The sequence below is a fragment of the Propithecus coquereli genome, unplaced genomic scaffold, assembly GCF_000956105.1.
Source record: "Propithecus coquereli isolate 6110/MARCELLA unplaced genomic scaffold, Pcoq_1.0 Scaffold104, whole genome shotgun sequence".
NCBI lineage: Eukaryota > Metazoa > Chordata > Mammalia > Primates > Indriidae > Propithecus > Propithecus coquereli.
The window spans coordinates 1,299,472-1,370,599 of NW_012134303.1; the positions used below are offsets into that span (position 1 = coordinate 1,299,472).

At 46.0% G+C, this 71,128-nt stretch overlaps 2 protein-coding genes and 1 long non-coding RNA gene across 6 annotated transcripts in view; 1 reads left to right on the forward strand and 2 right to left on the reverse strand.

Annotated features, from left to right (window-relative positions):
- MORF4L2 (mortality factor 4 like 2) overlaps nt 1–3,001 on the reverse strand; it is a 13,682-nt gene extending 10,681 nt beyond the window's left edge. The window contains exons 1-3 of one of the 4 annotated variants that reach the window (XM_012645141.1): nt 2,836–2,870; nt 1,809–1,902; nt 80–169 (exon numbers count right to left, since the gene is read on the reverse strand). The gene's annotated coding sequence lies outside the window, so the exon portion shown is untranslated. Of the gene's footprint in view, nt 1–79; nt 170–1,515; nt 1,751–1,808; nt 1,903–2,835 lie in introns of those variants that run through there. The other 3 variants (XM_012645150.1, XM_012645133.1, XM_012645126.1) reach the window with 3 other exon arrangements.
- Nucleotides 3,002–16,682: 13,681 nt separating this feature from the next.
- GLRA4 (glycine receptor, alpha 4) lies at nt 16,683–36,999 on the reverse strand. The gene is made up of 9 exons (XM_012645163.1): nt 36,929–36,999; nt 33,676–33,806; nt 33,325–33,392; nt 32,448–32,671; nt 32,226–32,308; nt 30,566–30,706; nt 27,200–27,414; nt 22,379–22,528; nt 16,683–16,973 (listed from the first exon to the last, which is right to left on the reverse strand). The coding sequence occupies exons 1-9, from the start codon at nt 36,997–36,999 to the stop codon at nt 16,683–16,685; spliced, it is 1,374 nt and encodes a 457-aa protein (XP_012500617.1).
- On the forward strand, nt 20,742–22,896 carry LOC105811080. Its single transcript, XR_001137533.1, has 3 exons — nt 20,742–20,906; nt 21,744–21,868; nt 22,453–22,896. It is a non-coding gene; the product is annotated as an uncharacterized LOC105811080 (long non-coding RNA).
- Nucleotides 37,000–71,128: the final 34,129 nt, after the last annotated feature.

Consider the following 71,128-nt stretch of genomic DNA (forward strand, 5'->3'; position numbering starts at 1 on the left):
AAATATTCCTGGACAGTTAGGAAGGTTATGTGGTGTTATCTTGTTTGAGAACTGAGGCCAGCAGAAGGGAAGCACTTACCCAAGATTCTGTAATCAGGGATGGTTCTGCAATCAGGATCAGATCTCCTGATCCTTACTGTACAGCAAACTTAGCTTTTCTGATGGTGACCTAGAAGGTCAAACAAAAGGACAGGGAAGGACATAAAATAAAAAAATATGAGATGATGTTTTTCTTTTCCATTAGTCAACACAATCTTATCACACATAAAGGACATTAAAGCTGATAAATAATGTGTTTCTTTTTCCTTTCTTGTGGCTATTATTTTCAAATTGATTGTACATATAATTTTTGACAAATTAATTTGTAGGTTTTTAAAAAAACTTCTTATTAAGGATGATTTCAAATGAATAAAAATGTGAAGGAAATATTATAAGCCTAGAAGAATCCATCATCCAGCTTCAACAATTACCAACTGAAGGCCATCTTGTTTCATCTATAACCCCACCCACTGCTCCCCCTCTCCGATTTTTATTTTAAGCTCATGGAATAGCAGACTTCTGTATTTTATTATGGAAAATTTCAAACACATATCAAGAAAAACTAATATAAGGAACCCCATATGTCTATCACTCAGATTAAACGATTATTAATTTAGGGCCAGTTTTGTTCCCTCTGTACCCCTCCCCATTTCCCCCTACCGCTGAGATTATTTAGAAGCAAATCTTAGTCATCAACGTATTTTGAAGCCAATCCCAGACATATTATTTAATCCGTATTTGCGTATGTCTCTACAAAAAAAGACAATTCAAAAAAAAACCACGATACCACTATAACGCCTAAAAAAATTGACATCAAGTCCTAAAAAAGCATCAAATATCGAATACGTGTTCAAATTTTCCCGATGCGTCTTAATCAGATTTTTACAGTTGGTGTGTTCGATTCAGGATCCAAACAAGGCCTACTCATCGCATGTGGTTTATCTCTAGCTCGCTCTCGTTCTCCATCTCCCTTTCAACCCCCCCCCCGCCTTTTTAACTTTTCAATATGGGAAAATTCCAATCTCTGCTATTTTGAGGTAATACCCAGATAGCAAATTATTTCATCGGTAAAAATCGATTTATCTCTTTCATATTCTTTCTTCTAGAGAAGAAGTTGATGGGCAGAAAAGGCACTATAATGAGCGAAATCACGTAATTTATAATTTTTCTTATTTTGTTACGCAGATATTTATTTCCATAACAATAGCTAATATCTTCGGTAGCCAGGCTTCCTATTACGTGCGTTATACGCACTATTATACATTATACGTCTCTGAGGTAGATACTATTATTATCACCGTTTTACAAACATGGAAACCGAGACACAGAAAGAACAGAAGCCTTGCCCGAGCAGGGCGTTGGCGAGCAAGAATTTGAATCCAGCTCTGTCCGCTTGTGAAGCCACTAGCTAATCCTATCTATACACGACAAGAAGACGAAATCATCGACCCTTTCTCCCCGCCCCCACCCCGAAACCTGAAACGAGAATCCAGTTCTTCTCAGCAGCCGACGTGTGATCACTGCCGTTCCTCCAACCGCCATAGTAAAGCCAGGTTTCTCTGGCAACTGATATCCATAGGCAGACACGTCACCCTGGAGGCGGGTGTATGCCCTTCAGCCAATCACAATCGCCTCGTCTAAGTTTTAGAATGTTCCATGCCCAAATGATTGGATGCCCGCCCCCACGTCAGCAGTGACACTTCGCCGCAGTAAAGGCGGGTGCTAGCAACCTGCTTCTTCACGGTTAAGGCCTAAAACAAGCCAATCACCTTTCTCCTTTGGTGCGGATTTCAGCCAATGACGTCCGTCCTCTTAGGTCCTTAGCCCGCCCTTCAAAAGCGCGACAGCCGTTGGGTCATAAGTCTATAGGGCAGAATGTTCACGTGGCCTATTTTCACGACCCAGAGTTCCCCTGACCAGAGGTTCCCCCTCCCCCCCCCGCCAAAAAAGGGAGGCATTATGGGTTTGTGTCTCCCCCCCACCCCCACTGGGAGAGGAAGTGTCTACGTGGCCTGCGGAAATAGGATAGGCGGAAATGAGCTAAGGTTCCCGCGAGTGGGGAAGCGCTAGGTCAAATCTAGGGCCACGCCCCCGGGGCTGTTGCGCAACTCTTGGAGCAGGGGGAAAAAAAGGCGCAGTGGGGATTTTAATGGCCGTGCGAGTGGGGGTAGTGAGTGCCACGGGTGCATGGCATTAGAACCAGGGTGCAAGTGCGCGAGCAAGCTCGCGTGGCCTACGGGTCGGGGCGTGAACGCGCACCAGCCCTCGTGGCGCTGGAGGTGGTGGGTGTGCGCAGGCGTGCGCTCCTGGCGTTGGGACTGGTGAGAGTGCGCGCGCGCGCTCGCGATGGTGGGGGGGGTGGGCTGCTCTAATCAGGTTCTCTACTTCTGTATTATGTTTAAAAGCTATTCTAATGAAAAGGAAAATAATTAAATAATTGGGCAAGGCGACCATTAACGCAAAGGGGCATTGTTAGAAATATGTTGTTCTTCCCTACTGATTTAATTTTAGACCCTAAATATACACTTTCTTCCTACGCTCTGTGCCAAAATCCTGTTCTAACCCACAGCCCTCCGATGGTTAAGAGCCAACCCCCCTATCCCCACATTAGCAGCTCCAAGGGGCGGCTTCTTTCAAGTTACCCAGTATCCACCCTCCTCTCCTTCCCGACCCCCCCCCCAAGTTGCGTGCAATTTTCCTGGCACAAATATAATTTTCTGTGGAGACTATCTGTATATGACAGCCTTCCTCTCCGCTAGGGACTCTGAATTTCTATGGAGGCTGAGGCTCACTTACCTTCTCCTGATCTCCGTGCACAGTGCCCTTCTGCAGGCAAATGCGCACTCGGTTAGTTTTCCAGAAAGTTCTCTGGGTGAGGTTTATACCTCTGGAGTCTGCCACTAGATGCCGCCAAATCCCAGCAAAGGATTGGCTGTTTGGTCCCTGGGATTATGGGATTTTTGTTCCCCTTCCCCCCATTCTGATTTGCTGAACTCTCTAAACGAGCTATAGGGATCATGTATATGTTTCATTCTTAGGGAAAAGTACAATCAACTTATGTAAAGAGCCATATTAGGCAGGGGACTGTGTCCCAATGTCCAAATATTTTTGCTCATTTTGTTCTTTCTTATTGAAAAAAAAAATTTTCCCTCTCCATCCCTCTCCTTTTGTCCTTGTCTTTTTCAGTCAAAGAGTTAATGAATGATCCCAGGCACTGATGCTGATGAAGATATTTTGTCAGTCAGTAAAGGTAGAAAAGAACTCAGAGGTAAAACTTGGACCTTCTTGAAAACTGTTCTTCCTTTCATCTTGAGATTTTTATCAGATATATGTTTGCACCCTATTTTCTGTACTACTGCTAAACTTTATTGTATCTTTGGAGTCAGAGACCTAACTAATTGTAAACCTTATTCCACCACTTCCTAGCCCTGTGATCCTGGGCAAATGATTTATGTTCTGTGATCCTCAGTACTTTGTATATTTTCTATATTCTAGATGCAGTGTTACATCCTTCACATAGATATTCTTTTATTCTTCACAAAATCCTTATTAGATGGGCACTACTATTAATAAATCAAACGACAAAAGTCATACCTCTTCAGTTATCAATCGTATGTACTTGTGTACACACACACACAGGAGGGATTTTTGGAGCAGTGGTTCTCAAAGTGTGTTTCCTGGGTAGACCAGAAGCATGAGCATCACCTGAAAAGTTGTCAGAAATTCAGATTCTCAGGTCCCACCTCAAACCTTTTGAATCAGAAGTTCTCCCGGTGGAGTTTGGCAATCTGTGTTATTACAAACTGTTCCAGTGATTCCACTGCACACTGAAGTTTGAGAAACACTGCTTTGGAGGGCAGAAACACAATGCTTATTTTTGTACACACCACTAGAGGGTGCTACAGAATGCAAAGCAAAATAATACTGTACGGTATCTGTTTTCAGACACCCTGCATATAATCAGTCCCATTTTACAGATTAAAAACTGATGTGTAGAGGTGTCAAATTATTTTCTCAGTGCACACAACAAGTATGGGAACCAGAATTTGAACATTACCGGCCTTAAGCCCAAGCCTTTAACAGTACTCTGTTCAACCATAATAGTTTGTCTTTCTGGGCCTCAGATATCTTGTTCCCTGCTTTGGTGAATATTGACTGAAATGTCAAGAAGAGGACAGGAAAGCAAACCAAACAGATGGAAATATTTTGATGATTTTCATACCCTTTATCATCTCCATTCTATAATAGGATATCATATAAGGGCTCATGAGTGTTTCCCTTCTTGCTTTTTAATTTCCCAAATGTTCTCACTACTCTGCAGTTATCCTTTTTTAGTTTATGTCTGAATGTCTTTAATCTGTGATGGAGGAATCAGGATGGTGAGGAAACAAAGTTGTTGAAAACCTATTATGGGCCATATATTCTCCCATCCAAGTATTAACCAGGCCCGACCCTGCTTAGCTTCCGAGATCAGACGAGATCGGGCGCATTCAGGGTGGTATGGCTGTAGACTGGGCCATATATTCTATATAGCTCTGTACCCATTAATCTCAACAATAGGCCTATAAATTAGGTTATGGTTATCATCATTTTGTAGATGACAAAAGTGAGTTATGGAGTATGTAATTATTTTTCTTTGGTCATATAAGTTGTAAGTCATGGAGCCTGGATAATTCCTTGTATATCTGACCCGATTATCCTACTAAGGTTTCTCTCCTCAGCTTTCAATCTGGTTTAGTTACTCATTAAGTAACTAAACTTTTAACAAGTTCTTTAACTTTTCTAAGCCTCAGTGTCACCATATATTAAGTGAACCAATATTTCTGCTTCATAATCTTAGATCCGCACCATCCAGTATAGTAGCCACTAGTCACATGTGGTTATTTAAATTTAAATTAAATAAAATTAAAAATTCAGTTCCTCAGTTGCACTAGCCCCATTTTGAGGGCCTAATAGCTACTTATGGTTAGTGGCTACCATAGTAGACAGCACAGATACAGAGCAGTTCCATCATCTCAGAAATTTCTACTGGACAGTACTGATTTAAAGGACACAATGTATGTAAAAGGGCCTAGCATAGTACATGTCTCATGGCAGGTGCCCAAGAGAAGTGATTTTCTCTGCTCTTCTCTTTTAGCAACAGAGCTAGGGGGTGTTCTGTTTTATTGACAGGGTCAGGAGAGGGGAGTAACTTATCCAAGGTACTGTAACAAGGGATATGTCTAGCACTGGAACCCACATCTTCTGACTCTTGCTCCAGCATCCTGTCTATTATACCCATCCTTATGCTTTATTGAGTGGGGTTTCAAGGCCAAGGGTGTGAATAGTGTCAATTAACTTTGGAGTCAGGGTGGTAGCAGAAAAAGGCAGGGGAACTGAATGCCACCTATGTGCCAGGCAGCACTGTGCCCAGCTCTTTGTATCTGTTATCTTAGTGAATCCTCACTGAAGCCCAGAGAAGTTAAACACTCACCCCAAGTTGCTCAGCAAGTAAATGTCAAAGCAAGGATTCACACTTCTGATGTCAAAGGCCAGGCTTTTCCCATTATGCCATGATACCTCCTCAAATGTGAATACTCCCCTGTCATCTCCGCTTACTAGTGAGATAAGGCTTCAGCAGATTCTTGATTCATAGTGGGTCTTCAGAAAATGGGAATTACTCTTCTTTTGAATTTGTAGCTGAACCACTGTCTTCACAATCTGTTTGAACTGGAAGGGAAAGATAGCTTAGGTCAATGTTTGTTTGGCTCCAAGGCTCAAGGCCAGAGACTATTTATGGTCCCAGCCTTCACAGGACACGCAATGGCTCCAAGAACCCAGTGGTGATTTTCAAGGCCACCATTAGCTCGTACACTGCCTTTGTGCTAATTAGAAACATGTGCCACCTGCGGGCAGACAAATTGCAGAGAAGTGTCCATTCCAGTGGAACAATGAGAAAAATGCTTTTCTTTCTCTGGGCTGTTGCAAATTCACCAGGGCAGTTGAAGAATGAATTTCAGTCCAGACTCATGCCCTCTTAGTCGGGCACCCTTGTGCAGGGTGCAGGGTGCAACCTACTCAACATTATCTGCTGGCCTTACTTGTCTTAACCCTGTGGCTAAGGCAGCTTTCCTAGGTGTGGAGGCTAGTGGTCAATCTATTCTGGAAAGCGAAGAGAGACACCAGTGTCCTCCCATGGCTTCTGGGTAGTAGATGAAATTGGTCTATTCTGAGGTTAATTTGATATTTTAAAGATTTGGTTCTGACTAGCTTATTGGATGTTTTTTAAAAGAATATTTGGTTAATGTAAAAGTTAAAAACAAAACCTAATATTTCAAGGTTAAGCAAAATGGTATTTCTTTAACGAGGATGTTTTTCTATCTATTTATACCTGCCTCATTCCATAGGAATTTCATAAAACCAGTCCAGTAACATAGTCTGGATCAATCTGGTTTGCTAGCCTGTGACACAGGGCAGAAGATGGAAATAGTCATGGGAAAGTTTTATCCTTTTAGGAGTATCTATTCTTTTCTAGTTCTTCCCTCCTCCTGTGATCACTCACCCACCCCAACTGACCCATCCATTTGACACAAAAGGGTTACTTCAAATGAACGAACACTGAGAACCTGAACCTAATCAGTGACCTCCTTGGGTGACCTTGGGTTACCAGACTTGAGTTGCACATTAATCCCTTGTTTTTCCCTTCCTAGTTAATAGCTTAGCATGCAATTTACCAAAATTCATGGTTTCTGAACCACAGACTTTACTTGGAATGATCGTGTAAAGTCATTCGTGTTACACATCAACCAACAGAGATAAGGACTGATTTCTACCAGCGTACACTGACCCCTGTAAGCCAGGCTATTGCCTCAGGAGGCTGCCTTGAGCTGTTTTTCCAGAGTTGAGTTTGCTTATGCTTGTAACCTCCGCCTACAGTCCCCATTTCACTGGCAGTGATAAAAGCTATGCTTTTTAAAAACATCAGCTGTCATATTATTAAAAGAGGACAAACCAGTAGTACTTAAAGTGCTGCATCGAAATTGCTGAAGCTTAACGCTGGGTACATGAAGGTTCATTATACTGTTTTTCCTACTTTTGTGTATTTTTGAAGGTTTCCATAAGACATTTTTTAAGACAAAAAATATGTTTTAAAGTGTTGCATCAGTCCTGGAGAAGAGAGAACACATGTGGGTTTCTCTTCAGAAGGGTACTTACTACCCAGGAGTTGGGTGGGCACACCCTTTAGCAGGGACGTACCTTGTAAAAATCTGGGGAGGGGGCTATTTTAGATTGAAAAAGCCTCTTTGCCAGAAATTCTGACCAGGTCTCCTAGAAGGGGAATCTCCTCCTGCCTGCAGTCTCCCTCCACCAAACTCTATAAGATACCTTGATGCAATGAGCCACTTAGTGAAAGAAGTGTATCATATCCCTTGGGCATTTGGGAGTCAGAGGAGCTTGAAAGCCACAGAAACAGGCTTCAGCTAATTGGTTAGCTGTTAGCCAGCAGGCAGAGAAACACAGGAAAGAGAATCTGGGGGCAAGAGACAGAACGAGGAGTGTAACGGGGTTGCATTGCCACCCCAGGTGAGTGCTGGAGAGGGCAAAGCTGCTAAGGAAGGATACCAGGGAGCAGAATATGTGGCAGAGGCTTAGGACCTTAAGGGTATCCTTGGAAGGCTCCAGGGCCCAGCTGATTTGCAGTTTTCAAAACAGTGGGAGAGCGCCCTGAAGGCAAAGATCACACACACACATGCACACACTTTCAAGGACCTGGAACCTACTGCTCAGCTTGGAAAGGCAGGTTCTACAAGGTACACATTGAAAACTGTGGCTTTCTTTGGTTGTGGTTTTTACTGTTTAACTAAGAAAATGAAGGTCTTTGTACAGTGCTGGGAGTGAGCAGATATGGTCGGAGAGGTGGGGCAATGTTTAGGATGCGGGGACTTCAGAGGGCATGTTTTTTCAAGGTCTTGAGGTTGAGATAAAATGATTTTGAAACATGGGACAGAGAAGGGAGCAAGGACAGTTCCTGAAAGGTACATAGCTGAGATTCACCCAGTTGCTCCCAGGCTAGAGTTGTGGGTGGGACATCAGTGAGACCCAGACGGGTACAGCCAGCTTTCAATAGAGCTGGTCTCTGAAACTTGGCTGAGAGGACAGAGGAAGATTGATGTTTGCTCCAGAGTGGGGCTGTCAGCTGTGCTCACCGCCTCACCATGCTCCCAGCTGTAAACAAAAGTCCTGGCCCTTCATGGCACTGCAGAGCAGTCCAGGCTGGCGTAAGTCTCTGAGGACAGCTAGACCATTTTCTCATCCTGGCTGACAACCAGAAGACAGAAGAAACAATAGAAGGTGGTTGTGGGGGCAGGATTGCAAGGGGGTGAGAAGCAGTGATCAGTGGGAAGGAGCTGTCAATTTCGGATCTTAGGCCTTTGGATACAAGTGCTTAGTAGAAATCTTATAGGGAAAGCAGACCCCTTTCTTTGTCAGCTTCACAGATAATAGTGAATTACTAAAGGAGGCCTGTAGGGACTCTAGTGCCTCATTCATTCATTCATTCTTTTAGTGAGTACCTTATGTGCCCATCACTGGGCTAGGTCCCCTGCCTGGGTGATACCAAAGTAATAGAATACATCTTATAAATTTAAGGAGCATACAGGGAGTTTGGGAATATATGTAAAATTAAGTAACAATACTAAATAGTATGTCTTTAAATGCTAAGTGACAAACACACTAGGAGTTGAGAAGCAAGAGTAGTCATATCGGGCTGTCATCAGAGAAGGTGGGGTTTCAGAAGGCTATAGGAAGATTTCGCTAGGAATAAAAAGTAGCAGGCATTCCAGACTAGGACCAAATCATTAGTAGAAATGAGGCCTGCTTTGGCTGAAGCAGGTTAGTGTGCTGGAGCCTCTCTTCACTCCTCACCCCCTCATGCTCCTCCGTGGCCAACCCAGTCTTCAAGACAGACTCATTTTAAATGTCACTTCCCCAGGGAGGACTTTTCTGATCTCCAGTACCAGGTTAAGTACTCTTGCTTTATGTTCCCATAGCACACATTACTTCCCCCTTTCTGAGACACCACCATTTTCACCTGATGACCTACTCTTGTCTCCCTACAATTTGTTCTCCACACTGCAGTGAGAATTTTTTTGTAAAATGCAAATATGTTACATCACTTCCCTTTTTAAAACTCTCCTACCCCTAACACCTTCCTTCTCCTTTGCCTCCCTGGTCCTTCCTGCTTCTTTCCCTCTGAGGGCAGGAGCTCTGTTTCCTCTTCACCATGTATCCTCTCTATTTAGCACAGTGTATGGTAGGCACTGTGGTAGGCACTCCACAAAAATTTGTGAATGAATCCAAGGGAGAGGAGATAATATTGGTAGGTGAAAGCCAACCTGAAGGATTGATCTTGCACCTATGTGTGAAAGGAAATGTTCTCTCCCTCTCTGTTCCTCCTGCTACTCCCTCCTCCAAAACACAAGAAAACTTACTCATTGATCCTTTTAACCAGAGAGGTTTGGCAGTATTGCCAAATGCACTTATTTCCACACGTGCAGTTGTTCATTGTACTGACATTTGTTGCTCACTTCCATTGTTCTAAACACTATGCTCATAGCTACAGAGGAAGGAGGCTTTCTTCATACCTTGGTGGAGCTCACAATTGAGTGAACCCCTTATACTGATCACTCACTTGGTAGCTTCAAAGGAAATATTGATTGAGGCCAGGAGTTCAAGACTAGGCTGGGCAACAAAGCGAGACCCTATTTCTAGCAAAAAAAAAAAAAATTATGGTGAACCATATATATAAACTGAAAGTGGAGTGACTCTGACTGAAAGGTTTGTATTTGTGTGTGGGGTGGAGAGTGTGTGTGGCAACCTGTTAAATCCCTTGCCCAATAGATAAGGCATTGTACTGTACTGAGAAACAGGAAACCTACATTTTAGTTTTGCTGTGAGACTTGGGTAAGTCCCTTAACCTCTCTGAGCCTCATTTCCTCACCTTTTGCATGGATACGTGGTTATCTTACCTCAAAGGTTTGCTTTGAGGATGACATGCCACTTAAGTGCTTTGAAAAGGAAAAAAAAACTACAAGGATGCTTATTACCTTGATAGTATGGTCCTTCAAGACACAACCCTTGCAAAGAAAGTGTAGTTGGTGAGAACTTGCACTACGATTAGGTGGTTAAGTTTTTTTTTGAACTACAGTGCTCATTACTTAAAAAAAAATTATCTAGCATTTCATTATTTCATGCTGTGAACTTGGCATGGGGAATACAAAGATAAGCACATTATAATGCTTGACCTCAAACTCATATTTATGTGTGAGGGAAATAGACAAAAGAACACTATATAATCTTATAGGTACAAATATAGACCTACGTAGAGGGCATTATCAGAGAAACTAAGTCTATCTGGATGTTGGGGTGACAGGGGTTTGAGAATGCTTCACAGAAAACATGATGTCTGGCTAGAGTCTTGACAGATGAGTACAACTCCCTCAGGTGGTCAAGGGAAGGCATTTAAAGGCTAGGGAACAGCATGTGCAAAGGCACAGAGCATTAGACAGGATGAGTTGCTGGGTTCAGGAATCTGTGGGTGGATCACATGGCCAAATGCAGGGCACATTTAGGGGAGTGAGGGGAGTGATGAGAGAAGAGGCTGGGGCACTGGCACAGGTTTTTTCCTAAGGCAATAGGGAGCTATTGAAGGATTCAAAGCAAGGGAGTGCCACAAATAGACTGTTTTAGAAAGGTCAAATTGGCAATAGTGTGGAGGATAGGAAACCATACTGGAGTCACAGATTGAACCAAGATGAGGTCAGGGAGGATAGAGAAGGAGGAAGAGATTTCAGAAATATTTGAAAGGTCGACTCAACAGGACTTGGTGATTGATTTTATCTGTGGGCTGTGGAAGGTGTTGTCAAGGATGACTCCCAGGTTTCTGGCTTAGGTGACTCATCAAGATTGAGACGATGAACGGATGGGGTGGCAGAGAAAGTTAGGAGATTATGAGTTGTTTGGCTCTTGAGGTACTCATGGGATGGAGGTGGGAACATGGGAATCATCAGCATACGGGTTATCACAGCCATGGAACTAGCCGAGAACAGCCAAGCAGTAGGTATGTGATGAGAAGTGGAAGCCAGGGATGAAATCCTGGAGAATAAGAACACCAAGAAGCAATGTCCAGAGGGGCAAGAGAAATTAAGAGAATGACAGCCATGGGAGAAGAGAATTTCAAAGAAGGTATGACAACTCTGACAAAGGTTCCAGAGAGGTTGTGAAAGTTTAGGACATTAAAGTATTGACTTGATAGAGCAATTAAGAAGGTAGTGTGAGGGGCATGGTGAAAGCACTTGAGGGGTGGGTAGGGAGAAGAAGGCAGAAGATTACAGTGTGTTAGGGAGTAAATGGTAGAGGTGACTATGGGGAAATGGCTAATAAGGACATTTCTTTTAAGAAACACGGTGGTGAATGGAAGGAGGGCAATAGGTCAATAGAGAGACATTCAAGATCAAATGGAGGGTAGTTTTTATTTTTATTTTTTATTTTGGATGGGAGAGACTCCCTTCTTCCTCCTTTTCTCCTCCTCCTCCTCCTCCTCCTCCTCTTCCCCCTTGCTCTTCCTCCCTTTCCTTCCTTTCCATCCCTTCCCTCCTCCTCCTATTTCTTCCTCTCTCTCTCTGAAAAAGTTGAGGCTCAAAGAGATTAAGTCATTTTCCATGTTTACATAGTTTGTAAGCATGTTTTATGCCAGCAGGAAGAACCCAGTACAAGTTGAGAAACTGAAAATATAAAAGAGAGGTGATTTTATCTTGATCTTTTTTGTGAGTGTGGGCTCAGCAAGTTGAGACCCACAAAATGGAAATTCAAACTTCCAAACAGGCCCATGTGTTAGAAATTGGACAGGTGTAGAAGAGAGACTATGTTGATGTATTCTGATCATGTCAGAGCTAATTTTTATTGAACACTTACTATATGCCAAGCACTGAGTTAAGCATTTTACCTGCATTATCTCATTTAATTCCCAAAACAACCCCGTGAATTAGGTACTGTTATTGCCTGCATTTAACAGATGTGAAAACCAAAGCACAGAAAGATTCAGTGATTTACTCAAGGCCACATAGTTACTATGTGCTGGATCTTTCAGAGCCTTCACATGTCTGTTTGGAGGGGAAAACTGAGGCTGAGGGAGGTGAAGTCATTTTTCCAAGAGTCCATATCTAGTAAGTGCTGGAATTGTAGTTCAAACCCAGGCTCTGTCTGGTACCAAAGCCACCACACTGTTTTAATCACTACACTGTCATGAATGGAAGCTATTAAAATAGAGAATGTGTGTATATTTTTCTAGATCCAGCTCTGTAAGGCAAAATGTTCCCTGAATTTAGATGATGGTAAGAATTTGCCCTTATTCCAGGGAATTGATAGTGAGAGCATGTACTTCCTCAGTAATGCAACACACAGTATAATGCAACCAGGGTATTTGTAGAAAGCCTCATGGTGAAAGCAGAGACTGAGAAAAACAGAGCTACTCAGGCAGGGTGACAATAGCTGAGTTCTCATGTGACTTCTTCAGGTGGCTCCATGACATCAGACTTACTTCATCATCCTTCCATGAAGAGAATGCTCTGTGAGGGAGACAGCCCCTGGCTCAGATGCCCTTCTTCCTCCTGATCTAAGATTTGCTAACAAGCTGTGCTGATGCCACCAGCCCAAGTTTGTAGACTGTAAATGTTATCCCAGTTGTGGAGTGTGATGTAGCAAAGGGCATGAGGCTGGGAAGAGCAGCTCAATTGCTACCCCTTCAGAGATAACTGGCCCTCCCGTGGGAACAATGTGTGGAGCAGGCAGAGACAGATGGCTGTACTGCCAAAATCCCCACTACTGTACTCACTTGTCACTTCCAGGGACAAATGATATCTGGCGATTGGCTTTTGAAATATAGCTTGATACTAGTCTTCATATTTGGAGCATTATTAATGTTTAATCAGAACATTATCATTCTCAATCCATTGATGCAATGTACAAGGTTTTACTGTTTTCTTAACTTTGGTTCTGTTACATATAAAGACCAGCTAGCATGTGCGCACGTGTGTGTGTGTGTGAACTCTATCTGATTTTATAAGATCTCTTCGAGGTTTATTTTCTGTGATCAATAAGTTAACAGAAAGAGAATGAGCAGAAATGTGGTATACAATAAATCAAGTGAGAAGTCATGCTATCATTCTATATGCACATACTGAGTGTTGCTAGGTACCAGGAGCTGTGTGGGCTAAAAAGATGCAGTTCTTGCCCTCAAAGAGCTTATTTTCCATTTATTTCACTGAGCAAATGATAAAACTACCTGGCTTCCTAATCCCTTGGTGGTTCCTGTGCTTGGTTAGATTTGTCTTTCATCGACAGAACATCCTAGGAAGATCTTTAACCCTAACATAATGAAATCATATTTAAGTTTTGATAGCCAGAAATGATGAGATAATAATAATAATAATAATAACAACTACAGCATTGATAATAGCAAATGTTGGAGAGTAAATAGTAAAAGAGTGGAGAGAGACAAGTCGGGGCACATAGAAAGATTCTAAGGCGCTGTATGTTCTGGACAAAGTTGAGATATTTGTATCGCTCAGTTAAAAGAGAAAATAACTTCAAGAGTCAACATTTCAAGCTAGAAGTTTGCCCATTCTTTGGTGATAGGTGAGGAAAAATACTTATGGGAGAAAGTTAAAGGAATAAATTTTATTCACTATCTTTGTTCCACACAGAAGGCTCTTTTTGCTTTGCCCGTGAATTCTGGGAGAGCAAGAGGCCCTGCTAGTGGACCGAGGAAAAAGAGGAAGGCAGAACTGGTGTTCCAGAGAGCAGAGCAAACTGATGGGAAGATAGAGGCACTGATAGCTTTAACAACAACTGAATAAATAAAGCCCTTTCTCTGGAAAAATATATGTATAAAATATTTAGCTGGCATTAAATATTAACGATGAATTAATGAAAACACCCGAAACACTTTATTTATGTAGGAAGTTTTTCCCCCCCTTTTAAAAAAATGCTGTTTTAAGTCTCAAAATCATTTCAGATGTGATCCAGACAGAAAGTAGTGTGGTCTCTGGAGGGTACTACAAGAATGATGATAAACGGGAAGTGACCTCCAAGTGAGCCTCTTATATCACCTCCTGCCAATTCACTGTGGTAAGAAGGGTCCAAGGTCAAGAATTCCATAATTGAGTGGATTGCTAGGTGTTAGATGCACCCAGTGAGACCCAGCATTTCCCCCAACCCCTTTACATAAGTGGGAATGGTTAGGAAAATGAAAGCTATCTGCACCTGATTCTGACACCAATGCATCTCCCTTCTCTGCGTGGGGGCTCCTCTGGGGAGAGATAGTACCTTCCACCTGGCATTGCCTCTGAGTAGCTTTGTGAGCTCCTTTGGGCTATTATGTTAGTTGGTACTTTGGCTTCTTTGGCTCCCAGCACCAGCTGATGCCCTGATCTGAGTCCCAGTTGGGCAGGCTCTATTGCTCAGTGCTGTAGCTGTCTCCAGGGCATTGTTCTTGAGACTTCCAACAGGGCAGATTTGTGCAGTTGGCCCATCTGGACAAGATCTATAACAAGTAGAGCTCTGTGCAATAAGCTCATCTCCATAGTCCACCCCCCGCTACCCCCGCCTTCGGGCTGCAGCAGCCTGACACCCCAGCCCCGCCATGGAGACTATCAAAGAGTTACTCTCTGCTCCTTTCAAAAGGGTATTGCTTGTGGTCTCTCATTGATTGGCACTACCTGGGCAGAAATGGGAAAACAGGGGCTCTCTGCCCGTCTCAATTCAATCTCCTCCCTTAAGCCTGTTCTTTAGTTTTAAATCTTCTTAGCACCAGAGTGATAATATTGTCAATAAAAATAATTTCTGGCCCAGCTACACTAGTCAGCCCAGAATTCTCTCCTCAAAACCAAGAGACAGACAGGAGCAGTATCTCAGTGGACAGAAAAGAGCAGATAAGCTCAATAGGAAAAAGGGAGAAAGAAAACCAAGCTCTTGGTTTGAATATAGGATTGGTTTTGAACATTGGATTTATTGACTTTCAATTTGGAACACCATGTGGAGAGAGGAAGGCAGGAAGGGAGGGAGGAAGAGAAAGATAGAGAAAGAGAGAGAGAGAGAGAGAGAGAGACAGAGAGACAGAGAGACAGAGAGACAGAGAGATTGGACTTAATGTGGTTAATCATTCTAGCTCCAGAGAAAAGGAAAAGATGTCTAAGAGATCATTTCATCACCTCTTTCTTCCAGCTATTAGCCCCACACTTTGATCTCTCCAGTTTCAGTTCCTCACAGTTGGGTCACTTCGAAGAACTCAGTGTGCCAGACACATGGGTCCTCATGTCCTAATGGTATGTCAGGCCTGAAATGGGCTTTTCCACACCAACCCTCTCTATTCTGACATTTCTGATAGCTTCAACTGACTGCTACACCTCCTAACTGCTCCTCACTGTGGAAGGAGAAAGGAAGCAAGAAAAGGGGGAAGAAACGACTCTGACTCATGGCTCTCTACCTTCTACAACTGCTACCCTCAGGTTGGTCAAGTCAGTGTTTGTCCGGGATAGGGGTCCTCTATATGCCTACTTCCTCCCCAGGAACCTCGAAGCCCACTCTATCCTGAACAAGATTGCATGCCACCATTATTTGCTCATGAAAAGGAGGTGAAGGAGCAAGTTGGAAATGAGGGATCCTGAAAAATAAAGAAACTTTGGAGAAAAAAAGAAACAAATGAAAGCCCAGCCAACAAACGACTCTGAGGATAGTTTCTGTATTCTACTCCTCCTGGGTCCTACTACCTTGGATCTCCCTTTTCTTGAAAGTTTTCTAGCATCATCAAGTAAGTTTCTTAAAGAATAACCTTTTCTCTCTTTTTATACTCCCCAGCAGTCCAACAGACCCTGCCAACCATGTTAGTTAGTTAGGAATAGAATACATATTTCTGAGACCAGGAAGTTTAGATGGATCTAGAAGGGTGGTCTTTCTGAGAGTCCAATTTTTCTGCCCCAATTCTGACAGTGTGGGGCTTCCCAGGAGACTTGTACGCCTCTCTGTTGGGTGCCCTAGCCCAGTGCAGCCCATGACTGCTCCAACCTTGTTGAGAGGTGGGGAATCTGTGACTTTGCCTTCCTCTCACTGCAAGGAAACCTGCCTGGGTCACATAGGGCAGTACTTGTGGATAGAAAAGACTCCTTATTTGAGTCTACAGTAGGAGGGACAGAAAGGGCAAAGTAATGGCCAGGCTCTAGGTGGGAGTGGTGCAGATTAAGATGACAAATGCCAGAATCTAGTAGCAGTGGTCTGAATAGTCTCCACTGGAGTATTGGAAAACAGAGAGGCTTCAGCAAGGGCAGAAGGTCATCCTGGCCCCAGGAACATGGCTAAACCTCAGTCTCATGAGAAATGGGAGAGTATGAAGAAAATCTAGGCTAGGGTAGACAAGCCATCTTTGTAAGTACAGCCACCATTGGCACCATGCAGTATAGGCCCACATAGCTTTGGGACTGGTAGTTGAAGTTCTGAGTTGGGAGATCAGGAAGGAACTGTTCAAGCCCCTGATGGAGTCTAAAGGAGGGGGAAAGCCACCCAGGAGGAAGCAGGAAGCCAGCAGCTGGACTCTATAGCCTTCACCCTATTCACAGTGCCTGGTGGATATCTTCTGACTGCAGCACTTTATAGACAACCCAGTAGAAGATATTGAAGATGAGGAAAGTGAAAGGGAAGACAGCCCGGGAGATGGTGTCAATTCTCTTGGCTCGGTCCACGTAGAGTTTCCTCATGGTTTCTCCCTCCCTTAGAAGAGGGGCTGGAGGTTGGGGGCTATAAATGCCAGAACCTTCCATTGGACCCCCATCCCTTGCCTGCAGGCAGTGGCCCAAGCCATAGCCACGGAAATAGAAGCGACTTTCTCGGATGATATCTTCCTCCTGAAGGAAGAAAAGGCAGAATTTGAGGTCAAAGCTCTAAGGCAGAGGGACAGAGACCAGGCCACACATTAATATCTCATAGGTGATGCTATGCAGACAAGGTGGCTGGGCACACAGGCCCACTGTATGCTTTTTATGGCAACAAAACTACTCATGAGATAGATGTATGCTAAGCAGCTATATGTGGTATGTATGGTATGTGTTATGATTCCGTTTGCAGATAGGCCCCGAGCTGCCTTTGTGAAATGCATAACATCATTCAGTGCCATCTAAAACCTAGTGAAGTGCCAGCCACTGTGAGAGGGACATCTCAATGTCAAGTTATCTCTGACTGGTAATAAACAGAACAACAAGACCATTAGCCAGTGAAGCTGAGATATTTAAACTTAGTGCACTTGACTTTAATGACTTTCAAAAGCTTAGAATTTGTTTTTGTATATAGTATCTTTTTTAAAAGTTATCTTGACTTAAAGCTGAAAATTCTAAAAGTTTAAAATAACCTTATGGGTTATCTAAATTAGGGTAAGGCTGCTCACTCTATTGCAGCTATGTGTGCTTCTCTGTAAATTTGAAATAGGGGTCGGTACATCCAGGGTAACATTCATTACCCAATGCATATTCCATTCATAGACAATGCATGCCTTATGGTAAACACATTAACACAGAAGAGGTAAACTTTATATAAGCACTAAGTAATGGGGCAGACTGCAGAAAGGCCATTTATCCAATAATCAGCTGACAATCTTAAGTAGCTATGACACAGCTGGGAGCCAGGAAGTAAGGACAGAAAGAAAGAGATAAAAGATAGAGATGGAAACAGAGAGAGAAATAGAGACAGAGCTAGAGAGAGAGAGGGAGAGAGAGAGTGGGCCAAAGCCCCTGAGTGATCAATAGTGAGAGCTTTACTTAATATGAGGCCCTCAGACCCCCACTCATAGCCTATTTACTCTTATTTTATATATGACCCAAACAAGCCTAATTTGATTTACATCTAAAGGACAGAGTTGAGAAACACTTCCTTTAAATATTTTTATTATTTTAAAAAGCACTGATAGTTTTGGAGTAAAATCGTCGGCTGTCTAAGAAATCACCGGAAGTGCAGTGGCCCCTTGTAGGATGATGCCAGCTACCATCTCAGTTTGCCCAGGACTGAGAGGGTTCCTGAGACTTTCACTGCTAAAACTGGGGGGGTCCAAGGCAAATCAGGAAAAGTTGGTCACCCTACAGCTACCTGAGGCATTTACTATAAGTTAAAAGAACAAGATAAGCGTATATTTTATGGGTATAACATATGTGTGTATGTGTGTGTATAAAATGTGGAGAAAGTAGGTTTTAAACACTGTGCAGTTAGAGGGGCATCATAGGGTCTTTATAATGGGACCTCTGCAGCCATGATAACACACTGAAAAGTGGCTTCATAGATGAGATGTTGGTGTGCTGGGTCCCAGTAACCCTTGATTACGACATCACCAGAAGCTGACCTGACATTACACAGGCAGGCCAGTTACTGGACATCAGGGGCAGGCACGCTCAGGCCGGAGATTGGCCCACAGATCCCATCTTTTTGCTGTGCTGCCTGTGGGCTCATAGTATAAACTTGGGAAACGGCATCAGGCTTGGTCATGCCGTCTCCCCAGTGCCTATTGCCACACCTGGAAACTAACAGGCACTCAGTAGATATCCACTGAATGAATGAAGGGACTGATGAACCACATGCTTCAGAATATAGGGAAAGGAATGGCTTGTGAAGCCAGTATCCTCTCAGGGTCTCAAATTGAAGATCCAACTCAGAAGAGAATCTTACTGTTACAAAGTACTTGGCAGGAAAAACACTTTCTCCCTGCCCCACCATGCACAGTGGCCTGATGCCCTTTGGCCTCTAGAAAAGCAGTGGTACTTTTAGCATAGTTAAGACTCTCTCTAAATCTGCCCACCAGAGAGCTTTGCTGCCCAACCCTTGATTTTGTCAGAGTCTTTGTGGAGAGAGTTGTACATGTGTGGGTCAGAAGCAGTTCACTGTTGCGGTCATACTTTGGCTCTGAGTTGCTGTAGTGGGGCAGCATTAGCTCTCTGCTCAAAGTTATTTCCATAGCCTCATTCACCAGAGGCCTCGGCTCACCCTACACTATTCTCTAATCCATTTTCACACTATTCTGACAGGAGAGGTTGTGGCGGACTCATTTTAGAGATGAAGAACCAGAGGCAAACAAATTATCTCACAAGGAATTGAGAAATGAGGGCGGTAAGTAAAAGGATTTTCTCCCTTGTTGTCCAGTTCAGGGTCCCTCAGGCCACCCTGTTCCCCACTGTTTACCCTTATCCCCTCAGCGGCCCAGCTAGAGGACATAAGCCTGGAATGTTTGCCAAAAATCTCTGAAGGAGAAAGTTGGATCCAACTGCTACTTCTGTTTCTATAGATCCAATTATCTTCCCTTTTCTCCAATCACAGTAAACTTAGAGGGAATTTTGGGGAAATATTTAATATTTCCCAGGCTGGAAAAAAGCCATTTCGCATGGGAGAGAAAAGATGGCCAATAGAGTAAGCTGCTCTAGGCTCTTTTTGATTTTAACATATTGTACCTTTTGTAGTTGAGGAATTGAAGATGGGTGGCCTGAAATCCAAGGGTAGGTGGTCCTGCATTTGGATATTATCTATTTAGATCAAATTCTGAGGGGTATCTGTGTGTGCTGGGGAGGGATGATGGAGCCTTAAATGCCACTTTGTGGCTTCCATGGCTGTTGAAATAGAACGTTTTTTGTGTGGCTGTTTATAGGGGAGAAGGGCTGAGAAGCTGGAGAGGGAAGATATTCCAAAAGCAAGCTGGGGAGAGAACGCACAGTGTAGGAGGCAAGGTGTGGAGATGGGAAGGAGTGATACACATTAAAGTGAGAGAGGCCGGAAGAAAAGAGATTGGAGAATGGGGAATGGAAGAGGGTGCTAAAGGATGCAGAGAGGTGACCAGGGTTCTGGGATCAAGCGTCTGAGAGGACTGAGCAGTATTTTGAAATTTCTTCCAGCTCTCAAGTTATTCTATTGATCATGGCAAGGCTTTCACATGTTCAGTTTGAGAGGGAGCCCTTGCCAATCAGCCTGCAAAAGTTGGTAGGCTGGGTTATGCGGTTGCTGTGGCCAGAGCCTGGTGCTCAGGCCTGCTGAGGTGATGAGAAAGGGAGCTTCCCCCTTCCCTGGGAGGCCTATAGACTAGCTGGGAAGACAAAGTAGGAGTACACTGAAAACATTAAGCCACTTTAGACAGTGACATGGAAGGAAACCCCCGTGCCATGGAGATGGGTGGGTGAGGAGAGATTAGAGAAGAAAAGGACCCAGCCTGGAGCTGGGTCAACAGCTGGCTGACTCCTAGAACATTCCTAATTTGCTCTTGGCTAATGGTTCCCCAAAAATGTTATGGATTCCCCTCCCTCCTCCAACAGGGCTCCTCTCAGACAGAGGACTTCTGCTTCTCTATCTGGAACAGGAAGGCCCAGGGCCTGCTTGGTGCCTCGAGGATTCCTGCCACAGGCAATGGGATGGCAATGGCTTTAGAAGACTTGAAAAAGGGACAGGATTAATGGAACAGGTTTGATTTTCAGGTTTTATTCACATTTATAACAAGCCTCAGCCCACTTTCAGGCAGGCTTCAGGGTCCTCAGCAGGGAGGGCCCAGGCTGCTGTCATAACTCTGTAATAATTGAGCCCTGGCTATGACACGCTCACTCCATTATGAGCTCAGGAGCAATGTGTATATGAGCAGGAGGAGACAGGCTGTGGGCAGTTGGGAGTTGGAGGAGTGCAGGGAAGGAGGTGGGACCAGTGTCAACCTGGAGTAGCTCTACAGTAACTCTGGCAGCCTTTTGTTGCTGGGACATCCACACAGGCAATTTAGCTGGCAAAAGGACTCTGGATTGGTTGGCAGCCTGCTCTTCATTTCCAAGGTAGGCATTGAGAAGGCATCAAGATAGAAACCCCTATAAAGATAAGAGTTTGGTACCTGTAGGCAGATCTGACACAGCCAAAGAGGGGATGGGGACAGTTAGCTCAGAAAAGGGAGCATCGTCTTTTCTTGCCCTTCTGCCAGATCTCTCAATTTTTTTTTCTAACCCGCGATAAGGGACTGAAAAGGCTTTTAGGTCTTATGAAGAATGAGTCCTACTCAAGGAGATGCAGTTGTGGATCAATCCACTAGAGGGCATGTCTCCCAGGGCCCAACGGAAGGACTAAAGTGAGGCAAGAATTGATACATTCAGACAAACCACTAAATGAGACAGGAGTCCTGCCCTCAGCAGAAAGGGCCCTTAGCGAGCCACATGAAACCATGGAGGTGGTTTGTGAGGTATTTTTAGTGCGGACATATGGTAAGGGTGCCCCGGAACAGTTGAGGTGGGAGGTGGAGTGTTGGGAAGAGTCCTTGTTCTGGTGTGGCCCAGATAGCCTAGAGCCAGGATTTTAACAGCGGGTTCAGATCATTGTTTTCTATGCACCCAGAGGTCATTATGTGCTTGTCCCTTTGGTTTTAGAGTCCCGGGATTAGGCAGCAAACAGGGAGTCAGAGCTCAAGACAAACCAGAACTCTGTCTCTCTGGTGATTAAGCAACCAGTATGTAGCTCAACAAAAGCTTTCAGCTTCCCTCATAATTGGACACCTGCTTCTGTGAGGGTGGCGCAGGCACCTCGGTTGTCATGACAACTTACCTAGCACCTATTGTCTGGGCAGTTGGGGGATAAACTGCCTCTGTTGTCATGACAACAAGATTCCTCTTATGTTTCCCCAGGTGATCACTCTACTGTAGAAGAAATGGGGTTGACAGACAAGAGTGTGGGAGAACAACAGCTCAAGCCCAACAACTCTGATGCACCCAATGAAGATCAAAGAGAAGAAGTTCAACAGCAAGAAGAGGCAAGTAGTAGTTTTTCAATTCCAGCTTAGTTATGGGGACCCTCTTATAATGCTCACCTAAAAAGGCACCAATGCCTGACTCTTGAATTCTTAACCACCAATTAGTGTATGACAACCTGGGGTAAGGGGAGAGCCTCTGGGGTGAGGGGAGAGCCAGGAGTAACCATCACTACTTCTCAAAGCAATTTCATATTGGCTAACTTTGATAAGGTTCTAATGCTAGCTAACATTTTCAGTGCTTATTCTGTGCTGGGCACTGTGCCCATGCTCTTAATCAATCACTACTATATGGTTCACAGGAATTAATGTCCCATTGGACAGATAAGGAAACAGAATTAAAGAGGTTCAAGTCTTAGCTTAACTGTGACCAGCCTGGGAATAGAATCCAGGGCTCGCGATTGCCTGTCTAGTCCTTGCACCGCTAGGTTGGGTCTTGGTTTATGGGAGGAGTAGTAGGGAGGAAGGAGTCCAAAGGAGAAAGGCAGTGGGCCCCTCCCTAGTTGTACTCACCATGCGTTGGCGCCTCTGCCTTCTTCGAAGTCGTATGAATTCCTTATGCTGACGGGAGACAAAATTGACTGCAGCGTACTCCAGTAGGGCAGCGAACACAAAGAGCAGGCACACAGCCATCCAGATGTCAATTGCCTTCACGTACGACACCTAGAACATCCATCAACAGAAGAGTCAACTTTCCTGGAATCCTTCCATGGCCTATGCAGTGGGTTTCCAGCCCGTATCAATTGCCTGATGTTCTTCAGTTTTATCCTGAACTTCTTCTGGTTTTCAAAGAAGCTTTCCACGATATGGCCCATTGTCTGAAGGCCCATATCGAAGAGATCGGGCTACCTATCCTCCTCCAACTCTCTGCACTCTCCAACTTCTACTTCTACCTGCCTGTCCTTCCTATACTTCTTTTCCTCTATTTCTTTACTCTTTTTGTGCTTCTCCTTCTGCTTCTGATTATTCTTTTCATTCTTATCTTCTCTTGATTCCTTTCTTTCAATAAACAGCAATGAACATGAACACTGTGTTTGTTTGCCCTCTGTTATCTCCTGGGATCCTCACAGCCACGGTGCTAATTGGGCAGGGTTCATGATTCCCAGGTGACACACGTGAAGATGCTTAAGGCTCAGAGAGAGTCTTAGCCAAGATTACCCAGTGAGAAGGTAGCACTACGACTTGGGGGTCCTGGGCTTTTGATTCGGAGGCATTGCCAAAGCCTATAGTTTGACAGACTAGGAGCTCCTTCCTTTCCCTCTTCCTCCCCTGTTCTTTCCTAGACCCTGTGGTTTTTCCTGCTGTTCTTTGTGAGAGGCGCTGCTGAAGAATTGAGCTTAGGAGTGAGCTGTGGCCTCATCTCTCAACCTGGAGAGGAGAACAGGGCAGGGATCCCAAGGGCGCACCACCTACCCCCTCTAAGGATGCTTTGCAAATTGCAAGGCATTGTTGGTGCCCACCTAACCAGCCCCTAGTGCTCTCCTCTCACTACCTGCCTTGGCAGCCTCCAAGTACTTTTCTCTCTCACTTCCCTTGTGAAGGTTGAACACTGGCCTCTCCTGGAACAGGGTTGCAGCTACGTGGGGCCAGGAAGGGGGACAGAGCTTGAGTTTAAAAGAACTTTTCACCTCCTCAGCCAGATTGCCTCCCTACATAGTTTAGAGCCACTGAGCTCACCCCATAGCGCTACCCAGCAGCAGGAGGATTTAAGACAGGCCACTTATTTCATCAGCCTCTGCTATGTTGGGCAATGAGAGTGCTGCAGACTTCAGGTAAGGAGTGGGCTTCACTGGTTAAACCCTCGACCTCAGTGGTTCTTAACTGGAGACAATCTGCCCACCCCAGGGGCATTTGGCAATGTTTAGAGACATTTTTGGTGGCACAATTTTGGGCTGGTGATGGCTATGAGCATCTAATGGCTAGAGGCCAGGTATGCTGCCAAATATCCTATAGTGTACAGCCCCATGCCTGACCCCCAACACACACACACACACCCCAAAGAATTATATGGCCCCAAATGGCAACAGGGCTAAGGATGAGAAAACCACTTTACTTCTTTTGGGCAATGTCATTGAGATGGTGGCTGTGGATTACTAGGCCACCCTGATTAAGCATCCTTTGGTGTCTCCACTTTGCCACTTAGTAAGAAGGCATCCTATTTCATTCACCATCCCCTAGTCCCACTGTGCCCCAAGGATGTCAGATACCTCCTATGAAGATCAATAATGAGTTAATGACAAGGGAGGGCCATGAAGGTGCTTTGGACCATCAAAAGAAAGGACACCCTAAGCACCAGGAAGAAAGTCTTGTTAATGATGAGAATGTCAATGATAGGTCTTTAAAAATCTCAGGAATCTGTTCACTCACTATTCTAGGTCATCTGAAAAACTGCAACAGTTTCCTAAATGGTCTCGCTGCATCTACTCTTGCCACCTCCAATCTGTTCTCCAAACAGCAGCCAGAGTTTTGGTTTCAAAATGTAAATCTGATCATATCACGCCCCTGCTCACAACTTTTCCATAGTTCTCCATTACCTTTATGATAGGGTCTGCGCTCCCATTACCATGGCATCTGGCTTCTGCCTACCTCTTCGGTCTCATCGCACCCTTTGCAATCTATGATTCTGCTATGGTGAACTATTTCAGTTGTTTCCCAAGGAGCCAATCTTCCTTCCCCTTTCTTTACTTGGATAACTTTTACTTATCCTTCAGCTTTCACTTTAGATACCACATCCTCTGGGAAGCCTTCCCTGATCATCTCAGTCATGTTGGTTGTCCTGCTATATGTGCCCAGGTTATCCACACCTTCTTAGCATCCATCACACACCTAGCCATTCCCTTCACTAGCTCTTCGACGTCAGGGACTGTTTCCATCTCATTTACTATTCTATCTCCAATGCCTATCTGAATGCCTGGCATATAATACATTTTTTTGAATGAATGGCTGAATGAATGGTTTAGCAATGAGTTTGTCTCTGCTGGCTTCTGCTTCTCTCTTTGCCCTCCTCACCAAGAGCTACCTACCTGCCCCAAGAGTTGTAGGCCATTTAGATTACAGGATCTAGAGAAAATTGGGTCTTTCCTCCCTGCTGCAACTTCAGGTCTAGTCTGCCAGTCTCTGGTAAAAGCTTCCATTTAGCCCCTCCATTCTTCTCTGAGCTACCTGCAGTTAAGGAGATCAAAGGCCTGGCAAAACAATGGTAATCAGTGCCCTTGGGTGGCCCCATAAGGACAAAGAAGGAATGGTTTCCTGGGAACATGGGGAATGGCCACCCTAGCTGAGTTCCCTTACAAAATAAGCCTCTGCCACTCTCATCCTGAACACTAAAGTTATATTCGGGTGGTGGGGGGTTGGTGTGGCTTCCAGAAGCCCCTGGCTTGGCTCCATCTCTTTCCTTGGGGCTCCCACCAAACCTAGTGTTGCACAAACTCAAGAGTGAGCAGATACTCCCTGGTTTACTGAGTCCCTTGCTCTGTGGGGCTGGCTAACGAGGCTATTTAGTTTGGGGTACATGCCTGGATATTTTGCTTACTGGCCAATGAAGCCATGAAAAAGTCATTAAAATCTGACAAGAAGGCACCAAATGCTGCAAACAAACAACTCTCCAATAAAGTCCACTTTTTCCAAATGAGGAAACTAAGTGATTCCTGAGAGCAGATGGATGCTGTTCACCCACAGGAGGGGGCCACAAAAGGAAATTCTCTTGGCAAGAATAAGGCATAAATTGCACTACATCCCTGAGTTAAAGAAGAATCTCCTTGCGTGGCAGAGGCAATAAACTAGGGCAGGGTTCTTGGATCTGAACTCTGGTCTCCATACAAAGCCACTATCAAAACACAGCCACCACAGTCCAGCCTGGCCCTGCTGCCCTTGCTTAAGTCCAGCTTGCTTCTCAGAGCCTCATCAATATCCCTGTCCATCCAGGAAATACATTTACAGAAAATGATCCCTGACAACTTTTCCTGGGACCCTTGATCCTGATCCGAGCTTTGTCATTGTTTATCCCTATTGGGATCTGGACTGCCTCAAAGGTTTCCCGACAACTCAAAAATAACTGGGGACAACACCAGCTGCTTTCATCCCAGATCCACCACTCAATCTCAATTTTTTCAACCCTGACACCTAATATTAATAATTATAACAATACTCAACATTTATTGAGCCGTTACTATGTGCCAAACACTGTCCTGTGTGTTGATACATTATTTATTTTTCACAGTAACCCTCTGGAAGAGGTAAAATTCTTATTCCCATGTTACAAACAAGGAGATTTAGAGGTAAGAAATTTGTCTAAGGTCATGCTATTAGTTAATGATGAGGCTGGTACTCAAACCCAAATCTGCCTGACTCTAATCTCCTAATCTCAACCACTACTCCATATAGCTAATTTACAAAGTTACCAGGATATCCCAGATTACCCCCTGTTTAAGTTCCCAATAAAAAGTCATATTAGAAACAAGCACTAAGAGATGGGAGATCACAGGGCCTGGTTCCCAACAAATCAGTGCAAGAGGGAATATATTCACTATAAGATCCACAAGGAATAGTGTTGCTTTCATTTCCCATCATTTCTCCATGACAAAGTACAGTGCCTGGTACGTAGTACATGCTCAATAAATATTTATTAAATGAATAAATGGCCTTGCTCCCTGATTCACTCAGAGCCTTGCTGACTATAAGGACTTTGCGGTGACCTCTAAATTCCCTACATGATGATATGAGGCAGGGAAAACCTCTGCACAGTCTCATCAGCACAAATATTTCTGCATAATCAAAACATCACCAGGCCCCAGATGACCAGAGTCCACTAACTCTAATTGCTATTTGCTACCTCCAAATGCTCTCATCCCCAAAGAATGGTCACTGTCTCTAGAGCTCTTTGTAATTGTACCTGATTTCTGAAATAGTAAGACGACAGAAATTGGTTCAAAATCCTGATACTTCTTTGGTTATTTCTTGTAGGGCATAACCTTGGAAGGTCATTTTACCTCTCTGGGCTTTATTATCCTTCTCTGTACCATGAGGGACTAGGACTTTCTCCTTGCTAAGGATCTTTTGGTGTTGGACATGCTAGTGTTTCCTGAAGAAAGTCAAAGTAGGTAAGGCACTGTTTCTACTTATTCCCTAGCCAGACAGCATTGCTAACTCCAGCCTCCACATTGTTAGCAATGTCATTAGCAATATGTTCTGGGGGAAGAGAGAATGCAGGACACCAGCTCTTGCTCAGTGGCTTTTCTCAACCTTAAATCCAAAGTAAATAGTGAGCAGGAGGGCACATGGGATGAATGGGAAATGGAGAGCCTTAGAGCAAACAAGTCTTGCATGTCTCTTCACCTTAGGCAAAGAGGCCCGGGAGCCAGAGCTCTGGGTGGTCATGGTGAGCACGGTGGTGATGCCCAGGCCCACACGGGCAGGAGCAGCATCCATGTTGATCCAGAAGGAGACCCAGGACAGGATGACAATGAGTAGGCTGGGGATGTACATCTGAATCAGATAGTAGCCCATCTGCCGTTCCAGGTGAAACTTGACCTCGATACAGGTGAATTTCCCTGCAAGAAAAGAAGTGATGTCTCAGGGTCCAGGTCCCCAGCCTGTGACTGAGCCTGAGGTAACTAGGGTAAGACTAGGGCACCTGATCTCTGCTGGCCAGCCTCTGGGTACCTCAGCTGGGCCAATAAATGAGCCTTTCAAAATGGCCCCAGTTAGTGCCAGATGTATGTACTAAGGAAACTCTCAGAGCGGCCATTGAAGACTTGGCCTCTTGCTCCTAGCACTTTCACATGACAGCACAGCAAGAGGATAAATAGCAGAGGGGCTCCAGAGTCAGACTCCCTCGGTTTGAATCCTGAACCTTCCACTCATTAGCTGTGTGACCTTGGGCAAAACACCCAAACTTTTTGAGCTTCAGTTTCCTTGCCTGTAAAACAGTAATAACAATACCAACTCCATCACTGGGCTATTGGAAAAATTAAATGAGATCATGTATTTGAGGTGTTGGGCACATAGGTAGCTGTTACTATTGTTATCTTTATTAACAAAGCAATTAGCTTAGACTCCATTCAGATCTCAGCAGCCCAGCCTGCACTTGCTAGTACCCCAGAACAGAAGCTCTCTAGCAACAACAATTCACTGAGATAAACACTGCCTGTGTCTTAAGCAACTGAGAAGAGCTGGATAGCAAACATCTGGAAACAATGCCCAACAGAGACCAGCTCTGAACAGCAGGCAGCGGGTTTCCATAGAGCATCGGGCAGCGGTAATCTATTCCACCAACAAAAAGTGCATTGGCCCCAAGCACATGGACTGAAGCTTGGCCTCCTCTGCCAGCCTTCTTCACTTTATTCTGCTTCCCGTGGCCCCAAGGCTAAGAAAACACTAGGTCAGAGCTTCTCTCAATAACAGAGGCTCAGGATGACCCAAGCAAAAAGGAGAGGATGTGTATGTTACTTTGTTCTGGTCTTATCAGGCCTACCTGAATCCTCAAGGCCAGTGATTTCATCAATAACTGATTAAGGCTTTGGCATGTTGTAGGCTATTGTGACCACCTACTGTTCCTGAGTCCACCTCACCTCACCCTACCCCGGCTTTACTAAGCCCCTGTATTTTCTTTCCCGTCCCACCTTTCCTTCTTTTTTTCTTTGTGTAATAGCCGGATTTTTTTTGGTTTTGTTTTTATTTTTTGAGACAGGGTCTTGCTCTGTCTCCTGGGCTAGAGTGCTGTGGCATATCATCATAGTTCACTATAACCTCAAACTCCTGGATTCAAACCATCCTCCTGCCTCAGCCTCCCAAGTGGCTGGGACTACAGGTGCACCAACCACATCTGGTTAATTTTTCTATTTTTTGTAGAGAGGGGGTCTTGCTCTTGCTCAAGCTGGTCCCAAACTCCTGGCCTCAAGCGATCCTCCCACCTTGGCCTCCTAAAATGCTAAGATTACAGGCGTGAGTCACCAGCACCGAGCCAGCAGTTTTGTTTTTAATTAAAAAATTAACACTAGTTTAGTACAGAAAATTGAGAAGTAGAGAAGGAATAATAATATTCATAAGATTACATTTAGGATCCCCCTACTAAGCAACCTGACTCTATATACTTTGTCTCATTTAATCCTACAGCAACTCTTTGGGGTAAGTAAAATTATCTCTCATATCAAAGACAGGGATACTGAGACACGAAGAAATTAAGTTATGTTTCTCAAGGGCACTCAGCTAATGAATAGTGAAATCCAAGCTCAGCTCTATCTGCCCTCAAAATTCTTGTTCTTATCCGTTGTGTCCACATATCTTTAGAAACATTTAGTTCTATCTCCTTCCAGGATTTTTAAATGCATGTTTTTGGGTTTTTTTTAACTACAATGTAATCATTTTGTGTATATAACTCTGAATCTTACCTTCTTTCACTCATACTTTCCCACGTTGATATAAGCACCTTGTAAGCATCCTTTTTAATGTCTGCATACTATTCCACCAAACAGATGCATTATGTAATTTATTTAACCTCTGCCCTATTGGCGGATATTTAGAACAGTTTCAAGTTTTTGCTAGTATAAACAGTGACCCAGAAGCCCCCTTGGGGTTTAAAGTCAATGTGATATTTTGGAATATTTCCTTATAATACATTCCAAGGTGTCGGATTCCTGGATAATTAAGTAGCAAAAAAAATTGAGCTTCTAGACTAAGGTTTCTCAAAGTATATTTCCTCGACCACCTAATTCAGAATCCTCAGGATACCTGTTAAAGGGCAGATTTATGAGCATTACTCCAAGTGTACGTAATTGGAATCTCTGAGAGATAGAGCCCAAGAATCAACATTTTAACAGACTCCCCTGGGGAACATAATGCACACCAAAGTTTGAAAACCATTGACCTATATACAGATTGCCAACTTTTTTCCCCAAAAGGTTATACCAATTCCACTCCCACCTGCATTTTCTAAATTCAATGGCCTTTTTCTCTCCCCACTCCCCACACCCCCATGTATATGCACACACATATTCATGGGGCAGCACCCAAAGCATATCAGGGTACCATGGGAGGGACCCAGGACCTTTTCCTCTTCAGCCTGCTGCCTCTATCTCAGGGTCAGAGCTCCTGGCAGCCAAATTGCCAGGGGAAATGAGGAGCTGCAGGGAGCAGATGTTCAGACTGAAAAGTAGCCCTTCTCCACTTTTTGGCTCACGTTTCACACCTGGGAAAATATGGCAGCTCATGAGAGCAGGGCAGTGGTGGCAGCAGTGGGAGGTGGGCGCAGTAAGCAGGCTGCTGCCCTCAGGCCTGTTCCCTCCCTGTTCAGCACAGCCGCTGATCACGCTCAGACATGCATGCCCCAGCTTCCACACAGAGTTGGCTCTAGGAAAAGTGGGAAACTCCTGCCACTCACTGTAACAGGCCCATTTGCTCTGCAGCATGTGACAGGGACAGGAACATGGACTGTGGAGTTACACAGATCTGGATTTGAATTCCAAACCTGCCATTTACTAGCTATGTCACTTGGACAATTGATTTAACCTCTTAGAACCTTGGTTTTCCTTTTCTGAAAAAATGGTGTTGGTAATCACTACCACAATGAGATATGACATATGAAGCACCTGGCACCATATCTGGCATAGATTGGGCATTCAATAGAGGCTGGCTGCCTTGTCCCCTTGCTTCGCATCTGAAGGTTCTCCTGTGGCTCATAGCCAGTAAAATCCTGGTTTTTACCTGTGTTGTAGTGCTTGGTACAATAGCCTAGATCCTTCTCATCCCGCAAGATAAACTGGGGCAGAGTCAGCCCCTCAGCCACTTGGACAGCAGGAGCATCTTCCAGCCACTCAAACACGAGGTCATTCATGGTGTAGCCAACTGAAAGTGACAGAGATGGCAAAGGGCTGCAGAGTGTGGGTGTTGGGTGGGGGTAGGGACAGGGTTAGAACTGGTAGGAGAAAACAGTCGACAAGTCAGGCCTGGGGTTTAGGAGCTTCATGCTCATCTTGGAAAGGGAAACTTTTCTGAAGGGGGTACTTGGTCACTGTCTCATGGGCCCATCCTAAGTTGGTAAATCAGAAAGATTCCGGACTCCTACTCAGTTCTCAAGCTCAAGGAAGGCCCAAACAGAAATTATTCTGGCAGACCTAGAAAGCAGGTCAAGAGGGTTGGAAAGATGTCAAGGAACCCAGCTGGGAGCCTCCTGCCATATCTCAAGCCCAGGGGAGTAAGCATGTGTACCAACCACATGTCTTGATCTGAGCCAGCCTCAGAGTCAGGGCTTCTGCCACCTCACCTCAGGGAGGAGAGAGCTATTTATATCCTGCCAGTCATGCATGGGACAATGTGCATACCACAGACTCCTAGCCAGGGCCTTGAATTGGGGCAGATTGAGAGCTAATATCTGAACATGCCAAGTTGTTCACAGATAGCTAGCAATTCAAGAAGGCTCACGCCACATATATGATTATATTCGCACATGTCAGGTAGAGATGGGAGCAGAAACACCAAGGCTCACAGACATCCAGTGTAGGGCTTTGACCCAGAGTACCTGTGTGACTTTGGATAAGTCACTTCTCCTTCTATAAGATGGTGATAATAGTAGCTACTCTACCCACTTTTCAGAGTTGTTGTTAAGGGATAATGAAAGGCTGGATGTGAAAGTGGTTTATGAACTCTAAAGAGCTGACCACAGCTGGAAACAGCCTTACAAGCCTTCTTCTCTAAACACCGAATGTGTGTCTCCTGATCTCACAGTCTCCCCTCACCCAGGAGATGGAGAAGGAGTGGAAATAGGCGATGGTCTGGCCTTGTCATCCTTTGGCTCCTTTGCACTTTGGGCAGTCCCTACAGGCTGGCACCCCTGCCATAGGGAGCCCTTGGCTGACCTCTCCACTCTAGGCACTGTCCTCTGCCTAGAACTGTCCTCTCCTACTTCTCTACATAGGTTATCTGTATTCACGGGGAATCAGGGTTCAAAGAGTGCCCCCACCTTGCACACACTGGCATTTTTATAGGCATCTTCAACGTCTTAGGGGAGTAAAGGTAGAATGACTTCAGACACTGTGAGATGGACCATATCTTTGGGCAGAGAAGGTGCCCCTCAAATCGCCCCCCACAACCAGCATGAGCACATTTGTATGTAAGGCTGGCATCTCCCCATTCCCCAGCCCTGTGGAACAGCCAGATCAGCAAATAGTGTGGGGATGGAAAAACACACTGGGCTAGGGGTTAGAGATCCCTGGCTCCTAGTCTCATCTGTGCCAAGAATTGACTGGGTGTGCTTGGGCCAGTCCCTCCCCACTCTGGATGGTCCTTTTCCTGTGTGGAATCCTGTGGGAGGGGTTAACTAGCTTTTATTCCAGGCCTTGCTCTGTGACTCTCTAGAGACACTTACAGCTCTCCAACTGCATCGTGCAGGTCTGGATGTCCATGGGGAAGTTCTTGAGGTCCATCGGGCAGGACAAAATCAGGGTCAACCTGGTGGGGACAGAAAGAAAGAAGTGACATCGGTTTACTTGGGCCCAGCCCAGCACAGGAGAACCCCCCTCCCACCCCTCGGCCTCCATCTGCCTTCTTTCCCTTGATGCAAACTCTCCTGGCCATTCACCAGGTGCACCTGATACTGTAGAGCACATTCCCATTCTTGAAGATGCGCAGTAACTTGTTGTCCGTGGTCACCTCATGAAAATTGGCCCCCTTCTCATTGGCAAAGAACAGGTCTGGCTTCCAGATGGAGTCTAGCATGGAGGGATCGAGGTCCAGAGAGTCGTCAGGATATTCTCGGTACGCCAGACGTGGGTCATTCCACTGCTGCCGCAAGAAGACATTCACCCGGTAGTCCTGGGAGGGTGCAAAGAGGCATCCCATCAGAGGCAGTGCTATTCCCAGCGTCCCAGCCAGCCTGCAGGGGCGGGAGAGCCATGAGGAGGAAATGCTGGGAGTGCATCTCCAGGGCAGTGGGCATTTTTGACTGGAGAAGGAATCTATCTTGGGATGATATGGAAGAGATGGGCAGGGAAAAAGCCTTCATTTAAGCACTTGCTATGTGCCAGGCTCTCTGCTAAGTGCTTTCTTTATATGCATCATCTCATTTAAATCTCACACCAACCTTGTGAGGAGAGTGTTGTCATGATCTCCACTTTACAGATGGGGACACTGAGGCAAAGAGAGATTTAAGTAATCTGCCTAAGGTAACACAGCTATGAGATGGTAGAGTCCAGATTTGAACCCAGGTTTGTCTGATTCCAAAGCCAGTGCTCTGCACCAAGCTACTTCACGTGTTTCACCATCTGCTGCTTAGACTAGTCTATCTTTAGCCATGGAAATCCGGGGCTAGGGAAAAATGTCCTCCCAGTGACCAACTTCAGGCATCCCATGGCTTTAGCTATGACCACGAAACAGGGAGAGGACAGAAGAGGGAGGAAATGCTTACTATCTGGTGGGCTTCTCCCATTCATCCTAGAGTGGAAGCAGGGAACAGGGAGACCCCTTACCATGGTGGTCTCAGTGACGGAGCCGAAACTGTTGATGAAGATGTTGCAGGTCACATTCACGGGTGGGCCTAAGGGTAGCAAAGCACAGCCCATTGGCAGGGCATTCCAGGAGATTGGGAGCAGGTCCCAGAACTCCCTCCCTTAGCTTGAGGCCAGGCCACTGCTGGGAGAAGGCAATGCCAGCCACACAGGCCCATGAGCAAAGGGGAGGAGAGGCCCCATCTCAGCTGTAAGAACTAACGCCGGACCTCCAGCCTCCTTTCCTTTTGGCAGGTGACAGGGTCTGGCTGGGTGGTGTGCTGCCAAAAGTGGTGGGGAGGGAGGGACTTTTGTAGGATGAAGGTTTCTTACCTTTAAAATTGGGCCGAATCCTGGCATCATATCCAGATGTTCGCCCCATAAGCTTGTCTAGGAAATCAGAGGGGGACATGGGCTGGGACCCTTTGGTCCCAGATTTGACTTCCTCTTTTGCCAAGGCCACCCTGGATAGGAGAGGTAAAGAGGTCTGAGGCCAGTTGTATTCTGCATTTATTGCAGACTCTCTCACTCCCCATCTCCACCCATCTCTGACTGATGTCCCCATAAGGCAGGAGGATAGGAGAGGATGGGTCTCTGGGTGCCATTTGAAAAATGAAAACAACAAAAACAGCCCTACGTCAACAGGGCAGCTCACCAGTTAGTACTAGAAAAGTGCTTTCGCATAGATTAAATCTTTTTACCCTCACAATTCTCAAGTGAGATGGGGGTGAAGACTATTATTTCCATTTTACAGATGAGAAAACTGAGGCTTCAAAAGGAGAAGTGACTTATCCAAAGTCACAGAGCTAGTGAGTGACAGGCTCAGGACCCAAACTTTGGGCTCAAGCGTTGTCCAGTGTTCTCTTCCTGAAGGTGCTTTGAGAGCACCCAAAGAAGAGTGATGTCTCACTGGAAATGATCTGGCAAGGGTGGAAAGGGCTCAAGGACAACTTACATCCCTGAGAGCTGGTCTCAGTTGCTTGGGCTCCACGCTGGGCTGCTCAGGATCTAGAACCCAGCTTCTGAAAGAGGGAGTCTTGGCTTCTGGCGCATGCTCCAGCAGGAAGCTCCGTTTTGAGCTATATTTTAATTCAGGGCTATGGCTGCTGCAGGCAGGTGAACTACTTTTGGCAAATATGGTGGAAAAGCGGGGCTCTAGGAGCATGGGAAAACCTCCCAGTAGAGTGGACATGCTGAGGTCAACTTCCATCTTTTTCCCCCTAACAGCTTGATTCTGAGGAAGGAGCCAGTGTGCTTTAGCCTAGCTTGGAAACCAGCCCCCTTCTCCTCTGACAAGTTTCCCTCTAAAAGCAGCAAAGCCCCCTCCACATACCTGATTACCAGCTAACAGACTAGGGGCCCAGAGCTCAGCAAAGCCTTGGTGGCAAGGGTAGAGCTCAGGCTGGACTCCTGGCTGGGCCAGGTGACTCCTGCCCCATCCTGCCATCATCCCTGGACCAGGCGCTAGCACTGCCACTGCTGCTGCTACACTGTGGGGCTGGGCGGCAGTGTGGCTGCTGTCCTGCTGGGTCCTAGTATCCTTTGAGCCAGCAGGCCCCTCTTTCCCAGTAAATGCACGCACCAGCCAGTGAGCAATAGAATAATAAAAATAGCTAATGCACCATACTAAATGCTTTGCACACCTTGTCTAATTTGGTTCTCACAGAGTCCTCTCAGATAAGTGTTATGGTTATTTCCATTATATAAATGAAGAGATCAAGGATCAGAGAGGTGAAGTGACTTCTTCATGATCGTGTAGCTAGTGAGTGGTAAAGCCAGGATTCGAACCCAGAGCTACTGACTTCAAAATTAGGTCTATCTATCACAATACCATGATGCAGACAGTCCAGGGTGGGCAGCCAAGGAGCCAGAGTGGCGAAAGGTCAGTGGCGGCCCCACTATGACCTCCCAGAGTCTTGTCTCCTTGAATCCCCCTAGCAAGAGGAAGCTCTTACCCTGAGGACAGAGGCCTCCCTAGCCCCTAGCAGGGGCTGCCAGAGGAGGTGGCCTAAGCAGACTCTGAAAATCCGAGGAGGCTGGTGGTGGTGCTGGAGCAAGCAGAAGTCTCTGGCTTCACCACAGGATGTCCACACTAGCCAGGTGCTGCTGCTGCTGCTGCTGCTGGCCACCTGCCACCTGCCTGCTGGGAGGCCACATGGCCCTGCACATGGAGCAACCGGACCCTCCCTACCGTCCTCAGCCCCACTCTCAGGTCACCTCTCTTGCTAGTCCCAGCCCTAGGACCCTGGCATAGGCTGTGGACTCAGCTGTCTTGGGCCCCAACCCTTGTTGCAGCCCCTTTTTCTGGGGCTACCTTGTCTGAAGACCTAAGAGCAGAGTCACTGTGTGCTGCCACTCCTTCCTCTTTCATTCCTGGAAAGTCCCACACATTGGCAGGACCTAGGAAGCTCCAGAGCTGACAATCTTTTTCATGCAAGGCCTTGGGGTGGGGTCGGGGGAGAGCTCTGATTCTGCTGCTGGGCACCTGAGCGACCTCAGACTAGTTGCTGCTCCTCTCTGGGCCTCAGTTTCCATATGTGCAATGAAAGACTTGGACTCCAGACTCTCTAAGGGCCCATCTTGCTCTAACTGCCTGCACTCTTTAAGCTCTAGTGGGAATGCTGCCACTGGAGCTCCGCCTTTGAGGCAGCCTCCTTTCCATGAGGGCCAGCAAGGCCCAGCTGGGTGCCCCCTTCTGCCTGCATCCTCTTGTCAACTCCAGCTGAGCTGCCATTCCACTTTGAGCTGTTTTCACCCTTCAGAAGTTTCCTGCCCCGCTCTGCCTGACTGCCTGCCTGCCAACCCAATGTGTCTGCAAGTCGTGGGGCAGCAGGCTCCTCAGAGGCAAGCATCCCTGGGTGCTCCTTGGACTGAAAGGAAGAGGAGGAGGATGCTGTGGTGGCGCTCACCCCCTCCACCTTGGGAGGCACTCCTCTTATGACCAGGTCAGCCCAAGCCACAGCCATCTTTCCTGCTCAGCTCACCCTGCCAACCTAGACTGGCTCCTGGTCTAATGAGAAAGGGGCAATTGGTGGGGGGTCAGTTACAGAAAGCCCCAAGTATGTCTTGCTTGCAAGCCCAGGAAATGACTGCTACTTAGTTCCCCTCAAGGGACAGTGAGCAGCCAGCCATGTGCACACGGGCAGGGTGACTGCAGAGGGCCAAGGTTTGGCCAGCCCAGCTCCATCCTGATGTGGTCTTGGGGCAAATCCCTGCTACTTGAAGCCTCTTGGGCATGCAGCTGATAGATATTGCTGTCATTTTTAGGGATCTGAGCAGTGTGTGGCCCAGCTGGTAGGGAGACAGGCTGGGTGGCAGGACAGACAGCGTTCATTCTTTGGCTCAGCTACTTAGCCCTTACCCAGGCCCGGGGAAACTCCTACCCATGCACAAACCTTCCCACCGGCACCGTGGACTTGACATCTCTAATGAAAAACTCCTGGGTCCTGACTACGGGAGGGTGTGTCCTCCCCTGGAGCCCTCCAGACTGGGGGCCTTGTGCGAACTTAGAGGAAACTGTGCCAGACGCCCCCGGCTGCCCCTTGGCCAGTGTTTGCATGCACCTCCTCACCCCCGCTCAGCTCACCTGAGGAGGACGTGCCCTGGCAGTGTCCAGAGGAGAAGGAAGGAGAGGGTTGCAGGAACAAGAGCTGTCATTTCGCGGGGATCTCGGAGCCCTTCGTCAGCCTGGCTGCCAATGTGAGAGGGGCTATCCCTGCAGGAATACGAGAAGTACAGAGGCTTTCTCCAACTTGGGCAGCTCGCAAGGAGCCGGTGCAGGGTGCAGCCGGGCTGGGAGTTGCGCTCTCTCTCCTCTTCTGCCTCTTCTCTGCCCTGCCTTTATCAGTCAGGGGCCAGAACTATTCCCTTGGAAATGATCCTGACACAGATAACCCTACCGGCTCCTGCCTGGGATTGCCCTGGGCTCCGGAGGGCCTCAGCCTGCCAGCTGGGAGCTAGAAAAGGTTCTCTTTGGGCAGCAATCACTCTCCAAACCCTGGAGAGTCTTGGAGGGGAGGGAGGAGGGAGACCAGTAGGAAGATGTTTCCCTCCCTCCAACCCCCCCCCTCCATGCACCCTCCGAAAGCAGCAATTTAAAGGCACAGTCGGCAGCAGCTGGAGGGGTTCAGAGTGTGTGTCTGTGTGCCGGGGAGGAGCTTGGGCTGCTGCTGCTGCTGCTTAGGGAGGGCCAGAGGTGTTCTGTCCAGCCTCTAACTCTCGGGCTGGAGGAGGGGACTTAGGTGGCCCTGCTCCCCCCCTCCCCCAACAGCTTTCCTCTTAGCCTGGAGCCAAGCTGGGGCCCAACAGGAAAGTCCTAATGATTTTTATAAGGGGGGAAAGACCTGAGAAGGTTTAGGCAGAGCTATGGTATTCTCAAGCTGACAGCTTCAGGTCCGAGAGGAGGCGAGAGGGAGGCTGAGGGCTGGGGCAGCTTTTCCCCAACTGTGGACAGAGGCGCAGAGGATGGAAGACACACAGGAACTTCGGAGCCCTTCTCATGTATAGTCTGCCTACGAGACAGTCTGTCCTTCCTGGTAGTTGCACATCCTTTCCCCTGCCTGCTTCCCTCCCTCAGGTCCTCTCTGGTGAGCTTGGAGCCCTCTGTAGCTCTCGGAATCCCTCCTCCCCACACCCCTTCCCCAGCCTGGCCCTGGGAAGGGATAGCGGTGCAGAGCAGGGCTGGGGCACAGCAGGCTCTGCAAGCTTCAGAGGAATCGCAGCAGGAGCAAGGGCAGTAACCTAGCAGCCCTCAGCCCAGATCGAGAGAGGCAGAGGGCAGAGGGTGGGTGTCCTGCTCCCTCACCTTCTACACATTTGCTTACAGCACCCAGGTGCTTCAGCAGCTCCGTTTTCTCCTCCCCTACCCTTCCCCAGGCCCTTCCCCAAACGTTCCCATGCGGCATCTCAACAGCTCTGGGACCACCCCCCCCCAATCCCAGTGCCTCTCCCGCTCTCCCTCCTTTTCTCCAATCTCCTCCTTTCTTCCCCTCTCCCTGAAGTTTTGCCTTCATCTGTCCTCTCTCCACCTCACGCTCCCATCTCCTGTTTCCCTGTTTCTTCTCTTTCTCACCTTCTGTGTCTGTCTCCTCTTTTCTTCCCCCCTCGCTTTCTCTCCATCTCCGTTTTCTCTCCACCTCCCCTTTATCTTCACTCTCACGCTCTCCTCCAAAAACGACAGCAGCGAGAAGCCAAGGGTTTTCGCTTCTCCTTCGGGGGGAACTCTCCCACCTGCTCTGCGGAGTTCTGATTGCGTGTGTGCTGGGAGGGGGGTGTCTGTGCCGCCTTCCCAGGGTCAATCCCGCAGCTGACTGCAGCCTCCCCAACCCTACCAGAGAGGGGTCAGAAGCTCTTTTATGGGCCCCACTGGCTATGCAGATGGATTAACAAGGCAACCATGGATGGAACCTTTGCTGCAGCTCCCTTTTGGCTATGTTATTAAGGAAGAGGAATTTTCAAACCACAAATGAAAGGGAAAGAAGAGAATTATAAAGAATATACACTAAAATATTGATGGGAGAGCTGAGCTTTTGGAGTTGGGACTGAAAACATTACAAGCCTCCAATAATTCCTATATGGTCAGTAAATGCAGAATACCAATTATCCTAGAACATCTTTAGCCGCCCTCCCGCCTGCTCACACCCGCTCTGTGTTTCCCTTAAGTGTCACAATGCCCGCTCCTGTAAGGGCAGAGTTCAGGGCTGGGGAGCTGGCAGGAGGGTGGGAGGGACCAGGGTGCTTGTCTCCTGTGTGTAACTCACTCTGGCAAACCTGATCATGTTACTTCCCTGGCCTCAACAGTTCAACAGTCCCGCATTGCTTGCAGGCTGCAGCCCGAGGCCCTGAGTGATGTGGTTGCTCTGCTGGGCCATCCCATTGCTGCATGTAGAGCTGCCTGTTCTCTTGCTCCACATTCCCCTTCACCCAAAGTACTCTTCCCGCCATTCTTACCCCTCTGGACTGAGTTTTGTTGTCACTCTGTCAAGAGAGATTTCTGGAACTGCCCCCAGCCCCCTCAGGGTTAGGTGGTCTGGGTTAGGTGGCTCTCTGGTGTGTTCCCACAGGACCCTCACCTTGCCCTTCACAGCACTCTATCACACTCGGTCACAGTTGCTGGCTTACTTGCCTCTCTCCCCTACTATATCATGAGCTCCCCAAGAGCAGAGACACATCATCCACCAATTCCCAGGCAGTTAGTGAACATTTGTTAAAAGATTCATCCCGGGCACCCAGGGACATGTCCTCAAGCTCAGTGCCTCTGCATCTCTCTCTGTCAAACAAGAATGATAAGTTTGACACACAGAGAGAGGCCAGCAGGAGGTAATGGTAATAAGGAGTAATGAGAAAGCAGTTTTTTTTCCCTTGCCCCTCATGCCTGTAGTTTCACACTCAGTGACTGGAATTCTGGCCAATGGAAGGTATAGGCTCCTGGGGACTGGTCCATTGTCTTGGGCCTCGCCTCCTGTGTGTGCCATAGTGTTCCTGGGTGTTGACATCATAGCAGGGCCAGCTTCCTGGGAGGAAACATCCCCTCTTGTGAGGCTGCAGCGATGACCAAATGTTGGGCTGACATGGTAAAGAGATACAGCTTTCCTAGGGTGCTGGAAGCAGATATTTTGGGTAAAGAAGGGAGGAAAGGAGGCAAAGAACTGGGTATACTGCTGCTAGGAGTTGACAAGCAGCAGGAGAGATGCCCATTGGAAGAGTTCCTGTACCAATAAGAAGCCACACTCTGTGAAGGTGACCTCAGCATCTTTTTGTGGGAAGGGTACAAAGTCAGGTCCAGCCTTGCCCCATAACCTTTTTCTCTTGCCATTACCAAATTATGAATCTCCATGCTCCAAAATGTATTGCACCTTTTTCCTGTTTTGCAATTGGCTGCTGTACTCGCCAGAGAACTGTCTTTATTGCAGTGCTAAGGCTGTATAGAAGCTACAATAGGCAAAATGTTTCCCAGGATGAAAGATATTATTTTGTCATGAAAAAACTACCAAGCTACTAAAAATGGATTAAGCACATTTTCATAAATGTTTCATTCCAGGAAAGAGTCTGTCACATTTCAGCCCTATGCAGGGAAAATTGCAACGGGGCCCTCCTGACAAGCAGGCTTCTCTGAGGAGAAGTATGTCTGTGTTGGGATGGGTATTTGGTAAATTCAGTGATTTCTAGGGCTGCATTTTGGGGGTCAGATTGGAGAATAATTTGGCATACCTTCCTGGACCCGACTCCAATTACCCAGATCATATGGTCCCCATATTGTCTATCTCACTTATTGAAGTAGAAAATGGTTGAGGGATACCTTGAAAGGCAAGCTGCGTTCCCCAATCTGAGGAAACTCTCAGAGCTTTAGCTACTTTTCAGAAGTGTTGGGGTAAGAAGTTGGAGGGGGGTTAAAATAAAAGACAGATGCCTTTTAAAAAATCTGCTGACTATGACCAGGGCGTTTCAGTTGGATCTCTAAGGAGCAAGGCTGCATCTTTTTGCTGCATATGAATTTTTCTTTTCAGGGTTATTTTCAACTTCCAAGGATGTGCCAGTTTACTTGAAAGCAGGGGCTCAACTTCCGGTGCTTAGGAATATTGGCAGCAGAGGCAGGAAGCCCTTTTGCCCTCCAGACTTAAGGATATAGCACAGCGTGTGTGCAGGCAGGAGTGGTGGTGGGATTTTCACGGTCCTAGACTCAGGTGGAATAAACAAAATGGCAGACATGTTAGACACGTTCAGCACTCTCCTGACTTTTGCAGAGTGATTGGATCAAGTCCGATGCTTCAAAGATTTGGCTTTCTTCTTTTTGCGGAATATTTCAAGTATGGATTTTGCAGACAAAATCTGGGGTGTCTGAACTTGGAGGGGGGCCCAGGGAGAGGTGAACTGAGCTCCCCTCAGTCCCCAAAGACAAACCAGGTATCAGCACCAGGATAGCACCAGTGAACAATGGCCCTGCCTCTGTTGCTGGGCTCTGTTCAGTGTTCAGGGAACAATGGAGTAGCGAAACTCCAGCTAGGAAAGGTGTAGTGACTAGCACCCAGGTGTGCATCGCTTCCCCATGTTGGACCCTCAGAATCATCACTCATCCCATCCGCCATCTGAGAGTAATTCACTAGCTGTGCAGAAGAGTTTCATTAAGGTTTCCAGAGTTCGCACTGACTTTCCTTGTCTCTTGTCTCTTGTAAGTCTGCAACATTCTTGTTTGAGGATGATAGGACCATGTCATGCCTCTCCTCGAAGGTAAATTGGTTTTTGCTTATGATCATGCTCATGAATATCTTATTTGACTCATTTGGAGACTGTGATAATCCATGCTATATGAGGCATGAAGCCCTTATAGAACATAAAAGCAACAGAACTTGGAAAAATTAGGCCGGGCACGGTGGCTCATGCCTGTAATCCTAGCACTCTGGGAGGCCGAGGCGGGAGGATTGCTTCAGCTTAGGAGTTCGAGACCAGCCTGAGCAAGAGCGAGACCCCTGTCTCTACTATAAATAGAAAGAAATTAGCCAAACAACTAAAAATAGAAAAAATTAGCCGGGCATGGTGGCGTGTGCCTGTAGTCCCAGCCACCCGGGAGGCTGAGTCAGGAGGATCGCTTGAGCCCAGGAGTTTAAGGTTGCTGTGAGCTAGGCTGATGCCAAGGCACTCTAGCCCAGGCAAGAGAGTGAGACTTTGTCTCAAAAAAAAAAAAAAAAAAAAGCAACAGAACTTGGAAAAATGAATAAATATTTACTGTGTGGAATGGATCACCTTCCCACTAATTCATGTATGCATTCAACAAATATTTATTGAATGTAAATCATACATCAGATATTCTAGGTGCTGGAGATACAATAGTGAACAAGGCAGATAAAGTTCATGCCCTCATGTCACTTACATTCTAGTGGGTCACTAGTGTAATTCCTTCGCAAAGAAGGCTTCTACATGGGTTATCAGCAGTGCTCAAGGGTCCGAGTGCCTCTTACAGTATTTGAGTAGGGCATTTATTACATGGCCTAGAAAATAGACTATATTTCAGCAGGTAGTAATAAGGTTCATTTCCATTCATCCCAGAATCTGTCTGCTAGTCACATCACACAGGTCATTACCTGCTAGACACCCTCCCAAGAAGCTTATCCTCCAATAATCCAAACCTACAGAACATGCATGCCAAAGTCCCGTGATTGTCTCTGATGTGCATACGTATTTGTCGGCAACTGCTAATAAACATCTTCCTCACTAGGAGAGTTAGGTGGGATTAACAACACTCTTAGCTGTGGTGTTTCTCTAAGTGATCTCTAATTATTTAAGCCCCTTCCTTCCTTCCTTCTTTCCTTCCTCTCTCCCTCCCTCCCTCCCTTCTGTCTTTTCTTTCCATCTTTTTACAGTCTTTCTGTCTGTCTGTCCTCTTGTCTTGTCTTCTGTCTGTCTTTTTTGGTTTTACCATGAATAAATTTAATGTCTGCTGTAATAGGATACAACACTAAAGTAAGAAAAAGTTTACTGGGTGACTACATAGAATTGTGCAGAAAACTGAATTTCCATTAATGCCACCAATCATATTGACATAATTAAGTTAGAAAATTTTATATGCCAAAATTATAAATTTAACATTATACATGATGTGCTAGCTTAATCTTGCTCTCCTGTAGCTCACTGTCTGAGTATACACATGCGTGCATGCAGACACACACACATGCAGAACTCTCCTTGATAATCTGAAGATAATGCCTCTGCTGCTAGGAATTATCATTCAAGAGTGTGTGGCCAAAGAAGCTGGTGTGTGATGAGTAGGCCTTTTCATCCTGAGTGCAGGTGGGTCTTGTTCTTTGATTTGTGGCTGTGGTTTCTACATATACTGTACTAATGAAGCCCTTCTAGCCACAGTCACTTACGCAGAATAATTGGAATCCCTAGGTAAGGTGCCAAATTGAATCACTTCTCTTCCTAAAAGGGTTGGGGGGAGAGATTCATTTTGCGAAGTTATGCTGTGTATGGCCCAAAGCGACAGATTCTAATCAATGACAGGCGCTCCTAAAGAGTCACCTGAGATGCTAATCAAACAGACAACTCCAAACCTCAGCAGGCACACACACATCAGCTTTTGCTGCCACCCACTCCTACACTGTCAGCAACATCATCGTCAGACACCGAGAGAGTGTTGCTTTGAGAACTCTGACTTCTCTTTCCTGCCCATTGTCAGTTTCTTTCTGTAACCTTCACATTGCCTTTCTACCATGCATTAAGTCCCACGTGTTCTATAATCCCCTCACTTTCCACAGCAGTGTGCCCACTGCTGAGTCAAAGGCAGGTGCTGTTTCACAACTGCAAACCCAGTACAATCAGCCTCAATTATGGTCCAGTTTCAGGAGAGACAAATAGGATGCTGAGGACTTGACATTTTCAGGCGAGCGGTGGCGTAGAGCCAGGAAGTCTGCTCAGTTGCATCACCTTAAGCAAAAGCACTTGGGGGACCAAATTGTTCTCCGTGTGCAGAACCGGGTAGAAGAAATAGTAGAATGAAGTCAAAGAGGACCATTTAGAAGGTTCACTGAGTAAGGATGAACATTTTAGCACTTCAGAGACGCACCAGGAGGAAACTAGAAGTGAGGGCAGGAGAGCTCGGCTCATCCTGAGCTGCTGGAGGGAAAGAATTTGAAGTGGCTCTTTTTGATGGCTCAGATTCTGGCAAAAAGTTTTCTGAGATTCCATCCAAGATCAAGTAGCAGCCAGCAGCAGTCAGAAGATTGCCAGAAAAAGCTAAACTCAAGAGAAAAGCCTCAGACCAGAGACCAAATCCTGGAGAAGCTGTTAATCAGGCCAGGGCCTGGGGAGTCTTAGCTCTTGTTAATTGCATTGATTAAATCCTGGTGTAGAACTGAGTACACGATAGACTCTAATGACCCCAAAGGGCTCCCCCCATTTCTTTGCCCCAAGAGGATTCTCTTGTTCCTGTGGAGACTGAAAAGTAGTTCTAGTTACCATGAGAGAAGTTTCCGGCATTCAAGGGTGTCCAAATTGTTAGAGATACGGGAGATCCTGTGTTCCAAGTTGGTGGGACACATAACAATTATTAGATACGTTTCAGTGTCTTTAACTCCTAGTTTTTTTTTTCTTTTTTATTTCAGCATATTATGGGGGTACAAATGTTTAGGTTACGTATATTGCCCTTGCCCCACAGAGTTTGCATCTGATCTGCTATTATTGGTCCCTCCAGATCCATTTTACAGATGGTCAAATGAAGACTCACAAAACTGTGCATCTGTCTTCCCTCCCTCACATCTTGTGCTTTCACTCTCACCTCACCTCCACTTTCCCAAACACAACTGTATCATGTGTACAAGTTGGTGAGAATAAAGCCAACCCATAAGATAGATTGGAGCAGAAATAATACAAGGTTTCTTTTTATAGTGACTAGGAAATATTTAGGCATCTGTCTCACATCCAGCTGCATACTCAGTCTCTGGCCTCTCCCTGCTCTGCATCTACCCAGACCTCTACTCACCAGTACACTCAAGGTACCATCTTCCAGAGATGAACTGAAGTCTCCTGATACCCAGTGAGGTTCAAGGTCAGGCTCTTCATCTGAAAAATGGGACAATAGGAAGTACAGAATGATTGACTCATCATGGGACTTAATTCCGCCATGTAGATGCCCCTGGTCTCGGGAGGCGAGTGCAGAGAGGAGAAAGGACAAGCACCCAGCTTGCCTAAAAATCAAAGGCCACCCCAGAGGCTTTTATAGGAAGAAACTGCAATTTCTCCTGCCTGCATTCCACAGAGCTTGGCCATGGAATAAGCCTTTTCCCCCAAAATCAAACAAGTTGGTCAGGAGACAAAGCCAGGTAGGCCTATCCCCAAATTGGTTGCCCTAGTCAAGTGAGAACAAAATGGCTCCTTAAAATATGAAGGGACAGTGGGTAGTCATGATTAATACCTCTTTCCGAATCAAACCTTGCTGTGGTTAGTGGTGAAATTGTCTCCATCCTGGTGAGGGGATCCTTTCAGCCACCGGACAAATCATGGGCAAAAGGAACACAGCCGATATTTTTATTTTTCTAAAAAGCTTGACTCTTCTTTGCTTCACTGCCTCCTGCCCCATCCTGTTCAACCCTGCTCTGCAGCTTGGCCCAGCTCTACCATGAGCGCAGATGGCGATAGCCTTGACTGTCTTCATAAGTGATTTAGAAGTGCCTTGCGGCTTACGCTCGGTAACTGAGACATATTGAATCAGTGAGGAATGAGAAAAACTGAAATCCAAGAGGAGAGGCTTGCATGGGGCAAAGGAAGAAGGGCTGGAATCCCCCATACCTCTGAAAATCTCATGCAAAACCACCATTGTATAATGTTATAAATGGCTAAATATTAGAGATCCAATTCAAGTCCCATGAGGTTTTTGTTTTTTGTTTTAATTGAAGGCCACAGAAGGGACCAGAAGAATGAAACAACAGGCTCATGGTGATCCAGTGATTTGGTGCAGTACTTGGAATAGATCTCAGAAACCTTGGCTTGCAAGCCAGCTGCTATCACATTGCTGCCTTCTGTCAGAAGCTCGAAGCGGTCCTCTGCTTTGTGCTCTGGGACATTTCTCCTTTGCCCCTCTCCACAAGGCACTCATGTGCACACCTACAATCTGTGCTGCACCTTGCAGCCACGAGCTCTTCCTGGCAGAGTGCAGGCCCAGGTAATCTGGCCTTCCCAAGTTGCTACTTTACAGTAAAGGTCCAGCACTAAGGCCAAGGGAGTCCCATTATATTAAGCCACAAGTTAGCTAATTATGCGCACACAAGCTGCTTCTTCCACTGTTCACCCAGTAACTCGCCCTCCTCCAAAAAACAGAGCTGAGGAGAGAAAGAACAGAAGAGGATAAGAGAGGAGAGAGCAGGAGAGAGCAAGAGAGAGAAAGAGAAATGGCTAGATTTTCTTCAAATTCTTTGCATTCTCTTCCCGTACCCATACCATTTCTTTAATCTCCATTCTGTGGGACCACCCTTCCTTGCAACCCTAGGCATTCAATTGTCTTAATATAATAATGATAATGTTAATAATAATGTTGCCTTGGCAGCATCTTTCTTAATCTAGAGACCTTGTCTGCACAGAAGATTGGTTTTGGAACTAAATGCTTGCTTTGCAGAGGGCTGGAGCTCTTCTTTGGCCATAAGAAGTAAATGATCTGGAAAGAAGAAGCTGCTCACTCAAAGAAGAAAATGGGTACAGGCTGTGGGCAGCCTTGGCTCCCCTATTTTGAGTGAGCCAATCCTGAGAGAGTTGGTAGAGGGCCCAACACTCCCAGACCCACACCATCTCTAGGAAAATTCAGCACCACCTCCCTGTGTTTCAGGTGGAACTTTCCCATGCAGAAGTGATTCTCCCTGAACAAAGTTGAACCCTCTGTGTCAGGCGCCACATTAGGTACTTTCATAGCCATGATTTTCATCAATTTGTAAGCATCGTTATCCACAAAGACAAGCTCACAGATGGCAAGCAGAAGGCTGGGATGGTGGCTCACACCTGTAATCCTAGCACTCTGGGAGGCCAAGACAGGAGGATCACTTGAGGTCAGGAGTTCGAGACCAGCCTGAGCAAGAGCGAGACCCTGTCTCTACTGAAAATAGAAAAAATTAGCCGGGTGTGGTGGCACACACCTGTAGTCCCAGCTACTTGGGAGGCTGAGGCAGGAGGATTGCTTGAGCCCAGGAGTTTGAGGTTGCTGTGAGCTAGGCTGACGCCATGGCACTCTAGCCCGGGCAACAGAGTGAGACTCTGTCTCAAAAAAAAAAAGGAGGGGGACGGGTGGCAAGTGGAAACACACGCCTCAAAGACAGGGCTCCTGGCACCAAACAGTCTCTCCACAACAACACAGGTGCCTATGGATAGGCTGAACAGAGCTTGGCTCATGGGAATCACTTGCTAAATGTGTGTTGGATGAATGAACCAACGGGGGAATGCATGAACTAAGTATCTGGAGAAGAGGCTCACAGCAAGAACTCCTCCATTTCCTCACTCCCATTTCTGAGCCACTGCTTCCGTGGACCTAAGCAGAAGGACATGTGGTTTTGTTTGTCCAAGACCTTTTTATTGACCAGACACCCTCCAAATAATGCCTATGAAAGGGTTTGCCTCGATCGCATTCCTATTCAGTGACTCAGAACAGGATCTTCCTCCCAAAACCTCTTCTGAAAATAGTCATGAAAGGGGCAGGCTTTGCTGTTGGACTCCCTGGGTTTAAATCCTTGCTCTGCCAATTACTAGCTCTGGGACCTTTTGCAAGTATCTTAACCACTCTACCTCTGTTTCCCCACCTGTTAAATGAAATAATAATACCTATGCCATCAGGGTTGTCATGAAGATTAAATGTGTTAATAGAGATAAAACTCTAGAGGAGGGTCAGGCACGTGGGCAGCACTCAATAAACAATAACAATTATTATTCTCCACCCTGAAGCCCTTCTCTCCCTTTATTTGTTCTGTGGGCCGAAATGGTTTTACTGAATTGCATCCCTCAGCTCAGGGGGGCAGGGAGGATATCAGGACAGAGGATGTGGGCTTTAGATGGAGGTATCAGAGAGAGCTCACCCAGGGCAAAGGCCAACCTTACTAGGTCATTAGAACTGCAACTGATAAAACATCCTGGAAAAAGGCTTAGCTCTGGGAGAAGAGAGATGATTAGAAATATTGCTCAGGGCAAGTGGGGACAGGAAATTGTGGGGACAGATAGAAAAAATAGAGGAGCTAGAAAGGAAAGGAAGGATGCGGAGACGGGGCGGGGGAGGGGGGTAAGGTTTGAGAGAGACAGGGAGGGGCTAGGAGAGCCCAGAAGAAGCTAAATTGCTACTGGAACATTAAGCTCAAATGAGGGGAAATAAAATTAACATTTCTATTGAAAAGAAAAACAAGGAAGTAAGAAATATCCCTGTTTGGGGAAATCTTGTGTAGAAAGGAGCAGGTGCTGGGGGCCTTTGGAAGCTGGTTGCCATGGCGATGCTATATGTCTTCTTTTCTATTACCCTGTGAATCTGTCAGCTGATGGTTTCTTTCTGCTCTAGTTTCTCAGACCAGGGCTTAGCCCTTCCTGGAGCTTTGACGTTTCCATCCCCAGCACTTTGGTTATGCCGTGGGACCCCTGGCTTGTTGTCGCGGCTCCTTTTTGATGCCATACCTGTCCGTGAAGAAAAAGGATGGAAAGAGTGTGTGTGGGGGAGTTGGAGGGAGAAACCATCTGTGCACCTCTTGCCAGATGGACGAAAAGGCAAATTTAGCAGGTAGGGAGCACCTTGGTCATAGGGAGATTGGAGAGAATTTTAGTGACTCTTCCCTTTTCAGGGGGAAGCCAAGTGGGCGCTTCTCTAGGAAACAGAGTGACCAATTGTCCTGGTTCGCCCAGGACCGAGCGGTTTACTGGGACATGGAACTGTCAGTGCTAAAACTGGGAGATTACCAAATCAGGACGGTTGGTCACTCTAAGAAAAAACCCACTTCGAAATTCCAAGCTGAAGGGGAGCCCACATTCCTCAGAGCCTGACATTAGAAAAATGACATGCAGAGACCACAGATGCCTTTTGAAAGTCACCGATTAACACAGGCTGCTAAATACGGGCAGTGATTTACTAGCTGCAGTTTTTGCCAACAACCCATCTCCCCCGTGCCATGTATAGTAGGGAAAGAGATTCTCTAAGTTTGAGCAACAATAGAACCACTTAGGAGCCTTGTTAAAATGCAGATTGTTAGGCCCGACCCCGAGCGGCTTACTCAAAGTCTGTAGGGGCCCTGCAGCCCAGGCATCTGCACCCGGCCACCGCCACCGACGCTCCTGCTCTGAGGGCTGGACATTGAAAAGGCCCCAGTGGCAGCAGCCAGAGTTTGTTAGACAAGTGAGAGCCAGCAGGCACCAGACCCCAGAGAGCCTGACTCTGCGATGACAAAAGGATCTGGAAATGCCCTGGCCCGAGGTCAGGGACACTCCTCGCCCCTCCACCTGCACCAATCTCCCCTCCACTCTTTCCCTGGCTGGCGCCTTCCCTTTCTCACTGTCAAGGCTTAAACAGCAGCTCCTCAGTTATCTCCTGGACTCCCGCCCGATCTTAGAGGGGTTCCCAACATCCTGGGCTTTTGAAACCTTTGTTGTGTTGATCATAATTTGTAATGTCACACTCACGCGTGTGGCTCTTCACAGGCGCTCCTCCCTGCTGGACTGTGAGCTCCTCGAGGCGGAGGCCCGGGCCTGACGGTGCATTGCTGTGCACCTCACAGCACCCAGCGCAGGGCCCGGCGCAGGGTAAGTGCCCGCCGAATGCTCTGGAATGAACGCATGAATGGATACATGAAGGAACGGATAGGGAGCCGCTGTGGCAGCCCCTTCTTGGGCGATGATGCTGAGTGGCGGTGGCTCCATGGGGCCCATCCTAGCTGCTCTGGTGGCAAAGTTTCTTGCAACACCATTGTCTCAGTCAGCTTTTTTTTTTCTGCCAAAAAAAGAAGAATACCACGGACTGGGGGGCCAGAAACAACAGAAGTTTGGTTCTCACCATTTGAGAGGCTGGAAATCCCAGTCCAGGGTGCCAGCATAGTCGGGCTCTGGTGAGGGCTCTCTTCCAAGCTTGCAGATGGCCACCATGTCACTGTGTCTTCACATGGCAAAAGAGACACAGAGAGAAAGAGCAAGCAAGAGAGAGACACGGACAGAGAGAGAGCGAGAGCACACACTCTGGTCTCTTCCTCTTTGTATAAAGACACCAATCCCACCGTGGGGCCCCACCCTCATGACCTCATCTAAATCTAATTACCTCCCAAAGGTCCCATCTCCAAATGCCACCATATTGGGGGTTAGGGCTTCCACACAAGAATTCCACAAACATTCAGTCCATAACAGCCATTAATGGACTTGAAAGGTGACAGAGCAAGGGTCTGGGCCCCTTCTTCAAGGGTTCTAGTCTCTAGGCAGAATCTCGAGCCACTCCCAAATGTACAGCAAACACAGAGGCCAGGGAGGCCAGGCCTTGGGCAAGAGGCCAGGGCAGAGCCGCGTTCCCAGCTGGGTGGCTGGATCCCAGGACCCGGGAGGAGGAGGTCTTGGCTCCCCTGGCCTCTGGCTCCCAGCCTTCCTGCCTCCCTGAGGGCAGGACCTCGGTGTTTGTCTTCCACCTGCTGTGTGCAGAGTCTGGACAGGTGGCCTCTGAAACTCAGGAGCATTGGTCTCAGTGGCAGTGTTTCCAAGAGTGCCGAGAAAATGAGGGGGCCACACGTACTTTTGCTGAGATCACATGTGGTGCACGTGGACCTGCACATGTTCTGAAGGGGCGGCTCAGGCACCCTGCAAATGGCCTCTTCTGGGAGATGACATCGCCAGAATGTCACGTTCCCTCTAGAAAGACAGACCTGAGAGTTCATGGCTATCCCACCAAGCTCTGGAGAGCGAGGATGGCTGATGAGAGGGCGGTAGCCAACGTTTACTGAGTGTTTATTAAGGCCAGGTGCTGACTGCTTTACATGTGTTTTCAGCAATCCTTTGAGGGAGGCGCTATTGTTGTCCCTATCATACAGACCAGGAGACTGAGGCTTTGTCAGGCTAACGGTTTTTCATGGTCATGTAGCTCAGAAGAGGCAAAGCTGGGATGTGAACCCGCAGCCCGGCCCCAGAGCCCGTGCACTGAACGGCTGCAGCGTGTGCTGCCTCCCTTGTACAAGCCAAGACGCAGGCAGAGAGAAGGCAAGCAGTGTCCCTGGGGTCACACAGCCAGTGAATGCCAGAGCTAGGACTAGAAAGGAGGTCCCCCCTCTCCACGTGGCCCCAGTCTCTCTACGTACAACAGCAGCAACTTGTCCCATTTCACTCACTGGAGCAGAGTTCCAACAGAAAGCCAAGGTCTCTTCAACCCCATGACTGGACTTGCTGTGACAGCTCAGCACTGGGCAGATTCTAAGACTGGGAAGCAATGGTGGGAACAGGCTTTCTGGGTTTGACCAAAGCTTTGGAGAAGGATGACAGCCCAGAGGAGCGTTGTGGTCACTCAGTGGCCATGAGTCTCCAGATGTGCCATCCACCCTCCTAAGTCCCTGGGCCTCGGGGACTGCCTCCCGCAGCCCCTCTGGGGGAGCCTCCAGCCCCCGCCACTGTGTTTCTTCCTCTCCTTGGCTCCTCTGGCTGGCGGTGGGGGCTGGGCCGGGTGGGTCACCCCCACTCAGGGCTTCGAATGGGAAGTGTTGTCATTCCCAGGCAGCGAAGATGAAGAATTCAGTGAAAAAGCCCAGGGAATGTTATTCTTTCGGAGAAGAGTCCCTTGAGAGTGGGAGAGGCAGGGCAGGCCTGCTTCTGACTATGGGAGGAATGGGCGCTGGGGTGCAGGCGGGAGAGGGAGGTGAGGAGGAAGAGAAGGAGGAAGGCCCCATAGGAATCACTACCTGAATTCTGAGGGATCCTTGTGAAATCCTCTTTGCCACTTAGGAGTTAAGCCTACTTAGGGTAAGCCAAAATCCCCAATAATCTGGTTTTTTGCCCTGTAATGCAGTGATCTCTTTATGATCAATGCCTACTTCCCAAGAGGTGTTGTCACCTCTGGCATGGTGGCCTGCTTTCTTTATTCATTGGACTTTCGAAATGATTAAGGGTTCTCAGAGGGGAAAGATGACAGATGGAGGGAAGGAGTGACATGCATTCTTAGTCGTCATTCAGTGCCAGGGGAAAATACCAGACTCATAGAAGCAACTTGCCAGCTTGCGCTGCATCTGAGCACATATCCCTGTCCTGTTGGGGGGTGGCAGGAGTACGAGGGCAATTCTTAGACAGTACCCTTGAAGAGAAGACATAAAAAGGTTTTCCTGCAAGATTACTTGTTTCTAATTCTTACAGAGCATGAGGGATGCAAGCCTTCTTCTCAATTGGCCATTTGGGACATGGCATTGGCATATGACACAAAGCAATGTTTCCAACACTTTATGTGCCAAGGGGACCCAATGGCTTATGCTCTGGTGTTCTAGAACAAGAAAAGAGTGGATTTTAGCTCCTGCTCTGCTAGTTCTTGGCTGTGCGACCTCAGGCAATTTGTATAACCTCCCTGAGCCTCAGTGTCCTTATCTATAAAGTGAGTAACAGTAACAGAACACTCTTCATGATTGCTGTGAAGACTACAGGAGATAAAAAGTGTTTTTGAATGGTAGAAATTTGTACTTGTATAAGGGATATTTACAAGTAGAAATATGTACTTAGCAACCTCTCTCAACCTAGCACACTCTACCCTCAGCCCCTTTGGACAAACTGATTTGCTAGGGTTGGGAACAAAGTATGTGGCCAAGTAATGAACTGTCTCTGTGCAAAGCTAACTGGCATGTCAGAAAGCCAAATAGTGACATTAGTCTCAGTGGCACTTCCCTATCACCAGAGTAGAGGGAGGCAGGCTTTGGAGTCCAAGGGATCTGGGCTTGGTACCAGGCTCTGCTATTTCTTAACTATTTTGGAAAATTAATTAACATCCTTGAGCCCCACTGTTATCTGTGAAAGAGAATTAATAGTAGTTTCTACCCCTTGAGGCTCATCGTAAATTTTCTATTAGAATGTGTATATGAAGTAGTTAACGTAGGCCCTGGCACATAGTAGTTGTTCAATAAATGGAAGCTTTAGATGCTACTCGTTTAAGTGAGCAACAAACTCTGAGATTATGAACAGAGTAGGCTTTGTTAAGAAAATTTGCACTGAATAGCTACTGTGTGCCAAGAAGCACTGGAGACTTAGTGGTGAGCGAAATCACCTGCCCTCATGAAGTTTCGTCTAGTGGACTTTCAATAAACGTTTCGTGAAAGAACGAGTGAAAGCAAGACTATTCCCTGGCTCAGAAATTAAAATCTTTAAGTAATTAAAGTCTTGGGGGTTGAGGCTGAAGGGAAGATAATTATTTTTTCAGATTCTGGGACTCAGCTACTCATTAAAGGAATGGGGAAGAGTGTATGTGCAGATGGTATCAGGCACAGGGGGACATACAAAGGAAGGAAGGTAGCGTTTTAAGGAGAAAGGAATATCCATTTCCCATTGCAATAGGGGAAAACAAACCCACTAAGAAAACAAAATGAACAAGTAACCCTTCACTAGCTGTGGATATAAGCAAAACTCCCAGGGGCCTCCCAAGCCCTTCCTCCCCAAATTATCATCTCCTTTTTCCTTATCAAAGAATGAAGCTAAGAAAGGATCTCAGAATTCCTCCATACCTCTGTGGTATAGGACCAATGTGAACTGCCTGAGTACTAGCCTGACATCTGATTTCTAAGTCAAGGCCCAGCTCATTGTGTAGGTCGGTGAATCTGGCTCCAGCCCCATGCCCAGCTCCAGCCTCAGTTTCTTCGGAAAGATAGTTACCAAGGCAGTAGCCAGTGGGAGTTACACAGTCTCTGATATGACTTTAAGGGCTGCCCATCTTGGCAGAGGGCTGTCCATCCATGGGGGTCAGCGCTCTGCAGTGGTCAGACAGAACCAAATGAAGGCTGTGGCAACGGTGCCTCTGGGAGGCTTGGTGAGGCAGAGTTGGAGGTCAGAGGAGCTCAGTTGCCAGGAAGCTTTCCCGAGGAGTGCACCTCCTGTTTCTTTGGAGAGTTATACTCTCACCAATGACCAGCAAAAGTGGGAACCCTGCTGAGTTTTACTTTCCGTCTCCTCATCTTGCTTTTGGCCAAAGGAACAAATCACTTTGTGCTGACTGGTACCCACACACTGAAGCTTCCCTCAGCCTGCAGAGTCTTGCCTGAGGGGAATGGGGAAGAGAATGGGCAGGGTTGGCCTTCACCAAGACTGTTGAGGGTTAATACAAATTGGCAGTAGAGGCCTTCACCACCTTCCCAAGAGAGTTCCTGAGATGCTGCCTAATGGAAACCTGCCATTCCTCGCCTCAGTGTTCCCTTTCCTCTCCCTGCTGCTTCCCTCCTTCAACTTCCTCAGCTCCCCGGGACCAGTTTAATTTGCCCAGTATTGAAATCATCCCAGGCAAAGCGGCCAGCCTCCGCTCTTTGCTAACAACTGGATTGAGGACTGAGGAGGCCTGGAGGCTTATGGTTGCCATAGTGAGGAGTAGGCCCTGAGAGGATTAAGAAGCTGGAAGCTGAAGTTTTTTTGTTTGTTAGTTTTGATGAGTTTTGTTTGCTTTTCTTCCCCCACACTCCCTTCCCCACTCTTCCCCTCCGAAGTCTCAAACCACTAAAGCAGAAGGAGATTACTAGAAGCAAAATCAGCTCCTCATTCAGGCTACACTAAAAACAGGCTGCCCTGCTGAGGATAATTGGCGTGTGCTTTGCAGTGCAAACTCCTGGGAGGGCAGAGTTTGGAATGTTACACCTACTTTTGTAGGTATGTTACGCCTACCTGTGTGGCGTATTGCAGTATCCTGAGGCTGAGGGCAACTGCCGGAGGAGGAAGGGTGCTGAAGCTCTCTGAAGCCTCCAGTTTTTCCTTTCTGGCCATAGACTATGAAAGGTGCAGGCAAACTGAAAGCCAGAAGTTTAGGCTGAGGGAGGCCTCTAGGAAAAGGGAGGCAGCTCAGTCCTGTCTTGTGTCTTCCACACCCTGTGGTCCTTTTTGACTGGAGTTCAGGCACCCCATCCACAAAATCTCCCTCAAACAGCTGCCTCCCTTCCCACTGGTGACCAAAGTAGACCATATTTGTAGAGAAGATGTGAGCTCCAGAAAGGCTGTGAGGTTATTATACTTACTGTTGTTGTTAGTATTACTATTATTGTTATTATTTTGTAAGTAGTTCCTTTCAACTTAATCCATGGCTTTGAGAAGGGAGACAGATGATTGAGGAAGATTTTGTAGGCTGGGTACCTGGACTGCAGTCAGAAATGACCTTGCTTCCTTCTCAATTGGTACCCTGGGGCTGAGGAGCAATAATAAGGGAGAAGGGCATGGGAAGGAAACCCTGAGTGCACCGGCAAGGCCAGATCACAGCAAATGGTGAAGTCTTAGTTAGTGTCTCTTATCCCCTATTTCATTCCGTAGTAGCTGCGTAAATCTAGCTTGATTGGATGATCATCCCAGAGTACAGATATGCAATGGTGTCCCTGTTGCCTGAGTCCAACTCTTTTATCCACCCCAGCCCAGGAATAGGTACCCTGCTCCCTTTTTAACCCTCCAAACTTGTATTCTCAGCTTCCAAGGTCTTTATTTATCCTCACCTCAGTGTTGCTTTGCGTATACTCTCAAAAGGATTTTTGTGTCCATGTTTCATTTTCCCAGTCTGATGGCATGTTCCCTGAAGGCAGGTTCTGCATCATAAACTCCACTAGAATCCCTCTTCAGGGCTCCAAACATAATAGGAGCTTGACCAATGTATCTTGACTTACTGCTCATGAACCGAGAGCCACAGGAAAGGTCCATGCTATATATACCAGGCATAATACAGTGATATGTAAAAAAATAATATTAAATGCTTATCTCATGCCATATACAAAATAACTATAAACTCTAGAAGTATCGAATACTTAAACATGAAAGGCCAAACTATACAACTTTTGTAGAAAATGTAGGAGAATATCTTTGCAGCATTGGGTAGACACATTTTCTTAAAAAAGGCATGGAGAGCATAAACCATAAAGAGAAGAGTGGATACATCTGATTACCGTCCCTTGAAAGTAAAGGTTTCTGTTTTACAGAGGACACAATGGGCACATTGAACAGAGAAGTGATAAATTTGGAGAAAATAGTTGTGATGTATATGAGCAAAAAATATAAAAATCCAAAACATATAGGACAAAAAAGGGACAGGAAACCCGATAGAGAAAACAGCAAATGTACAAGTAGGAACTTACAGATGCGGAAGCCCAAATGAGTAGGTAATAATCATCTGAAGGAACGTTCAACCTCATTATAACCAGGGAAAAGACAAATTAAAGCAGCACCAAGATACTATTTTATACATATCAGACTGGCAAATCATTTCAAAAGAGTAAGCTAATAACAAGTGTTGGTAACGATCTAGGGAGACGGGAATCCTCACATACTGTTAGGGATTATGAAATGGATGCAGTCATTTTGGAGAGGAATTTGGAAGTATTTAGAGAATTTGAATTTGTACATACCCTATGACAGAGCAGTTCTGCTTCTGGGTTTATATCCCCCAAGAACTACTCTCACAGGTACACAAAGTGGCTTGCATAAAAAAGTGTGTTGCAATATTGTAATAGAAATTGGAAACAATGTAAGCATCCATCAACAGGGGAATGAATAAATAAAATGTGAAATATGCAAAAATATGCAAAACGGATTATGCAGTAATTAAAATGAACACATTAGATCCATAGATATCAACATAATTAGCTCTCAGTAATTGTGATATTACATGAAACAAAGAAGCAGATGATGTACAGAATAATACAATTTATGTAAATCAAACACACAAGTGGGTGTCCATCAGGAAAGGAGATGGGATTAGGAAGGGTGATAAAGAGGAAAAGAAATAAAACAAAATGAATCAAAATAGAAATAAAATGAAACAAAGTGGGCCATGCATGAACTGATGATGATCGTGTGACTCTAACTGAATTTTAATCAATGCAATTCTTTGCACCTGAGGCACACCCTCTACTCTGGGGAAAAAAAAGAAGAAAATAGAGAGAAATGGGATTGGATAATGTATAGGAAAGTGCCCAAGTCACTGTGTGGCAACCAATATTTGTTCAGCAAATGTAAGTTTCCTTTTTCCTGCTTTACCCTCTTTCTTGAGGGGGAAGCAACAGTAAGCAGGGAGTACTAAGAGCCCAGAAGCCAAATACCTGTTGTCTTAGTCCATTTTGTGCTACTGTAACTGAATACCATAGACTGGGTAATTTATAAAGAACAGAAATTTCTCACATTTCTGGAGTCTGGAAGTCCAAGATCAAGGCATTGGTAAGGTTCAGTCTCTGGTTCCAAGATGGCATCTTGCTGCTGCATCCTCAATACTGTGTCCTCACATGGCAAAAGGTGGAAGGGCAAGTGAGAGTGACCCCCCTTCCACAAACCCTTTTTATAGCAGCATGAATCCATTCATGAGGGTGGAACCTCCCAAAACCTCCCCAAAGGCCCCACATCCCAACATTGTTGTTTTGGGGATTAAGTTTCCAACACATGAATTCCGGGGGACATGTTGAGACCATACCACCTGGGCATTTGGATCTGTCCCTGGATGTCAATCGGTCTACTTGGAGGAGGTGCTCCTGCTGGAGGGCACCAAAAGTGAAATAAAAGCACCAGGTTAGAGACCAGCGAGGAACCTCCACATTCTAAATGTTTCTCACTGGGGTGTGAGCTCCCTTTGCTCCTCTTGTTGCCAATCTCACCTTCCCTGTGCTGAGAACTTGACCCAAGGAGCCCAATCATTAGGGCTGCCAGCTTGGCAGTCCTAGATCCAGTGAGACTAGCCTCCCCATTGGCTCAAGAGTAGGGAAAAGCTTCACTTCTTCTCCTGACAGAGCAGAGCCAACACTACCTTTGCCCAGAGATTCTCCTGGCTGCTCTGAGAAATGAGCAACATAGCTCAGGAACCCAAGGGCCAAGACACTTGATGGCTGGTTTAAGGAAACTGCCCTCCTTGTAGAGGGCCACAGGATATGAGCACAAAGCCAGGAATCCTGTTTGGTTGAGAGGAGCCCAAATACTAAGCTGAAGGGTGCCTAGCAGGGAAGTGCTCAAAAAGCCTGCCCTTGATTTTTGCTGGAGGCCGATTAGTTTAGCCCATCCTGGCTCAGCCTAAAGAGGGCCAATTCTGGAGATAGTAGCCTCTAGGGACCTGCAGCCAAACAGAAGTACTAGAAGCAACGGGAAAAACCTTGCTCCCAAGGGCATGGTTTAAGGAAGAGCAATCTGTGAGCCTTGAGTCGTGACAATGGAGGCAACCAGACAGGAATGCAAGTCTCCAGTCTGGCTCTGACCTATTTTATAGCTGGGAGATAACATTCTCTTGTAGTGGGCCCAAGACAGAACCAGGACAGTTTGCTACAAAGCCCGTGTGGGCTTAAAGGGGAAGGGCTTCTGGAAGAGCAATTACTTAGTATTTTCTTTGCATTTCTTCTGAGCCAAGCTCTTGCTGGCTAGGATTCTTGACTTGGCATTGACCTTGGTTTTAGCAGTACCAAGAGAGATGGAATTCCAGTCCTCCTAGGCCACAAAGCTTGGCTGTCTGGCTGGGGGAAAAGGGACTGGACCATGTGGTGAGCACTTGTATTTGTGTACACTTATCTCCTCTCCTTCATTTCATCTTTGCCTTCATCTCCTCCCCCACCCTCAAGTTGTTGGGCCCTCAGTCCTCCTGGCTCATTCCTCTACATCTGTTGTCTATCTGTCTGTCCCTTTGCCTCCAAGGTCAGGCAACTGGGATTTGCTGATTTATTATTTTTTAAAATTCGTATCTAAAGATTTTGCAGGCTGCCTGCTCAGGAACACAAATGGCAGGGGGCGTGCCAGTCTGCTCCAGACATGGACATTCTTTTTTCCAACGTCCTTCCCTAGGGATGAGGGAGGGAGGGAGGAGGGGCTAGGGCCAGGTGATAGGGGAACACTGCTAGTTATGCCTTCCAAAGCTCACTTCTCAGCTTTTGTCATCAACCACCCCTCCTCCTCCTCCCACTGGACACCTTGTAAAGAGAGATACTGAGGCTGGGGAGGGTGCAGAGAGAAAGAAAGAATCACGGAGTTATGGAGCACTTACTATGTGCCTCCAACCATGCCAGGAACTCTACATACATTGCTTCACTTAATGCTCACAACAGCCTGGTGAGGTCAGTACTATTATCATGCCCCAGTTTATATTCGAGAATACAAATGCTGAGCCCCAAAGAGGATAAGGTCTCACGGACAGTAATCTGTGGAGCTGAGCCCTTACCCGCTGAGCTGCCCTGTCAGGAGCACTAGGTTATGCTCCTGGCCATGTCACCAGCATGTGCTATTTATTTATTTATTTATTTTTTATATGAAGGGGTGGGGGGTTGTGAGGAGGGGTGTTCAGTTGCCTTGGTTTTTTTTTTTTGTTGTTGAGACAGAATCTCACTCCATCGTCCTGGGTAGAGTGCAGTAGTGTCATCATAGCTCACTGCAACCTTCAACCTCTGGGCTCAAGGGATCCTCCTGCCTCAGCCTCCCGAGTAGCTGGGACTACAGGTGTACTGCAACACCTGGCCGGGTTTCTTTTTTTCCTTTCTTTTTGGTATAGATGGGGTCTCACTCTTGCTCAAAATGGTCTCGAACTCCTGAGCTCAAGTGATCCTCCTGCCTCGGCCTCCCAGAGTGCTAGGATTACAGGCGTGAGCCACTGCACCCAGCTACCAATATGCACTATTAATGCAAAAATCTACCTGGGCCTCAGATTCTTCTGGTATAAAATAGGAATGATGGCCCTTGACCCTCTCGACTCCTGAGGCTGCTGTGAAGATCAAATTGGTGAGGGAATAGGAAATAACAAAGAACCGTTTCCCCTGGTAGGAGGGTGGGGAATAGAATGAAACAGGGTCTGTGAGTCGGGCTGCCTAAGTTCCAGTCATGGTTGTGTCCTTTCCTGGTTCTGAGACTTTGAATGAATTACTTCATATTTCTGGGCTTCAACTGTCAACTGAAGATGGCAGCCTCAAAAGGCCCCTGCAGTTCTATGAGGCTGTCATCATCTTCCCTCTGAGTCTTAAGCCGTCTGCCTGCTGCTAGAGGGAAACGGTCCCACTCAGCCTTCTTCTTTCACTCTGCTCACATTGACTGGCTCTGAAATGGTTTGGAATGAATAAGGACCCAGAGGCCAAATGGTTCCCAGGTCTCCTACTGTCCTCCATTACCTTCTGCCTTCATAGTGTTTGTCCCAGGTATTGCCCTCGCCCCACCTCCTTGTCATTAACGGGGGGGAGAAACCGTGCCTTGATCTGATCTCTTACAGCCCAGCCCAGCTCTACTCCCACTGCACACCTCTAAAGAAAAATGAGTGATGTTGGCTTCACTTGGTGTCACCTGATGCTGCTCTTGGGGCCTACGAGAAGGGCGTAGTCCAAGCTCACAGTAACAGAGGCTTGACCGTCATTTGCAGTCCCAAAATGGTACACTCCCAGTCTTATCTCTGGATACGTGAAGCACCGACCTACTGGGTACTGTGCCGGGAACTGGGAAGGGAACACTAAGGTAAATGAGAAGCTCACAGGGTGAGACGCATGTGTGTCCTGGCCTAGCACACGCAGCCCTTTGTGTACTTTACAAGGGCATTCAGAACTTCATCTTATCAGATTCTTAAAACTTCTAGATGTGCAGGGCAGTATCGTCTTCATTGTTTAGGTGAGTGAACTGAGCCACCTAAATACACGTGAGACCATGTGCCTGTAAAAGTAAGGTAGAAATAAAAATACGAGAATAGGTACCAATTGCAGAGATGTCTGATGATGTGAGGTGGACAGGTTCCCACCGGACAGGATGGTTGAGACTTTGGGAGAGAAGCATTATGGGAATGCTTTGTTTTCATGTTTAGCCAGCTTATTCTCAGGGAACTGAGGGGTCACCAGGACTGTACTTCTATGCAGAGAGTCAAAGCATAAGGAACTGACAGAGACTGCGCTCTATTCTCAGCCCACTGATTGACAGGAGGAGGGGGTTTGCAGGACAAGCAGAGTCAAGAGGGAACAAGGATTCCTCTGCATATCCCTATTGAGGCTGCCTTAGGAATGTTCCAAAATGGAGACTTAGGGCTTGATCAAGAGTCCAGGAGGCTGTCCACAAAGCTTGGCTCACAGAGTCTGGAATGAGCCAGCCCTGCAGAGCAGCAGAGGGGCCTCTTAGCATCTTCCCTGGCTGGAGACTCTCTAAGCCCCAGGAGCTGTGCAGGTCGCCCAGCCCCCAAAGCTCTGGCTTCTTTCAAAAGCAGAGCTGGAGGGCGTATTTGCCAAGCTCCTTCACTAACAAGCAATCTCTTCTCTGGCAGCCCTGCTCTGCCCTTCTGCTAGAATAATTGAGCACAGAAGTATGTGTATGTGAGTGCGTGCATATTTATGCATGTGGAGGAGGTAGGCAGAGCAGCTTTATTGCCTGAGGAGAGAAGGGGATTCTCTCTTTCCAATTACCTTACTAGCTGCTTCCTTTTCTACCCCTCTCTCCTTTCCTTTCCCAGCCCTCCTCAGATTCCTGGGAGGGGCTCCCTGCTCTGTGCCCTAAGGCCACGCTATCTTAGGGCCCTACTACAGGGAAAGCACTAGGATTTTCTGAGGTGGATGAAGCCCCCAGGCATCAGGAACCAGGTCACGAGAGAAAGACTAAATCAGGAGGTAGAGGGCAGGAGAGGGGGCTCATCTACACCTGGCATGGGTAGTGGTTAAGAGCCTGGGATCTGATGAAATTGTCTAGGCTCATTGTCGTTCCGTATTCTACCAGCTATGTGACCTCTCTGTGCCTCAGTTGCCTTGCCTACAAAATGGGCATAATAGTAGTATCTTCCTTATAAGGATATCTCACAGATTCGATGTATAATTACCTGTAAAATGGTTAGAACGGGGTTGGACATATACCAAGCACTCAATAACTACTAGCTATAATTAGTTTTAGTCTGCTTTCTAGGGGATGGGCTCAAGAGGATTTGTTCCCACCTCCCAAGCTGCCAGGGGCTGCTATTAGATGCCCGCCTTGACGAGGGGCCAAGGAACCGCCTAAAGGTTTTTCTCCATGGCTCTTTGGCTCAGCCTCAGCCCAGTGTGGTCAGCCCTAAAGTCTTGGAGACCTCTAGGAAGTGTCATCTGTGCTGGCTCCAATGCTGTGATTCCTTGGGAGGTTTTAGGCCCAGTGATCTTCTCCACACAGAGGACAGAATGATCTGGATTTGGAGGAGGGGTAGATGCCTGAGTAGAAAAAACCCACAAACTGTTTTTCCTCTGTGCTCACAACAATCAACACAGAAGACTTCAGCGACCAAATCTGTATGTGATTTCCCCCGTATACCAAGCAAGCAGTAAATTCTGCAGCGGACACCAGTTGGATGTCCTCTAGTTGATTCCAACACCAGCTCAGAACCTGCAGGGCTCAGTGCCCAAGACTGCCCCCCATTTCCAATGCCAATCACAATCCCCGGGTTATTTTGTCCATGCTTCTTGCTGACTGGCTATGAATCAGAGATCCCCCAACTCCTTCCTCAGGCTCACAGAACTCAAGGAAACATGTTTTCCAGTTCACTACAAGGTCTATTTTAAAGGATATAAATAAACAGAGGATGAAGTGATACATGGAGCGAGGTCTGGAAGGGTCCTAGCGCATACAGCTCTTTGTGTACTTTACAAGGGCATTCAGAACTTCAACTCATCAGATTCTTAAAACTTCTAGATGTGCAGGGCAGAAGCACAGGAGCTTCTGTCCTGGTGGAGTTGGGGAGTACCAGCCTCCTGGCACATGTATGTGCAACCCCCTGTGTGTTTATCTATCCCCAAGCTCTCTGAACTCTGTTGTGTTTTTGTTTTTTTATGGAGACTTCATTAAGTAGGCATGATTGATTAAACCCTTGGCCATTGATGATCAGTTTAGCCTTCAGCCTCTTTCCCCTCCCCGGAGGTTGGGGCGTGGGGTGGGGCTGAACCCTCTAATCCTGCCGTGGTCTTTCTGGTGACCAGCTTCGCCCCCGTCCTGAATCTACCTTGGGGCTGCCAGCCTTCAGGCAACTCATTGCTCACTAGCGTACAAAAAGATATCACTTTGGAGATTCTAAGCATTTTCGGAATTATATAGACCAGAACAGCAGGAAATGCCATGGGAGGGTCTGGAAGGCTGTGGTGGCCAGCAGCGGAGCGCGGGGCGGGGCTGTGGGATGGCCTTCCATGCCCCCAGCAAGAGCATGGTCCCCGCCAAGGTAGCCTGCCCAAGAGGTTACCTCAGGAGGCTCATCAGCCCAAGGCCTAAGGGAACAAAAACATTTCAAATCAATGAAAACTCCAGTGTAGAGGGAAGGGGAAAAAAAAAAAAAACAGTTGTGAGATCCAGGCCAATTTCTGGAGAAGCAGAGAATTAAAAATAGCTGAGCTTTTAATCTTTTTTTCTTTTGGTGTGGCAGAGGAGGGGAGGTGGAGATTGAGGAGGGCTGGAGCTGGACAGGATGCAAGAAACATTTGCTCTGCTTGCTCCAAGAAGAGACGGGTGTGTGTGAATTCAATTTTCTGGATCACTGCCCAGAGTGGTCACACATCCCCACAGATCAAGGATCCCCTTGCCACCAGAATTCTCTCTGCAGGGAGCACCCTGCCCCTGCCCTCTGCCTGCAGCTGTTGCAACTTCAGGTCTTCCCAGGGCCTGCGCATGCATTTTTTCAAGCTTCAGTGGCACCACGTTGGCTGACTCTTAAAGAACACACGTTTGGTCCCTGTGCATTTGAAAGTAGCCTTCGACTGGACACTGGGAGTCGATGGAGAGAGCATAGCCCCGGCCCATCTCAGCCATAGGAGTCAGCTCAGAGGACTCCAGAGGCAGGTGGAACCGTGGGCTTGAATCTAGAATCAGGACATTATTCACCCCTCAAAGCCTTCTAAAGAGGCAGGTCCTCAGGAGAGAGTAGCTTCACTTGGGGCTTTGGCATTTGTCTGCGCTAGGATGAGGATGGAGCATGGACCGGTTCCTGAGGGTGAGGTAAGGGAAGGTGCTACCAAGAAAACACTGGCCAGGAGGAAGCCAGGATGGTAGCGATCCAAAGAGCCTGCCAAGTCAAGCCAGCCCTTAGGTTTAGGCTACTGGGATATGGGAAGGAATTAAAGAATAAAGATAACAGCAGCATCTGTCCTATGTGAGGAGGGTTGTGTGAGCATCAATACATGTGAAGCACTTAGGACAGAGCTCAGCACACAGTAAGTGCTTGATAAACTGTATCAAGCTGCAAACTATCATCTCCATCTCTTAGAGACCACAAAGCACATTGGAATAGTAGAAGTTCTGAGAAGTCTCAAAATAGAGACACTTTTTTCACAAAACTTTGTTTAATCCAAAGTTTTTTTTCACAAATCTTTGTTTGTTTCCCAAGCATATTTGCCTGCAGAATACCTTTTTACATTGTACCTTTCATGATCCTGCCGAACTGGAATTCTCTGAAATATGCTTTAGGAAACTCCATTCTCCTTCCAATGAGGGACTCCAGTAAAATTTTTCAGTGCTTTAAAAATGTTTCCATTTTCATCTTAATTGATACTTTCTTTCCTATTTATTATCTCTTATTTGGAGGGGAAATGGAGGGAGGTTCTTTTTCAAAATGCAGACTGTATTAGCTGGGCTGCTGGGGAGCGGGAAAGAGGCATTGTGTTCTTGTCTGGGTTGGGGCTTTCTAAGAGGACGAATAAAACCAGGCTGGTGGCTATGGTGGCTGTGGGATAAACAAGACGAAAGTCCAGATGGACCAAGTCAGCCTTCCACTCTAACCTTCCAGATCAAAGCTTGAAGGATCAAATCTCAAGAACAGCAACGATCGTACTCTCCTCCTGTATATATGAGAGGAGATGGGAAGATATTCTCTGATCATTTAAGAAAGGCCAGCCACCAACAAAACACTTGTCAACCCAAATAAATGACTGAGGCAAAAATCTCAACCAGTGGAGGTTTATTAAGCCAAGATTTTGAGGACAACCCCAGGAAAAACACAAACCACAGACAAGCTGTGGCAATTTTGTCCAAAGGAGAGGTTGAGACCTTCAGCATTTTAAAGGCATACAGAGAAAAAGATAAAAGCAGGGGGGAGGGAGGGCTGCTGAGGTAGCGGCTACATTTTTGTGAGGCCCCCAAAATCTACATTTTACATAAAATAAGGGACTGAAGGAAGCATCAATTATGTAGATATCCCTGGGCAGGTGGAAGAATGTCTGATTCTGAGTTGTCTCCAGTTCTGCTACCTGTAAGATAAACTTGTAATTCATTATTAGTGTAAAATAGGATAAGCTTTAGTTTTAAGTGCCAGACATAGGTCCAATTTGCATGTCCTTGCTTATGGGAGGTTAGCAAGAAGTTTCCTTAATGAATGATCTGTGGGGCCAGTTCTTACAGGTGCTTGAGGCTTTGATTTTCTTTTTGTACACTGTACTAGGCTAAGGCCTTGTGCGGAGAGGTGCTTGGTCCTTATGGCCCTTACATATGGGCTCCATCTAGCACACGCTCCTGCCCCTACCAGCCACAGTGCCCTTGGGGAAGGTCCTGAATATGGTCTTCGGCAGTCCATAGCAGTCTCTGACCCAGCTGATTCTCAGGAAAGAGCCACTGTACCTGAGATATTGGACCCTGCCAGCCCCTTCTCACGACTTCATACCCTCCTCCTTGGTCTCATCTTGCTGGCTTCCTCCGCCGCCTGCCTGGCCCAGGGAAGGAGGCCCTTTCATGGTACCCTAAAGCAGGGGTGGCTGGGAGCAGCTTCAGCTCTATTCTTACTGCTGTAAACTGCCACCTGCTCACCAAGCCACCCTAAAGGAAAGTATAGTCCAAATGGAGTGCCCTTAAATGATTGCAGCCTCCGGGCAAGCTTGTCTGTCCCCCTGATGCACATTTCAGATCCAGATCGCTGTCCCTAAGCCCCTGCTGCATAAAAATGGCTGAAACTTTGTTCCTCTCTTCACTCCCTTTCTCCCTCCTCCCCACCCCTGGAGACATTCTTGCCTGGGCATTATCTTAGGGCTGACATGCCTAGGTCAATGAATGCTCATACTTCTTCATCTAAGGGCCATCATGGCTGTGCTTCATGCCCATATCAGCCAGCACATCGACCCCCTTCCTCAAGAGTGTTTTCCTTAGTGTCTCAACACTTGGGCCCAGATGGGAGGGAGAGAAGAAAAGGCAGGAGGCAGTCTCAGTGGGGGAGGCTAAGGTAAGCTCCCCAGAACAGAGACTATATCTTATGCCCCTTCTGAATCCCCTCCTCCACCCCTTGTGTCCCCGGCACAAGGTGGGGAGGAGGCTGATTGCAGTAAGAATTCATTCCATCCTTGCTGTTGCTCGCTGTCAGCACTAAATAGTCAGAAACTCCACAGTGACGGCTCAGGCCCCTCCCTTCATGCTCCCTGGAAACTCCTGCGCTGAGCTAGCAACAGCCTTACCAAGGCCAGCTGTGCTCCTTAGCTTTATTAAGGCCAGCCCAGAAGGGGCCTGCAGAAGGAGGTTTGCCTGGTTTTGTTCTGTGTAGGTATAGTTTGGGTGATTCTAGCAACCAGGTACAGCCCCAGAAAAAAAAAATCACATGACATATCAAGATATATCCCAGCCCACCCAACCCACAACACACACGTGCACACACACACACACACACACACACACACACACACAATTTAATGAGCAACTATTGCGTGCCGGGTTAACGAGAGCATTCAAAGTGGCCAAGGATAATCATGAAGAGGACAATATACCAATATGTCAACTAATGGTAAGACGTAACCTGTTGAAAGTTGGAGTTTTCTTTAGATGAATTGCCAGGAACATAAAATCTCCCTTTAAGGGCAGTGTGGCATACTGCAAAGAGCAAGTCCTAGTTCTTATGTGGTTTCTTGGCTTATTAGCTGGGTAGTCTTGGGAAAGTTAAATTCTGAGCCTCACTTTTATTATCTGTAAAATGGGGTGATAATAATTTCTTGCTTGTGGGATAAAAGTGAGGTAATATATGTGTTACACGTTGCAGCGAGGGAGAATGCACACCACGGGGAATCAGGGGGCGCCTCGGTAAGAGGGTGTTAGGAATGATTTATTATAGGATTTGGACTTGTCTTAAGTGATTTGGGAGAAGGTCTAAGGAAGTAGGGCTTTATTCTTGTTTGAATGCTGTCAGGAAGCAGGGTAATTCTATAATCGGGTATCTCAATAAAAGTTATCTATAAGAAGGGAAGATGAGAGCAAAGATAAAGATGTAATTAATGAAGCAGAAGTTACTCATATTAACCAGAATAGGGGGAAGTTTGGTCATGTCTATGGTTTAGACACTGTTCATGTTTTGTCTGTGTTCAGATCTGATTACACAGTGGTCTCATTTTGTTTTGATCCATCATGGTCATGGAATGGCCTTGTCTGATGTTGATGTTCTGTGAAATTGTTTAGCGGGAGAACAGCAAGGCCCAACTGATAGGACCAGACCAGGTCCTAGCTGTCAGGGGCTGCTTGTTTCTTTCTTAATGCCTCCCTTATAGCCAAGGGCAGACGAAGTCAGGCTGCAGGACATTAATCCATGATAGCCAGATTGTCACCATTGCCAAGATTTTGCTGATCAGAAAGTTGTTCAGAGAATGCAGTCTGTAGTAGAACTAGAATTAGTCCATTCTGCTCATTATATTGCAGGATGAATTGTTGAATCCTCTAATAAGACAATGGACGTGCAATAGCATTTGAAACTCTGGACAGAACACATCAGTTAACTGTAGTACTAACAATTATCAGAAACAAAATGATTATTACTCCAGGAAACGAATGCCTTTATTTTTCAGCTGTTTTACTTATCTTGTAGTATATAGGTGTAGCAAGAAGTATTTGCTATGGCATAAAATTCCCCTAGATTAGTGAAGAGGAAATCAAGGGTAATGTGATTGTCCATAACAACCCCAGCTACTGAATTTAGTATGGTTTACGGGACTTTCAGAGTAGATGTTATTTAGGACTTTTGCCAGGGTCAGAAACAAGTTTTGAATCGTTTTTGCCAGTTGTATTATTTTGAATGTGGGAATTGTTGCTCTCATAGTATGCATGAAGAGGCGATCTGGGAGTTCTCCAAAGTAGCTTCATTTTGGAGGTAATTGGGCAATTTTGGGGTAATTTTCAAAATTATTTTTAGAGAAACATGATCCTCTGGAGGAGTGGTAGCTTTAAATATCTGAAAGTCTCTAAACATTATCCTAAACACACAGGACAAGTTAGGCTGTGATGTTGATGCCTGATGTCTGTATTGGGAGCAAAAGTAGCATTTATGACAAGAGGAATGACCCCATGTTGAGTTCCTCAAAGGTAACAGATTTTTTGAGTAAACAGTTCTTGCAACGTGGGTTGGTGTCTCTGAAGCTCTGTGCAGGGTACGGAGAATTCCCTAACAGAAGTAAGCAACTGTAGGTTGCTCCTTCTTCAAGTCAGCAAAGAAACATGACTGGCTTTAGAGTGTTGCAGAAACAGTGTGAAGGGGAAAGCAGGGATATTTCCCAAGAGGTTAGGCAACTCACTGAAAAGTGGTGAGCAGTGTTTGTCAATAGAAGTTTGCACAGCATGGGGAACCATTATGTTTAGTGGAGATCTAGAACTCAGCTAATTGAAGTTTTTACATGTTTTTGATATTGCTGTTATAGCTCTTAGACAAAATAGCTATGCTTTAGCTACTGGATCTAACAAAAGCTTGAAATAAGCACTATACCTCTGACCATTCCCATGAAATTAAGTCAGGACTCTTAGCACCTATCCAGAAACTTTATGAACAAAACAAGGAAAAAGGGGTCGTGAATGTAAAATCCTGGAAAAATGTTTTTTTTTTTTTTATTTCAGCAAATTATGGGTGTACATACGTTTAGGTTACGTGTGTTGCCCTTGGTTCCCCCCCCCACCGAAGTCCGTGTTTCAAATGGTAGACAGGTATTGTATCACTCTTTGTGCTTAAACATGAGTATGCTCCTTTTAACCTGAAAAGTAGTCAATCATTGAAAGACATTTACATTTACATATTTTACTATCAGAAAGAGAAACTATATTTTTAATTTGTCAGGTTATTTTAATACTAAGTTTGGTGGACAAAGTTCTCGTAAGTTTCACTTAATTAAAAGTTGGAGGGGGGCAAGGTGTGGTGGCTCACATCTGTAATCCTAGCACTTTGGGAGGTTGAGGCTGAGCTCAGGAGTTCAAGACCAGCCTGAGCAAAAGTGAGGCCCTCCTCACTACTAAAAGTAGAAAAAATTAGTGGGGCGTAGTGGCACGCGCCTGTAGTCCCAGCTACTGGGGAAGTTGAGGCAGGAGGATTGCCTGAGCCCAGGAATTTGAGGTTGTAGTGAGCTATAATGACTGATGATGCCACTGCACTGGCCACAGAGCTTGTCTCTGTCTCAAAAAAAAAAAAAAAAATTTGGAGAGGAATACACCTTCCTTTTATTCCAAAGGCTGTGTCTGCCTGGTAAAATAAAAAAATGTTGTCGAAATTTAGATAAACCTAATTATTTGCATTGCCTGTTTTTTTATAGGATGAAAGGGCAAATCTTTGTGTCACCTAATGGTCATTTTAGGAAACCCAAATACAGTGTAGGCATAAAAGATATCTTAATAGTTTTATTATTCTGCATTTAGGAAAGCAAAATTAAGAATAGTTGCTAGAAGGGACAAGGTTTAAGTCATAAATATCTAAAGCAAGAAATATTTATAGTCAACATTGTAAAATTATTCAGCAATAAGCAATAGCTGTTAGGAAATTAGCTTTTTGTTTACAAATAAAGACTCTTGAAAAATGATTTCAAAATATGTGAAAAGCTCTGAGAGTTAAGAGAATAATTTGGTGACAAAAAGAAAGCTCTATTAGTCTGGGCATAAAATATCTTAGTCATTCTATATAAAAGACTCAAATTCTAATCCTACTCTTTTAACACATTATTCACGTAACAATTTGTAATAATGGATTTACTAATATACCTTTATATGTACGCACTTATACATACACAGATATATAAATATAAAAATAGGTTATAACCTAAAGCTTTTAACTATATCTTTAAATATGTTAAGTAAAATAATACATATTATATTAATCATAAAAATAAACTGTAACAACTTTCTGAATAAGAAAACTGAAAATAATATCCATTATCTTATGTACATATTTCTATTTCTCTGTAATTATTGTACCTAGTATAACTAACCATTTTTATTAATTCTTATCTTTAATCAAAATAACCAACTTTTCTTTCTCCAAACACAAAAGAAAACTAAAGAATAGAAAATAAAGAATTGTTTAGCTATTTTTCTCCATGAACAATTATTTAATACCATTTTAACAGTTTTAAGAGGCAAAATATATATAAAATATTATCCAAAAGTTTTGTATATTTTGTTTGTTGATTGCCATTTAAAAAAATAAGTATAAACCTGTGTATCCATTTTTTTCTCTTTTTGGAACTGTCTAGACATCCAACGATTATTTACAATTCACTTAGGTCTAAGGTCTTACAGTTAGCTGAGAATTTGGAAATTACAATTTAGCTAATATACTAATCCTTATGATTTATAGCATTATAAGAATTTCATAAAATTGAACCCTTTGAAAGATACACATTGTTATGATTCTATTTAGTCAAATACAATTTTATACATATAATTTTAATTCTAAACAAGTTACAGAAATAGTAGTAACTTATTTAATTCATAAATCCAAGGTAGGAAATTTAAGAAGTTTGAATTATGATAAATTTAACCCTGGTCTTGAGCAAACCAAAATAGTGTGCTAAAGACTAAATCACAACAAAATTCTTCTTTTATCTTGACAATAAAGCCTCTTCTTATTCTCTTACAGCTATAGTAACAAGGCTATTTTGTAAATGTACTTTTCAGTGTACAGGAAAAGTAACAGTTTAATAACTTTTAGAATTTTCTTTTAGATAAATTTGACTTTATCTGGACTAGATGTTCCTAGAGTGTATGCAAGACAACAAACTGATTTTTTGATCAGTTAATCTTTAATGTTTCACAAGAGAAGGAAAAAAGAAGTGAAACTGAAAAAAAAAAAAACTCACAAAACAAAAGACGGAGTCAGCTGTAGTCAAATATGCAATTATCACCGTAAAAGGCTAGTTGTGTTTCCTCTGCAAGGAAAAAGGAGAAGGTTAATATGTAGAAATACAGATTTTGAGATATATGCACTCAATAGAGAGCAGCATGTAGCTGACGTAACATGGGCCCTTGACAA

Coding starts and splice junctions, on each gene's coding strand:
- GLRA4 (XM_012645163.1), bottom strand. CDS start 36,999: ATGACAGCTCTTGTTCCTGCAACCCTCTCCTTCCTTCTCCTCTGGACA. Junction 33,393..33,675: donor GATTCGGCCCAATTTTAAAG/GTAAGAAACCTT, acceptor TGCTACCCTTAG/GCCCACCCGTGAATGTGACC. Junction 30,707..32,225: donor CACGATGCAGTTGGAGAGCT/GTAAGTGTCTCT, acceptor TGTCACTTTCAG/TTGGCTACACCATGAATGAC.